Source organism: Rhagoletis pomonella, unplaced genomic scaffold, assembly GCF_013731165.1.
Source record: "Rhagoletis pomonella isolate Grant_MI unplaced genomic scaffold, Rhpom_1.0 Rhpom_scaffold_00912, whole genome shotgun sequence".
Classification (NCBI taxonomy): Eukaryota; Metazoa; Arthropoda; class Insecta; order Diptera; family Tephritidae; genus Rhagoletis; species Rhagoletis pomonella.
This window is the reverse complement of record NW_023459466.1, coordinates 1-57,204: the sequence shown is the minus strand read 5'-3', so window position 1 is coordinate 57,204 and position 57,204 is coordinate 1. Positions and strand designations below refer to the sequence as shown.

Below are 57,204 nucleotides of genomic sequence, written 5' to 3'. Positions count from 1 at the left end.
TTCTTTTCTTTTCTTTTCTTTTCTTTTCTTTTCTTTTCTTTTCTTTTTTGTTTTGTTTAGTTTTGTAAACTCTAATATGTAAATATACAACTTCTACCCATAAATTTCTAAATACAATATGCTATATATGTGTATATGTATGTTTGTTTGTTTGTTTGTTTGTCAATAATATGATTCGCAAGTGAGCAAAAATATATATATTTAGTTCGTATAAATATACATATGTACATATGTATTGGGCGTTTTCAATGCACACATATGTATACATAATATAATTTTTATATATACGCCTACATGTGTATGTATGTATTTATGAATATATACTTTATATGTATACTTATGTATATTTGTTTACTATGTGTAAAGATTTGTTTGTGCAAGTTTAAATAATTCATACCCATCAATATATTGCTCGCTAATTAAATACATACATATGCATAATACAGTTCCGTTTTTGCCCCCCCACTATCATGTATGTATGTATGTACGTATGTGTGTTAGTTCGGTTTGTGAAATGCGGTTCTACGTAAATTTGGTAAATTTTTGTAAATTTCAGTTATGTTTTAATAGATATTGGCGTTGAATTATTAAACTTATTTATGTACATATGTATATACTTTCAGTTTTAGTAGACAGTTAACATTTTCATTTTAGGTAATTGTGATTCTTTTGTAAACGGAGGAATTCTAAGCGATATTTTCACTTTTTCAATCTATTAAAAATACAAGTACTTATACATAAATGTGAACCCCTTACATTCATATTCTCATATTCCAATTTACAGCAAAAAAAACCAAGCTCAGTAAACTCTAGCGACTTGTCTGTGTGGGCATCACTACTGCGATGAGAACAACACCCGCTGCGGATTTCGATAAATAAGAAGTTAGTACACTCATCCACTCTTAAGGATGTATAATGTGTAAGAGGACATAGTTATCCTAAGTTTTTAAGGATGAAAAACAAGTTTCTGAAGAAACAATGGAACATCTTTGATATAGTTAAATCTGAAGCTTTATTAAGAAAAAAATAAAAAAAAATTATATAACAAAAGTTGTCTTGAGTTTTCGATTTTTAAGGGCTTTCTACAGCAGGGACCGCAAATGTTATGCTTTTTTTTCAAAAGAGTCAATAAATAATTGTTATTTTTTCAGCGATATGTTTTCAGTCAAAAATAAAAGTTAAAATTTGATTGTATCTTTTGGTTGAAAAAATATAGGTCATAAAATAACTAAAAAGAAGTCCAAAAAATTTAAATCATAAAGGATTAATATTCTTCGGCTAACAAGTATCACATGCTATGCACATTAGAGTGGTCCAAAAAAATTTTTTTCCGAGATAGGGGTTGGGGCACCTACCAAAAATTGTGAAACTATCATTTTCGTAGATCACACAAACCAACCTATGTTTATTGTTGGTGTTATTTCTTTCGTTTTTTAGGATAACATTTTTTCCCCCATACAAAAAATTGGACCACTCTAATGTGTACATACATATATACAAATGTTAAATAGACAAATTCTTTCCGGCGGACTTTTTGAACTGATATTTCGGAAATAACTACTAATTTCCATCCGTGGTCAGCAGTTCTCAAGAAAAACCACAATAAACTTTTTCCATTATTTCTGTTGCTTGAAACAGTATTTTGCTGTTGCTGTAAATTTTCTTGAAAACATTAATATACGAACATTTTTTCTTTGAGAGCTGCCTACTGATTTAAGAAATTTTCATAGAAGAAAATTTATTTTCCATTGCTTGTGCGTCATTTTATGTGAATTTTTCATTGAGAGTTGCAGACAGCCCTTTAGGATGAACGAACGATCTTATCTTCGTAAAGAAATCTCAAATTTGTAGAAAAGTTTCAGACGAAATCTGAAGTCAATCATTTTTTTTTTTATTAATTCCTCTTTAACTTTTTTTTTGATAATTGAATAAAAAAAATTAAGATCAATTTCTTTGTCCTTTGTCTGAGGCTGCTAACAATTTTTCGACAGATTTGGATTACAGCGCCACCTAAAAAAAAATAATCGAATAAAATACCTCCCAACTGACTGATATTTGTCCCGAAATCAAAAAAAAAAAAAAAAAAATAAAAAATTAACATGCATTTTTATAAAAAATATCACAATTCTCGTAAATTTTCATTTTTCTTTCTACTCAAATGATAACTATGTATGTATTTTGAAAAAAATAAATAAATACCTACATAAATAAAAAATTAAATGATAAAATTTTATTTTCCATTTTCTCATTTCGGGTATTAATGTGGCAGTTTCTTTTCTACCGAAAAATGTTACCTTTTCATTTCACTGCCTGAAAGTACTTTACATAAAATTTCATTTTTTTTTTTTAGTTTTAATTATAATATAGCTTTTCAAAATAGTACTGGTACACTTCCATATATGTAAATAGTAGTAGCTTTAGTGGTAGTGGTAAAGATATATATATGTATATGTATGTATCAATTGATTCGTTTTTGCTAGTACAAATATCAGAAATTAGAAGATATACACGTATGCATGTACATAAGTATGTATGTATATAAGTTTGTTGTAAATATGCACCCTTATTATTAATTTGTCAGCTATGTTCTTACATATGTTCGTATACATACATACGTATATATTATTTACATATGTAAGTTTGTATAAAATATTGTGCTTGTGTATCCGAACGTATTCTATGTAATAATTCTGTAAATGAATGTATGTATGTGATTAGGTTCGTATACCGTAAGTGAGGAGGCATACTACTACTGTATTACTTTAAGTATGTATTCGTATGTTGACGAAATTTTATCGCAAAGGCGAAAATTGTCCTTTAATTGTGACTCTTTTTTTTCTCAATGGAACTATTGCTTTCTCGGTTGCTCAATGTTTTTTGTAAATTTAAATGTCAAATTAGTTATTTATTATATTTAAGTACATACATAGATGCATACATGTCTGTAAACAAATATAGATTCTCTCTCTTTATGCTGCCACGCAATTAAAACGTGTTTGACGAAATTTTATGGGATATTTAAAAAATTTTTTTTTTTTAAAGACGGGGAAGACATCAACTTGTAGTTTTATTTTACTGTAGAGCATTTTATGTTATTCTAGCTGTTGTAAATTGGACTATATTCTGGGCATGTATGTATGTATTACACTCTTAAAAATTTGCTTAAAAAGGGTTAGGTTTGTTGTAGTTGTTACATGTACCTACATACATACATTCCGTAAATCCTTAAATGGTGATTAAAGCATTTCAAATTTATTGGCTAATTTTCTGTATGTCCTTTTAATTTATTAAGTTTTTATGTTTAAGAAAGTATCTTTTTTTTGCAGCTTATTATTTGCTTCTCATAAAAATTAAATTTTTGTCTTTTTTATTGTTTGTAGGGCTGTGCGATTAATTGATTACTCAAAATTTTAATTAATCATAAAGTAAATAACTCAATTATTCGATTAATTGGAAATTATGATTACTCAAAAGTTCAGTTACTCGAGTAATCAAGATTTTTGATTAACCAAAAACAAAAATATTTGAGTAAAATGCTTTATGATTAATCAACATTTCGAGTAAAATGAGTAATCAACATTTCAACTCTTTACATATGTATAAGGTAGTTAAAGTTCCTTGATACTTTGAAAACAATGTTTCTGTTTTCAAAAATTAAAGCAAACAATTTTTTTCATATACAGAATTTAAAAAAGAAAATAAGCTTTTTCCAAAGCAAACTCTATTAACGAGCAAAATTATTTTTTTAGAGTAATGATATTTCAAGTAACTCGATTAATCATCGTTTTGAGTAATCAAAATCTTGATTACTCGAGTAATTGACTAACCGAATAATTGATTAACCAACTTGCTCGAGTAATCGAATAATCGCACAGCCCTAATTGTTTGTTAATTGTTATTCATTTCATTCGATTGCAGTTGATAGTGCATTGAATCCAAAAGAGAATTTTCCTTGTGCAAAGCTTAGAATTTAAATAATTTTGTTTTGGTTTTTTTCTTTTGCTAATTGTTACAATACTTAGCATAGTACTACTTATTTTTTATTTTATTTTATTTTTTGTTTTACTATTATTGCACTTATGTATACTTCTTTGCTTGCGTTGCTTCTATAATTGATTGATTTATTGTTGACAAGTTCAAAGTTCGTTTCTTAAATCTTTTGATTATGGTTATCATTAATAATTTTGTTGCTTTTGTTTTGCTTCATTAAAGTTGTATTACTGTACTTATGTATTGTATTCATTTTGCAATTCTTTACGCTTTATTCTTTACGCGTTTGCACAATTACTGTATACTAAATTAGCGTAAATCAGTTTCAAAACTATTTCGCTTTGTCTTGAGAACAATCGAGTTTCATTATCTTTTATGTTTTTGGTCTATGTATTTTTTGTGCTTCACAAGTTTTTTCCATGTTTGCATTTAAAAAAAATTTCAGGTTTTTATTTAACGCTACGTTCTAATTTTTTGTTGCTAAATATTAAATATTACATATTAAATATAGTAAATATAAATTTTAATTCTACAATAAAATATCAAGTGGATGGAGTGATGTCTAAATTTTCATATTCACTTTTACTTTCTTTCCTGCTTTAAATAGCTAACTTTTTCCTTTAAATATTTGCTGTAGTTAACATTAATTTTGTTGTTTTATATTTCTTAGCATTTCTTTGTCTGCTGCTTAGTTTTGTAGTTATACATTGGTAAATTTGTCAAAATAGTATTTATGCGCCTGCCAATTAAGTGGGCGAAATATGTATGTATGCACATACATACATTCATATGCACATGTTTGTGTGTGTAGACATTTGTTTACCCTTTAAAATTTAATGCAGAAAAAAATTGATTTAATGCAGTAAGTACACATACTAAGAAAACCCCTATTAGCATGAAACCATTAAGCATTAGAATATACAAGCTGAAATTATTTGGATTCGCTCTTTTTTACATTACAATAAATTAGTGAACTATTTACATACATACATACATATGTGGCGTTATACTAATATGCACTATTTAGCCGAAATTGTCAAACAACAATAATAGAAAGAATAGGAAAAAGTCAACACCAAATGCAGTTAGCTAATTGATATGGAAATGCCTTAACGGGTTTTTCTTCTTCTTCTTCTTGTTTGGCTCTACTTTTCGACAGTTGTTCATCCTAAGTACAGGCAGGTCCTTCTGCACTTGCATTATGTTCGTGGGTGCCCTTTCTTTCGTTGTTCACACAAGGGCGATGAGTCGAACTGCTACTTTGGGTTCGGTAGGCAATTGAGGGGACATTTTCTCGAGGAAACATTTTCTCGACAAAAACAAAAAAAAATTACGCTACAACTCGTCCTCTTGTATGGCGCAAAATATGAACGATGTCGAACAAAGATGAAAAGGCTTTGTGGGCTTTTGAGACAACTATTCTACGCAAGATCTTTGACCCTGTTCGCGTGGCCGACGAGTACTGAAGAATATGCAATGACGAACTGTACGAGCTTTCTAACGACATGGACATAGTTAAGCGCATAAAAATACAAAGATTAAGCTGGCCGTGTTGTACGCATGGATGACTAGGCTCCGCTGAAAAGACCTTTACCAATTAATTTGCCTGAACAGTCAAATTACACTGGATCACAAATTTTAAATTTTTTTTTGTAGGTAAAGGTGCTTGCTGATTCCGAAAATCGAGTTAATTTTTTTTTTGTATGGATAAGTTTTCGAGATATTTGCAATTTATCGTTATTCAGCTTAAGAAAAAAGAGTGGTTCCAATTAGTCAGGTATATCTTACGAACCTATTAAGTAATACGAGGTACGGCAAATGATAGAAAATAAAATTCTCTATAAACCGTATATTCAACGCAAAACTTTGATTTTTGTTTCTTCCAGGTTCAAATAACTGTTTTACATATGAGGCCTTGAGGGCCAGAGTAGCCTAACTGACATTTCAAAAAAAGTTGAGGTGCACCTTAAAATGCACTACTAGAATCTAAACGGTAAATGCGTTTAGTTTTCTTTTACTATAATATGCAGCATCACGGAGGTGCAATGAACTTTTTACTTAAAGACGGAATTTATTTTTTAAAGATCATTCTTTAAATTTTTTTGTAGATATGCTGCTCTGGCCCTCATGGCCTCATATGTATGCACGTATTCACTCGTATTAACCACTTAAGTAAGGTTTTGTTGCTTTATATAAAATTGTTTCGAGCAAAAAATTTAGCCTACAATTTTTAAGCATTAATACTTACATACATAAGTATGTCTCCATATATATCTATGTACTTTATTTATACGACTGCAATAAAAAGCTGAAAGTATTCATATGATAAAAAGTTCGTTTAAAATAATTCTTTGCATAATGAACACTAATACCGGATTTTCACTGGGCATTAAATTATACAAACTTGTGCATTTAAAAGTATTAGTGTCGTTACGTTAATAAATATATTTAGTCATTAGTTTTTCAAAACGGCGCAATTCGGCATAAGTATGCAGCAAAAAGTTAAAAAAAAAAATTTCCAACATTTTTTCTTTCTAATATTAATTGTATAATTTCAGCAGCTAATTATCAAACATCATGCGTACATATGTACATATAACTATTATTCAAATTTGGTGATTTCTGAAACAACTGCAGTGGCAAATAAGACATGCGAATTTTGGCTTGGTTGAAAAGCTTTTTAGATATTGTCATTAGTTTACGAAATACCATTCTAAATCGTATTGAACTTAAGTTTGATTTGTCAAAAACTAATTATGTAAGACATTCTATCGACTATGAAAATATTTTCGTTATGGTTTTTGTACAAAATAATTTTATTGGCTATGTTTCGTATTTCGTTTTCCAAAAATAAAATCATAAGAACTATCAATTTTTGTTGTTGCTGTTTTGTCAAATATTTTATTATCTATCACAGGCAGGATCTTAATAATATGTATGTATTTATATTTATGTATGTGTGTAGGTATGTTTACTCAAAAAAGTTTCGTGTATGTAAGCAAGGGTAATTTGTGGAGTTTTGTTTTTTAAGTGTAAGGGTATGCTAAAGTAATAACACTAATATGCGTGTAGAAGTAATGAATTACATATATAAATTATTTCGATAATTTGATTTTTAATTTTTTTCACCTTGAATTTTCAAAAAAAAATTTATTTTATTAATAATAGTTATTAAATAAATTGCTTACTTTTCAGTAATAATTTTATTTGGACCTAGCATTTGTTGTTGTTTTATTAGTATATTATTCAATTGTAAATATAACATGTTTCAGTTATGTATGTGCATTTTTCGTTAATTAAACTTTCATATGTATGTACATGTCCATACATGCGAGTACTTACATACATACACATAATGAATACTTATACATAGAAGTTGTTTTATGCAAATTCATGGGTGTTCACTGCAATGCTAAGTTTCTTTTTGTAATAAATATGCATATTTGTGTATATGTACATATATGAGTACCTATTATTTAATGCCTACTACTTCACAATACATAAAACTTTAAAATTATTTTCCACTACATACACACAAACATCTTTATTCTTAATTTCAATATCAAAGAGTTAAGTATTTGTGGTGTAAAAAGCCTAAGGAATACAGTCACACATCAGCAAAAATTTAGATTTACATTGATTTCTATACTCGTTGCGAAGTTATGAAATTTTATAATTTTCGCAAAACATTTTTTTTTTGTTAATATTTAGTTAATTATTTTTTACATGTTATAATATCATTGAATACTCACTTAAGATGCGACTAAAACATTATATGTATTTAAATGTATGCGTGTATTGCGTTCGCATATTTTCTTGTCGTTTTCCATTTTTGTTGTGTTTTTACTTATACATACATATGTAAGTAGTAGGAAAGGGCGTAAAAGTTTTTTTGGTGTTTGCTTTCAACTCTTCACTAATAGAAACTCACAAAGCTGTTGATTTTTCTCGGGAAAAATGTTCTTGTCTAAACTTTTAAACTAAATAGGAAAAATATTTAATATAAATAGTAAAACGCCAAGCGCCAAAATGGGCAAAAAGTTTTTAATCCGCCATAAATCGGCTGGTTAATTGCATTAGCTATAGTATACATACATATCTATATAATGTATAGTATATTTTTTTGGTAAATTTTTGGTTTTTTTCAAAAAAAAATTTTTTTGTTTTATAATTATTGATTTGATTAAATATGTATGTATGTATATATTTTTTTTACTGAGGCAGCTTTCAAAGTTTCATCACTTTTACACTACACTAAAGCCGTTAGATTGCCGTTAGAAAGCGCCAGAGTTGCCAAATTCCCAAGAATTTTAATACATTTTTTGTGTGTATTTCGGTTAGAAAAGTTTTTTTTTTGCATCAATTGTAAACATCAATTAACGACTACTATTTGTTTTGTTTGTTTACAGTCTGACACTCATCTACACACACAACGCCAAAATGTAACGCACAAACATGCAAACATATTATGTATTAGAATACCACTGTATGTACATACATATGTACTTAATGCTATTGTTGTTGTTGTTTTTTTTTCATTTCCAAACAATTTGGCCAATTCGGCTACTCTCGCGCCTTTTAAGCGGTGCATCTATTCGCTCGTCACTCAACTCGCTGTAAAATAAAGTAAAATGTAATTGTTGCTTGTTTTGTTGTATGTATGTATAGTATGTACATATATGTATTTAGTTTTCATTTTCTGTTTTTTTTTTTAAATTTTGCTTTTAGTTAATAGATTTTCAATGTTTACAATGTGGAAAACCGTTTCATTTTTGTAATTACTTATAGTATAATTTAGTTGCTATAAAAATGTTGTTTCTATTTGGGTTTTTTGCTAAATAAGTTTTTTTTTTCGTTTTCTGTTTATAGCTGTGAATTCTTTCGATAACACAATTTCCTTTATTTGAATGCATTTCAGTTTCTTCATTTGTTTTATCATTCCTGCTAGTTGGATAATGATAAATTCATTTCTAAGTTGTAGCTTTTAAAGCTCTCTTCTATTGCATACTACAACAGCTATACCTGCCCATTACGGGTCTAAGCTTAAGAAAGCTCTCACAGCTATCTCACATCTGTAGCAATTATAATTTTGTAAGTGTCCGTTTGGGAAACGGTTGACTAGAGTCATCGCGACTAACAAGCTCTTGCTAAACTAAGACGAGCTTTCATGTAATTTTCATTGAAACTTTAAAGCAAAGCATTTGGTATTAAAAGTCACTGGGACTTACGCCTTTGCTAATAACCTTTAAGTATTATTACCCTCTCAATACCTATTTGTGTTAAATATGTATGGCTATTTCATTCGATCATACACAAATTCCCAAAAGCTTCAAATCTTTTATGATGTTACTTCCTTAGTTCGCTCAGGCGCATATTTCCACTACGTAAATACATACATCATTGCGGCAAACTTTCGTTTTATACAAATGCATTTACATATGAGTTCGCACTTCCTTAAATTCAAATTCAGTACCTTTTTCGATATAGCCCCCGCACATAAGACCTTGTCCTACACGATGTTGTGCTTTATTGTACTCGAGCTTTCGCGTATGGGTTAAAAGCAGTGAGATTCTAGAAGTCGTTATGCAATGTTTTGTTCTCAAAAAATCGTTAAATGCCTAAAAATATGCAACGTTTAATATTGCAAATTTTAGATTTGCACTTTGCATATTTTAAGGCACATTTGCTGTTCTTTTTAGAGATTTCATGAGTTCAGAATTTTTCGCTGCGACTTCCAAAAAGCTCCTGCATAGGGGGTTTCTTTTTGTATTTTAATTTATTTTTTTTTAATTTTTTGGTATTTCCAATTCAAGCACTCTTGTGTGGCTGACTCCGATTCTATTGAGCTTTACATATTACTTGCTGTGCACTATTTAGCTGACGTAGCCAACACTTTCTTATTTCACATTTTATTGTAAGTTTCAAGCATGTGTTTAATGCTTTTCCCCGCTTTGCTTGTCAGCTATGGCTTCTGATGCAATTCTTTTAGAAGCTCTTTTAGAAGCTTTCGCCTTCTAAAGTTATGGAAAATTTATCCAATACACGTTGGCAGATTTTTGTTTCTGTAAACCGCTTCGCTATGAGAAATTGCAGAACTAACCGAGTATGTACGCGCCTAAAAGTGTATACTTGCTATGTAGCGTCGAAATTGTGTTATTAATTCAAGGAAATGTGGTGTTAGTGGCAAATGGTTTCTATTAGGCGCATCTTTTATAAATTTAGCTGGACTTGCGAAAGGAAACGTTTTTCAAAAACCACATTATTTAGCATTGTTGTGTTTAGTTTTTTTTTTTCAAGTTAAGTCATTAGTCAAGCTGTTTTTTCTTGCATAAAAAGTTAAAGCCTTGAAACTTTGTAGATTGCATTTGTTCTTCAGTTTAGTGTGAGTATGTTTTGAATGTGGATTTTAGGAATTTTTTATGTAATTAGTGTTGTTTTTTTTTCAAAAAGGACATTTACGTAATTAAGTGGTATAAATGTCTGTAAATTTTTTGTTTTAGAGTCAATAACGTAGTTCTGTACATATACTACATGTTTGCACAGTTTCACTCTTTATTTTCCAGTTGAATGCTTAATATCGAGTTTTCTCTTATTTTTAAAAATTGATTTTGTTCGTTTTTTTTTCTTATTGTACAATATTATTTTATTTATTTAACATTTAACATTACATTTTGAAGTGCAAAAAACACTAAATTGGTTATTTAAGTATAATTATTTATATAAATGTATGTATATAACTTTGTCTAAAATTTGCAAGCTGGATTTGCTTTTTAGATGTTCTTAAATTTTGTATGTACTTATGTATGTATGTATATTGTGCAACGCAACATTGTTAAAATTGTATATTTCATAAATACCATTTATAATTTGTTAATTTTTTTGTCTACCAAAATATCATTGCTGCTTATGTTATTGGAAATTGTAGCCTCTTAATGTTCATTGATTTCTTATGTTTTTTTTTCTCTTTGGATTCACAACATATTTTAGGTATATTAAGTTTTTTATTTTGTAATTAACGGTTGATATAAGTACCTAAATACATACATATGTGTACATTATAGTGGCCATGTTGTATAAAAAAATGTTAAAGTCGTGATTTCAAAAGCTTTTCCACGGAAATGTATGAGTTTGAGCAAGAAAATAAGCATTATTAAACCATAGACATATGTGAGTCAAAATTTCAAACTTTGTAGAAAAATTAGGAAATATTAAAACAAATTACAACAAAGTCTAGGCATGCAGCTTTTTAGCGCATTAAATTCTAGCTTAAGAAAGTGGCGGATAGTGTTATTATTTTCTTTCATACAAAAACAATTTTCGAACCTACTTTGTATGGAAGAAAATGCGTGACACTGTCAGCAAAAAAAAAAATATCAAAAATCAACGTGATTTCTTAGCCACTTGAAACTTGCACTTTCTAAGCTAGGATTTAATGGGCTATAACTGCATACCTAGAATTTTTCTAAAATTTCTTAACAAATAGTTTGTTGTTGTTACAAAGTTTTGTTAACTTTGTCTATTTTTTCTACAAATTTTGAAATTTGGACTTACATAAGTATATGCTTTTTTGTAGATAATGGGCTACATATATTTTTATAAAAAAAATAATAACATTTAAAAAAACAAAAGAAAATAGTTAAAATTGGTCAAAATTTCGTGTCCCTATTATTTTTCACATGGCTGTATGTAGATGTATGTATTTACATACATACCGTTAGACATAATTTTTCCTGTTTTTGTTTTATCTAAATAAAACCAGGAACCGAGAACAAAAGTAATATTCGAAACTAAACGTCATTCTCATAGTTTTGTTGCCAAGAACCTTTTAAAACCAAAACCGATATGGGAACAAAACTGTCGAGAATCTTCTCAATGGGAATTATATAAGAACAAAATGCTAACAATACTTTCGGGAATATTTCGAATAGAATAAAATGGAAATGGCACGTTTTGGCAAAGAACAAAACGGGAACAAAAGTCTATGGAATTTTCTCATAGCGTTCCATTAGCTTGAAATGTTTTGACGTAATAATTAATCAAAAAAGAACTGAAAGGAAATTAAGTCAACGAAATACTTAACACACGAACTTTTCTTGTACAGAAAATTAAAAATTGTTCCATAAATGGACAGTTCACCCTAATGATAAATAATCTGGAAATGGAAGTGAAATGATCCAGCTTTCCTCTGGCTTAGAATCATGGTTCTCACTGAAACGTTTTTTCATCCAACTCGCAGACGCCCTTCTCATTCTTAAAGTTCAGTTCTCCAAAATTTTGTTCTCGTTTTGTTCTCTAGCAGAACGTTCCCCAGACTTGTGTTCTTATTTTATCCTCTGTGAAAACGTTCTCGATATTTTCGTTCTCATTGGAAAGGTTCCCGAAAGTTTAGTCCTTTTCTGTTCCTCTTGAGAACGCTCCCGAGTTTTGTTCGCATTTTGTTCTTTACGGAAAAGTTCCTGAACCATTTGCTTCCATTCAAACTGCTCCCAATACTTTTGTTCCCGTTTGGTTCGTTTCTGGAGACATTATTGGCATTACATTTTATTCTCATGCAGTACTAAACCAAACCTGGAACACGTTTTAGGTCCCTGGTCCAAACTTGCTTACATACATTATCGATCCACTTATGCCTTGCAAATAATGTGCGGGCAACTTTCATTTTCATATATTTCAAAATATCGCATTGACTTCTTTTTCTTTATTGAAATTTGCAAAATTGTTGATTACATACTACACTGCCTGTAAGTATGTATGCAGATTTCTTAATGTTTTAAAAAATTAAATTTATTGCTTATGGTTTACTCTTTTTGTTGACATTAACTCGGTTTACTAGTTACATATTTGAATTTTTCCTGTATTAATTACTTACTAAATATGTATTAACCCTTAAATGTGTTTACTTGTCAATTTTGCTTGATACAATTTTTGTGTTTCGTAATTTTAGGTTGCAACAATCTGCACCTAAAAGTACACATGTTGAGCTCAATTTTGCACCAATAAAAATTTGTAAATTTAGTTGCTGTGATCTCCAACAGAATTTTAGGCGCTCGTATCGCTACTATGGTCTATGGTCTAAATGCTGCTTGTTATTATATACATATCTACATACTTTTATTTCGCATTAAAATTTCTGTGTTTAGTTTTGTATACATTTTTATTACTTTCTAGTATTCTTTTTTTAATTTTAGACCAACGCAATTGTATGGCGTAGGCCGGTTTTTTTCCTCACTGCTTCCGTGAGCCACACATCTGCTGAGACTGACTTGGAATTTAGAATTCGCCGTTTTGACTTATTACCATTTGTATAGTTGTAAAGTTGTATTTCAATATAATTACAGTTAGTTTGCGCTACACCCGCACCTAGTTCTTCTGATGTGTTTTACACATGTAACATGACTGATATTTTTTTTTGTTTTTTTTTTCATAAAAAGATGTGGGTAATTGTAATTCGATGAAATCCATTATATAAATCATAAAGTGAATTTGAATTTTTTATTAGTTATGACTTTTTGTATTTCAGCGATAATGTTTGTTACGTCTTTTTGCATTTCAAGTGACGATATGCATGTACTTATCTAATATAATAGCATGTAAATTTGTCTGAATTATTAGGTAGAGATCAGCTTAAAAATAGGAAAAATCTACACCAGAAGTTATCATACACAGGCATTCAGCACACTTTTCAAAATATTTAGATACCCTGCAAAAAATTGTGCGACTAATCTCTAAAGAGAGTATTCCGAGATTACTCTCAATCGGGTACGTTTGGGCATTAATTAGTCGCAACTAGTCTCATATGGGTACTAAAGGAGGTCAATTAGGCTCGTCTCATCCCTTATGGGTATAGTTGGAGGTCAATTAGTCCCCAACTCAACTCTAACGGGTACTATTAACGATTTAATGATATGGGCGCACTTAGTCAATGAAATTTCATGTGCGGCGTTGGCACATAGAGAGAGTATTCGCCTAAACAAACTGAGCAACCCGGTTCGAATCTCAGCTGGCGCAAATTTTTATTTTTATTTTTTAAAAGTGACTAGTCGCTTTTTATACCCTTTCGGGTATAAAGGTGAACAATTACTCTCTTCATAGGACATGCTCGAACAAAAGCGAACGGTTCATTCCATATAAAGAGATCAAAAGTGGTATTAGTCGCATGTTCCTTTGCGATTGCTCCCGGAGTCATTCCGGATTAGTCCCATTTTTTGCAGGGTACTTATTCTATGTTTATGCATGTACATGTGTACTAGGTACATAGACTGTCCCAAGAATATACATATGAATAAAAATTTGTTTGCAAATTTTGATATGCATACCCTCCCTATTTGTGCTTTTTTTGCCTAAATAGCATATATATGATGTTTTATGGCCGTAGGATAACGATAATCCCTGCCGACTTTTAGTTGAACTTTTAGTTAATAACTTGAATTAGTCAGCCATGAAAACTTTGAAAATGCGAGAAATTCGATATGTTTCCCATATGCATCTTTAAATTTTGAATAAGACGGCAGGATTTCTCCCAAGGAAATCGAAAAAATTAATTAAAGGAAAATATCTTTTGCACACAGTGCTGCCAAGTTTTTCCGTTTTAATACACTAGTCGAGTGGAAATATCAGGCAATGACGTGAAGTGTTCGATGCGATTCGACTCTCGAAAAACGTCATGTCTTCGACACGACTCCCGCAATGAGGTTGATTATAATTTATGGTCCTTTGGAAAAAATCCTGACTACCTGGTACAAAACTAAAAAAAGAAAGATTTACTATATATTATGCCCTAATACTGTAGGGAGTATAGTAATACCGACTTATGTAGAAGTAAAATGATTATTAGAATAATTTTGACTGCAAAGTTGGCACGGGTTGCCGTGGTCCGAATTGCCTAAAATTTTATTTGGATAGTTTTTAAGAAAAAAACTGAGAAAATGAGGGCATATGCGTTAGAAAAAATCCACTTTGTTTTTTTGGGACAGTCTAATGCAGATATATGTACATATATGTATTTGTGATGTAGTTTGTTGCTGTTATATTGCACAAATATTTAATTAAATTGCTTGAGAACTTTAAACAAAAACAAAAAAATTCGAAAATCAAGGAGTTTTTAAGTAACTTGAAACGTGCACTTTATTATACTAAAATTTAATGGGCTACAAAACTGCAAAAATTTTTTTTCAAGATTCTGTATAAAAAATCGGAAATTTTGGTGAAAGTTTGCAAAATTTTTATATTTTTTTGCACAAGGTTTGGAATTTGGGTTTATATGTTTTTTGTTAGCGAGCTAGGCTTTTATAGAAAAATATTAAACATTAAATAAAAAAAAAAACAAAAATAAATAAAAGAAAAATGAAAAAATCGTCATATATTGGGGTGCCTATTACTTTTGGCCAAGGCTATACATACATATCTCTTACGCTTTTTAGAAGTAGATACACATATTAAATCAAAATTTCTCATCTAACACAAACGCATACACATACATACATACATACGTATGGTGGTAACCAATCTTCATACATGTGCATATATCATAACCAATCTTTGAAAAAAGCGAAAGCAAATTTGGGAGAAAAGTAGGTACCAGGAATGCGAAAAAATGCCAACTACTTATGCGCGGTGGGCTTTAAGTTCGCCTCGAGCTATGGGAACTCCAGTATTCTAAAAGGCTTCGGGTTCCTACCGAACAGATCACTGCACGCCTATTCTGAGTCCGAATGGACCTTTCACCATCCACATTCCAACGATAGAGGATTGGGAGGGGTGCAGGAACTTGAATCGTGATCCTATAAACTTATTTCCAGATGGATCGAAGCTGAATGGGAAGGTAGTTGGAGGTGTCGTTTGCGCAGAACTCTCCATCAGCCTGAAATTTAGGTTACCGGATCACTGCAGTGTCGTCCAATCAGAGGTGATGGCAATAAGAGGCTTCGTATTGGTTGCTATCTAGTGACAGCCAAGCAGCTATCAAGGCTCCTGCTCCTTGACAGTGCGTTCGAGAATGGTGAAACAGTGTCTGACTTCCTTATCGACTGCATCGGATTACTTTACTGTTAAGCTCATTTTGGGCTCCAGATCACAGCGAAATCGCTGGAAACTGCATGGCCGATGAGCTGGCAAGACAGGAACTACTCCCGGATAGAGCGCTGGGCTAAGACCTTGGAATGCAAGGTGATAGGCCGGAGGCGTTCTGGGGAGCTCTTGAGACTAAGCAAGTTATATTTCTCGTTACTGGTGGGAGTGCTAACTGGTAGTAGTAACGACGTAGCCATATCTATTTTTACCAGAGTTATTTTCGCTTTAAGTTAGTCCATAAAGAGATTCAATTTTATATCAATCATGTGACATCAACCAAATTCGAACGAAACAAAATTCACCCAAAAATTACATTACGGATAAATGAGCAAAACAATATAATTAAATCACCTGAAAAATTTGATCAAATAAAACACAAGGAAAACAAAAGCAATTCTTTTGGTGAAATAATCCATTTGCATTTTTCGTTTGCAATTTTATTAAATAAAATCAAAAATAAAACAAAAAAGTACAATCGTATATCGAATAAAATAATAATAAAATCGTTGGCATATAGTAGATATCTATGTAAATTGAATATTTAAAAATTATTATTATATATTTATATTTATATGTATATAATAAAATAATAAAACTGGAACACAACACATGAGAGAAAATTATGTATATAGTATAATGTATATTTTATGTAAAATGCAGAGTAAATTATTAGTTTTTATTTTGTTTCTTCTAATTTTTGGCTGCATGTCTAAACTCGATTGGAAGGGTTGTTACGACATTAAGGCGGTGCTTTGCAAAATCAGGGCCCGAATACCGGCATCCGTGATCGAACGAAACTCGATTCGATATTTCGTTTTCAGATTACGGCAATCAACAACGAACCAGCTTTTGCAATATAAATTGTATTGGAGAGAAAAAATCTATCATTTTACTTCATTCGATTCGAAACTATTAATTGTTTTCGCTCACGGATGCCGTGATTCGAGCCCAGCAGATGAATTCTAAGAAAAAACATACTAATTAAAACATTTCCATTCAACTTCAAAAAATGGATCCTGCTTCATTAATTTTCTTTTCACAAATACACACAATGAAGATAAACTTTTTTTTTGTTGTGTTTAAAAAAGTTCATAGTCGTAGTTTTATGCGCTTTTTTTCGCATTCGTATGCATTCTTACATTTCAATCGATACAATAGTAGTCTTTCGTTCGAGAAAAAAAAAATGTCTTTGCACAAAGACATTAGAGATAGATAAAAATACCGTTAATAAGAGAATGTTTTTTTTCTTCTCATTTACATAAACCCTTTGTTTTGTGTGGCTATTTCTTAAAAACTAAAATTAAAAAAATAGTTAAAAATAACGCATAAATGCGCGGACATGGCGGGTGTGTGTGTGTGTGTGGGATTTGTTTGTGTGCAAACACGTTAATGTGTATTACATACATATTACATATAACGCTTCATCTATTTTGTATGTGTCGCTTGTGTAAAAATACAATATGATTAATGCTTAATTATTTCAATTTGTCTTGATAATGTTTATTAACGTCACACACATTCTATTACAAAACTACTTCGTTTCTTCTTCTTGCTTGCTTGCTTGCTAATTTGTTTTCTTGCTTTCGTTTGAGGAACTTGTACACCACAGATACATAAGCAATTTGTTTTTTGTTGTGTATATCTTTGTTGCTGTTGATTGCATTTTATTTTAAGAATATTATTCGCAAAAAAAATGCTTTATAGTTTTTTGTTTTTGTTATTACTAGTTTGTTGGCTTAGCAGCAATCAACTGAGACTTATTTTGCTGTAAAGTAAATAAACTATGTTACTAATTAAAAATATATACGTATTTAAAATTAAGATAAGGGTCATTGATTGTTTAATATGTATAATGTAAGTAAAAATAATTGACTTTCGACAGCGAACAGAAATACATTGTAATAATTGTGGGTGTGCTGTGGCTGGTAGATAACTTTATGTTGAAATTGATGCGCTTGCTGCTAACTCTTCTCTTAATTGGCTGAACTCAACATAATATTGAGTGATTGTAAGTTTGTAGCGACTGTTATCTTCATTTTTGTTTTACAGCACTACATCGATGTAAGTATGCATTTTGCTAAAGTAGTTTTGTTGTTTGACATAATAACCAAGACCTGGGATGGTATAAATGATTTCTATATATGCAGTTAACAGATGGCAAATGTTTATATAGGTATGTAAGTGCAATTGACAGCACGCACTACCTGCAGATACAAAAAATATTTGGATTTTAAGTTCAAATATTAAACTTGCAGTTATTTATTTATATTCGTTGATTTTATAAATTGGTGTTCTGTTTGATAAAATTGCAAATGCCCATCGTGCAGCACTTAGTTTGGTATGTTTTTTTTTTCTTATTGTTTGCTTTTGTTTAATGTCTAAAAAAGGATTTTGGCTTTTAATTTTTAACAATTCCGTTGCCCGATACAAATTTTATTTTAACTGCTCAAATTGTTTTCAACCTCATTGTTTCTACCCGCACTTTCAATATTATTCTCCAACTCGGCTTTATGAATGCAACCATTTTTTAAAAGCTGCTGCGTTATTATTTTTCAGAGCATTGCTTAAACTGCAAATATTGTTTTTTTTTTTTTTAGATTTTATTATTTATTGCAATTGTGTGACATTAAATTTGCTCTTTTTTTATGTATGTAGGGTCAAACAAAAAGCTGCTTTACTCAACGATATCAGTTTCCTGGAAACTTTTATTGTTGTACGCGTTTCCTATTAGCGAGCTAAAATCCTTTGTATGTATTTGAATATGCCGTATCTAAGTTGGTCTGCCATGTTTCCTATTTGCTATAGCATTTCTTGCTTTCAATTAGTGATAGTAGTTTTAATTAGTTTTTATTGCGGTTTTAAATTGCATATTTTGGTTATTATCGTTCTTCTATGACAACTCGGTTCAATTATTTTTTTTTTGGCTTTATATTAATTGTAAGCTTTGTTCTAATTTTGGAGTTTTATTGCCCAATTAAATTTTTGCTTTTTTACAATACTTATTAATGCTATATAGATACATACATACATATGCATATGCACATACATACGTATGTATGCATGTATATAAATGTGCATTGTCATTTTCATTGCCTGATTATTTTTACTGCATTTGTTTTTTTTTGCTTTTCACCTTTTGTGTTTATAAAGGCAAATAAAAATATCATCAAAAAATTGACATACACTATATTTCAATATTTTCATAATTTTCATAGTAAATGTATGTATGTATGACATTAACGTTAAATACCACATTTTATTGTGTTCTTTTTTCTTTCTGCAAAATATGATATTTACGCAAGTTTATTTTGCTCTATTTTCTTTTCTTCAATTTGTTTCTTTACTTTTTCACCTTAACTAATTTTTCGTCTTATTTTTTGCTCGTCTTACAATTTACTTACATATCTTGGGTGTAAATGTATTCATTTGCTGCTTTGCTGTTGCTTAACGATTTGTGTTTTATATGTTTGTTGAGATATACTATGTATGTACTGCATATATAGTGTGTACATATGTATGTATGTATGTATAGTAATTGTATATGAACTTTTTTTCTATATGACTATAATTTCTATAAATGTCTTATTTTGTTGTGGTTTTGTTTATTATGAATATATGTATGTATATATGTATGTATGTATGTATATAATTATTATTGTTATTAAACGCTAATTTCTTTTCGTAAAGTGTATTTACATACATACCTATGTATATATGTATGTTTTTCTTTGTAGATAGTAAAAAGGAATAGCGATAAGATCTCAATAGTTTCTTTTAGTTGTCCACAAAAATTGTTAATTGTTAATGTTAACTCCCTACGCACGTCACACAACTGCTTCCTATTACTTACTACATCCTTACTCACCTAAAACCCTTCCTCCTCTCCTCTCTGCCTTTCATGCTCTTCATTGTGTACCTACTGAATTTTTTTTGTTTTGTATTTATGCTTTCTCTACATAAAATTTTAAATTGCTTCTCTTTCTTTGTGTTCGTATTTGAATTTGTTTTAAATTTTATTTGTGGCAGGATTTGTGAAGAAAATTTCTTTGAAAGAATCGAAAGAAAAGCTAGTAATTGTTTAAGTAGAATTTTAAGGCAATTAAGCACAACTGTGTTTGTTTGAATTTAGTACGTACGAGAACATACATATATATGTACATATGTGCGCCGCAAGGAAGTGTCTTCGCTAATAAATTGTTTAATAGTTTAAGGATAGCATACATATGTTACTGGAATATGTCTAAGTGCATTTGTTACGCGCGGTGGGAATCCAGCGGCCGTCTAAAGTAAAATAAAATAATAATATAAAAAACGCACCGAAATTCCAAAGTAAAATACTAACGAAATAAAGTTTAAAGGATTTAAAATAAATTATACGAAATGTCGCCGGACGGTATTGCCTACAGCTATCTATGTAATATCAGGAGCGAGAATAGGTAGTTAACCGAAACGAGCAATATAGCACAAATATCTGCAAAATTTGTATGCCGTTACAAAAATAACAAGCACTCGTATATGTAGATATGTATGTAGTATGTACATACAGTGGTGGAAAAACAAATAGTGACGCGACATTTTAACAAATTTTGCATATTTTTCTTTTGTTTATTTAATATTTTATTTATTTTTTTTTGTAAAAGTATAGTAAAACCCATGTAAATTCATATTTCAAACTTTGTGCAAAAATTATGTAAATTCTGCAAAATTGCATCTAAATTGTCAGCTTTTTAATTAGATTTTTCAGAATTTTTTTAAGTATGCACTGAATTTTAATTTTTTTCACACATTTTCTGCCATACAAAGTAGCTATGTTCGAATTTTTTTTTGCATGGAAAAATGCGTAAGCTTGAAAAAATTATCAAGTCTGATTAAAAAGTTGAAAATTTAGATCCAATTTTGTTAGAATCTTTCTAATTTTGGCACAAAGTTTGAAATAGGATTTTATATTGGTTTTGTTAGATAATAAATTAAGAAAACTAAAACCAAAATAGGCTAAATTTGTCAAAATTTCGCGTCCATATTTACTTTTCCCCGACTATGAATGTATATGTATGCCTTTTCTCATACTCATAAATAAGAAATGTGAGGAAATTAGGGGACAAAAACCCAAATTTGGCCATTAATTTATTCGCACGATTTGGATTATTCGTGCAACGAGACGAATGGTTTTGAGCGAATTCAAATTTGATGAAGGTATAAGATGGCGGAATTTCATAACTGGAACCATAAAACGGAAAATATTGATATATATAAATGAAGTTTGCACTTCAGTTTGCAAGGTAAAAGATAAAAAAAAAAACAAAAGCGACGCTAGACTTCTGCATTAGAAAAAATTATCAACGCCAAATGAAAAATTGCTGAGCTCCACTAAAAAGCACGTGACTAGACCTAAATTCGGGGTTTAAACACGTCATTGAGTTTCCATGTGAGTGCTCACTTAAAACATAAAAATAAAAATAAATGTTATACGGTAAAACAAGTTTTTGGAAAACATAACAAACAGAATGTAGAAAACACGTTAAAAATATTAATATTAAAAAAAAACAAGTAATTTTTTAAGCAAAAAATAAAACCTAATTCAATTCTTATATAAAAATAAGATTATTTTTAATTTCTTCATGATCTAATGATCGGATTTAAGCCAAATTAGTGGGGTAACACCATTCCTTAAAAAATAAAAATATTGAAATCGGTGAACGTGGTCCAAAGTTATGCGGTAACATACATAAAAAAAGAAATATATATATGTTCCGATGAATTGATAACCTTCTTATTTTTTAAGTAATGGCAATTTTAATGCACTCGTAATTCTTTAATAATTTTCAAGAAACAAAACAGCGACCGAATCGTGGCATTCGATTGAGATATCGTACGCTACTCGAATCGAAATTTGCTTTTGAGATCACGGCATACGAGAGCGAGTGCTTCGCCTATTTAAATTGTATTGTGGTAAAACCAGCTGACATTTTGTTTGATTCGATTCGAAACGAGTAAATCACTCGGTCACGAATGCCGCGATTCGGGCCGAGATAATTTTCGTAATGTAAAGAAAATTTTTATGAACAAAGATATATTTATGTAGAAAATTAAATACTAACCTAAATAACTCTTAAAATGAAAAGCTTTAAAAAATACTATAAAGTTTCCCTGTAAAATAACAATCACTGTGTTCACATATCTTTCAAGTAAAAAATAGTTGACTCGTGAAAAAATGTTGGCGAAAGGCAAGGTTTTTAATGTATAATGTGTATGTATGTACATAAGCTAATGAGCCAATTACGGATGACGCTGCCTGTGGCTGAAATGGTATTACAGAAGGCAACTGCCAATTGAAAGCTGGCAACTGAGTTGCAATGTATATTGGCAACTGCATTTTTGATTGAGAAAGTGGGTGCATTCCAAAACGTCAAAATTCAAAGCACCAGAAATTTTATTTCTAAACCGTACTAGAAGAAAAAATATCTACCACTTTTGGAAATGCACCCAATGCGTTTCGTTTTTCAACTGTTTCTGCAGCTTTTTTAAATTCAAGTTTTGGTTGCTGGTACTTCGAAATTCATAATACACATTTTGATTTCAGTGGCGTTGCACCTCGGCAAACCAAGTAAGGTTGCGTTGCTATCCTTAATCGACCCATAAGATTCAGTAGGATCGTGGTTCGATATTTAACAATGGAAAGCGTTTTTTCTTGCAGCAAAAATTTTGCTAAAAAATTTAATTTGTCTAATTTTTTGGTTTGCCCTAAAGACCTAAATTAAACCTTTTTTTTTTTTATTTTAAATTCAAAATCAACACCAGATTAATAATATTCTTTAGATATCAAGTAATGAGCTTGGGAAAGTAAACCATTTATTTTCTTGATTTCTAATTACCTTTCTTTCATTTTAAAATTTAAATCTTAAAAAACTTCTTTGTAAATGCTAATAAAATCTTTGGTACCAATATATGAAAGTTTATGTATTGCGGATATTTGCTAGGAATTTTAAATGGAACGACTTTGCGAGGGTTTAAAAAAGATTTTAACAATATGAAAATTCGAAAATTAATTAAAAAGGTTTAATATTCAATTATAAAAATTCTAAAAATCGAGTGGTTGATGTTCAAATAATCAGCCTTATTGCTAATTTCATGTGAATAAATTGTACACATAATTTAACATGCAAAACTAAACCCAATTGGAACTTTTTTTTTTGTTTTTGTATGAACCAAATTCCTAAGTATTTTGTTTTGCTCTATAATTTTCCAATACGACTAAGTTTAGTTAAAAATGGAAGGGTTTTTAATTTATGTTTTTGTTATGCTACCAACTCATTTTACCGTACAAAAAATAATTAACTTAAAAAAATAGTAATTTAAAAGCAAACCCTAACAAAAAAAAATAAAATAAGAAATAATAAAATATAGTAAAAGTGAAAGAATTAGATATTTCAATGAAATTTCTCACGCGCAGTTTATCAATACAAAATAAGTCGTCACTATTCGTAGCGATTAATTTTTTAAAGGTAGGCACTTTGACTAAAAAAAATTACGCTGAAATTTAAATACCCTAAAAACCTTATGCCAGTTGCTATAGAAACATACTTGGAAGTTGTTGAACACATAATATACCGACGTGCAAATGTTACAAATTAATAGACACCATTTTATATTCGTTACTTTTCTCATTCTATCTTGCCACATTTTAAATATTTTTAGTTATGAAGAAAAAAGATTGCTTGTTTTTACACGTTAACCGAAAGTTCTCTGATTTTTATTTAGTTTTTATATAAATTTTGTTTAGGTATGTATTCTATTTTTAAAAAGGAATTATTTTTTAACTTATTTTTAAAAAGAAAAAATTACAATATTTAAAATGTAAATATGTAAGTGCAAGTTGTAAAAATTCTTTTAAGGTAAATAGTCTCGTTTTGTTTGCTTTAATTTGTTTGTTTTACTTATACATACATATACATATGCATGTACCTGATACCTCCATCGCAACGTCGCTGCTTAACACTATCTTCTATCTACAACAATATGTTTGCATACCAGTAGTGGACACAAACTTAGCAAAAAAAATTATACATACATAAGCATGTGAGGCTAAGGATATACGTGCAGCAACATACTATTTGTTTGTAATTGACTAATTAATAATACGAAAGATTAACACTGAAAGTTGGAAGAAAATATTTATCAATTTTAACATGACGTTGAATTTTTAACAGCAAAAATCCTTGGCTGACTTCCTACGATTTTAAAATTATTGGCGTTTTCCTTTTTTATTTGAACTAAATTCTAAACAATATTTGTAAACTAATGCATTAAATACAATCAAAAGTAATTATGTATGTATGTATGTAAGCATTTACATATATTACTGATCCATAAATTAGGTATACATACTATGCATGTAGAATATATTTTATATATGTAGGTGTACACATTCTTTTTTTGTATATGCATAAAGGGATTTACATACATATGTAAAATATGTAGGTATACATGTGTTGTGTAAATATTTATAATTACTATTTTTTTTTTTATTTTAATTTTAATAGTTTTTAATCAAGAATGTTTTTCAAGCATACAAATTAACTAATTCACTAGTACAATTTAGTATGCGGTTATTGTGATTATAAAATAAAATTATTAAAAAAAAATTGGTGGAAAGTGTTAACAATTTCTCGTTTTTATGCATTATTTTTAACTTCAAAGCGCATTTAGCACACAATTTAAATTTATCACAAATGAGAAAGAGGTCAAGCTAGAAAAAATATGTGCGCGAAATTTCATTGACTTAATACCTACATACATATGTATATATATACATATCGAGCCCTTCAAAATTTTCTTTTTGATGCAGAAATACATCTAGATGCCTAAGTAATATTTCTGCATCAAAAATAAAATTTTGAAACAAAAAAATGTCGCTTACGTTATTTTGGCGGTTAAGGCTTGATATGTACATACATAAACATTAGAGTGGTCCTTAATAATATCAACACTTCAATTTTGTTCTACTTACGAAGATTTCAAAATTTTAAACCAATTTTAGCGGTCGCCATCAGTGTTTGAAAAAATTTGAATTTGAAAAAGATCGCGAAAATTCGACAAAATTTTGACTTGAAATCTCTGATAAATTTGACATATTAATGAAACTTATTCATATAAATTCATAAACTCGTTGAGTTATAATCAAAGTCAGCGGTTTGTCAAATTTTTGCGATTTAAAGAAAATTAAATTTTTTCAAATCCTGCTGACGACCCTTAAAATTTTATTTTTAATTTTGAAAATTCCATGGATGTTGTTTATTTTGTACGTAGAGAAAAACATGGGGGCACCATATTGATATTTTAAGAACCACTCTAATACGACATGTGTTGAATCACTTTCAAAAACAAAAACAAAAAAAAAACGGCGAGGAAAGGGTCGGGTTAAATAAGGCTAACTCATCTAACTATTTAATAAAAGAAAAATCTTCAAATAAAAAATAACGAATCAAGAGCCAAAGCGTGAAAAATTTAGTTAAAAATGATTGTCAATCATATTCAAAAAAACCAACTTAATATTTTGTCCCCCGGCGATAAACTATAATCTTTTACAGTAAGTCAACTATTTAATCATCACGCTTATGTATTGGACTTTCAACTTAAAAACATATTTAGGTACTCAATAAATTTGAAAGTAAAATATGCGAAAATTTTTTAACACAATTTTTGTTTAATATTATCTCAAAGAAAAATATGTAGCCTAAATGAGTCCCTAACAGAGAATTTTTTATTAAAGGCCAGTATGCAGCTCTCAAGAAAACGGTCAAGAAAAAAATTGCCATTATTTCGTGTGTATGTGTTCCTCAAGGAATAATGGAACGGGCATATATCTGTGGTCATAAGCAATAATGGCCTAAGTCGACTTTAAAAGGAATTGAGTTATAAATGTTATCGTATTCTGTAACTACTATGCCGTGTGTATGTGAAATTCCCTTCTCGCCAGCTAGGCTACTTAAAAAGTTTTTCTCGAATTCAGGTTTTTCGACTTAAACGGTTATTGCTTATGAGCACAGTTATTGTTGTTGCAAACATGGGTTGCCTTGTGCTCTTTTTTCACCAAGCCAATCTCGATAAAATTGAGATCAAAACTCCCGTATTTGAATGATCAAATCATTGGTGGGCACACTTGTGGGCGTTTATGCCGCACGTGAAATGTCAAAATTTACCGCCTCTGGGCTAAAGTCTCAATGCCACAGAAACAAATCTAACTTTCGTTATTTCGGAAAGATTTGAATGAAGTCAAGGATTGAAGTACAAAGCATTTCATTAGGCTGAAGGTCCCATGCTAGTCAAATTTTATGTTGCCATCTTTCAATAGTGTAAATTACTACGCAGAACCATAAAATGCATCGTACGTAAGCCATACCAAATTCTTACCACATTAGAAAGGAAACAATGTGAGACAGACACACAAATTAAAAATCATCTTATACATAAATAAAATTCATTTGCCGCATGGCGGATTCTTTTGTTTCTTTTTGGTTCTATTTGTATACGTCGACACAAGATTTGGATTCGCTAGATGGCGCTGGAATCGAAATACCTTTTACCAAAACTTGTGCTCGGTAAATGATATATGCCCTTAAAACATTTTTTTTTGCGAAAAGTAGTGGTAGTAGATTGCGACGAAAGTAGCTTTTTTTGTTGGGAAACAAAGACAGTAAAATGAATTTCCTGGCAAAGTTGAGGCTTAGCGAAGCTTTGTATGAGCTTGTGAGAAAAAGACAGATTTTAAACGAATTATACGATAAAAAATGAAAATGTTACTTTATGAAGCCAAAACATCTCTAACGAGCAAACGTGGGTTCAATTAAAAAGCTGACATCCTGTTTTTTTATTTATGGTATATATTTTTGTATATTTGTCTGTAGGTGTGTGAGTAGGTTTCAGTAATGTATGTATGTATGTATGTAAATATAAATTCTAAACACTTAATTGCGAAAAAGGAATATAATAAAGAGGTCGCTAAGTTCTACAAATATGCAAATTGTTCACTTTTAAATTGCATGTTTGTATACATATGTACGTATGTGATATTGTAAAACCACAAAAAATAGTAAAAGTTATACTAACGTTTTTTTTTTAATTTTGTTTTTTTTTTTAATTTTTAATTTCAATTTTAATAAAAAGGTAAAAGCACAGCAAAGTGACGTTTTATCAATTATACATTTTCGAGCACGAATTCAACATGTTAACAATTTATAATTAATATATGTATATATACTATATTTATATTATATATTTTTCGTTTTTGTTAAACTATATACTTATAGATTTTGTAAAACTTAAATATTTGTTTTAATAAATTTTTCATTGGAACGAAGAAAAACCTTCCTACAAAAACTAAAATAGCGTCAAGTACGAAAGTCTCACTAACACAACAAGGACATCATTAAAAGCGCATTATGTTGATTTACTTAAAGTTACAAAAAATAATAGATAATAATAAAAATATCTAAAATTATTAAAAAAAAATTTAAATTACGAAATAAACTGTATACCATAGTATTTCAAAATTAAAAGCGAACCCTTTTTGGTAACAAAAAATAAATTAAAAACTGTAAAGTTGAAAATAAAAGATAAATTTATAATTTAAAAGCACATTTGAATTAAAAGTCAAAACAAATTAAAACCAAATATCATGATCAGGTATTTTAAAAAATTATATAATAAAATAAAATTACACATTAAAAACCAGTTTAAACACTAACAACAAACTAATGTTTTTGTTATTGTTGTAGTCGTTATTTGCGGTGAGTGGAAGTGAAAAAATAATATCAATACGTTTTGGCATATAGAGCTAAAATGCTTTTTTGTAGCTGTTTTCTCTCTTACATTCTTCTTCCATCGTTTTAGTTTAGCTTTAACTACATTATATACGTCCTAAAATAAAAGTTATAACGATAACATTATATTAAAAAATAATAATAATAATAAGTTGTATAGTGATAGAAAACAAAAAAGTTTTGTTTGACAAACCCAAATTAAAGGGAAAAACACAGCAGCAAATTTACAAGAAGTTAAAGTTTAAAAACTATAAAAATTATATATGTAAGACTAATTAAAACTAAGATGTAAATTTTCGTAATTAATAAAATCAAGCCACTTATGTATTAAGAAAATAGTTATTTGTATTCAATTTTTTTTAATGGATTCAAAAGGGAATAGTTTGTGTAAATATCGAGAAAGCCACTTGAGAAAAAGTAATATGTAATTTTTGTTATCGTAATTGGCGCAAAGTGGCAAGCATTTGAATATGTATGAGAAAAGAAAGGTGGATAGAGAAATTTAAATTTTAGTGCAGAGATTTCCATTTCGTTACCAATATAGTGTACATAATTGTTCGTTTTTTTTTAATTTTTTTTTTTTAATTTCCCAAATAGATTGAAAAGTACACAATATCCTACAAAAAAACATGTTCGCGCTTAAACTATTTTTAGATAATTCAATTTCCAACACTTTCACCAAGCTTTGCTTCAATTCAACTCTCTTCAAAGTGCTCAAATTCTCGCTAAATGTGAGTTGAGTACCATAGATATTTTCTAATTTTTTCTTTGAAATTCTCCTGCGATAATTTTATATATATAATTTCTACACTAACAATTATTGTAAACTGTTTTAAGTCATCATATATGTATGTATGTATATGTATGCACTAAGGCTATTTATAATTATATATTAAAAAAACAACATGTCTAAATAATCAAAAATGACTTGAAAATATGCGATTATTGGTTGTTGTGTTTGTTATGGTTGTTGTTTTAGTTTTTGTTTTTCTTAGTATACTTTCTTAGTAGCAATTGCCTTCCCACGACCTCAAAATTGCTAAATACAATGTTTTTTTGCTTTTTTATTCTGTTATTTTTCTTCGCTTCATTTCACTTCAATAAAAGTCTTACAAATGTATGTATATGTAATATGTATGTACATTTACAATTAAAATTTGTAAAAAATTAAAATATAAATAAAAAAAAAAAATATTCAAATTAAAAATTTATTGATATATCATTAAAAATTGCAATAAAAATTCTTAGGTAGCTTTTCGTTAATTCTTTTTTGTTTTTTTTTTACATTTTTGTTATTGTTCGTGTTTTACATACATATTTAATTTGTAAATATATAATAATAGATTTTAAAATTTCTGTCTCTTCGTTAATATGAAAATAAAATAAAGTTAAAATTATGAATAATACAAAAAATGACAAGAAAATATTTGAAACACACAAGTTGCTAGTATGTTTTTTTTTGTTGTTGATTTTCTTTCATTTACAACAATTAATAAAAGAAAATCGCAAAAGCTTAAAAACGGGAAAAAGAAAAATAAAGTAATAATATGGGTATTCAATTCAGGGAAACGTTTAAATGCCTTGTAACCGCGCAAATCTCGTAAATAATTCGATTTTCCATACAAAATTAAGTAAGTTTACAAGGCTTACATGGTTACGAGGCATTTGCGCATTTTCTTGAATTGCTCTAATATTGTTTAAAATAAGCTGGGGCGGACGCAACAATAAGGCCTTTTGTTAAATAAAAAAGGTATTCATTTTCGTTTTTTTTTTACATGGAATTCGTTGCCAGCCGCCGCAACCGTCAACAATGCCAATGTTGTAAAAGTAAAGCATTTACACATTTGCATTTGTTTGTGTGAGTAAATTTAATGATGTTGTTCTCAATATATGTAGGTATGATTGTATACATATTTGTATGTAATATTTAATATTGAATTTATTATATATCGAAAAACAAAAACATGTTTTATACATAACAATTGAAAGTCGGATTAAAATAAATGTTAAAATTTACAGCGCATTAAAGAAAATATGTAAAATATTTCGCTTTGCTTTAAAATGTATGTGGTAGGCTATGTAATAATTAATATTTAAATTGTTGTTTAAAATATTAGATAATAATAATAAAAATAATGTCTTGGAAAACCAGCCTTTTTTATGTTGTTTTTGTTTTGTTGTTATTGAATTCGTTTTCTCTCATTTTGTATGTGTTAAAGACTATAAATGTATTTGCATGAAGGCTATTTTAATTGCTCTTCCATTACCGACCATTTGAAGAATAAAAATAAATCTCGCTTTTACACTAATTGAATTGTATGCCGTTTTATTTTTTTTTAGATTTGTAAGATTACACGCTAAAATTCACTGTCGCTTGTTCTTGTATAGCACGACTGTTTAAAATAAAAATAAAAAGTGTGTATTTAAAGGAATTCGCAAGTACATATTTCAAAATAACAAAAGTTTACCTTTTTATTATTTTCACTTTTAAATATTAAAATTTTACATTAATCACTCCATCACGGCATTGCATATTATTGACTTGCCAACTCTTGCATACGTATAACAAGAAACGTAAACAGTGTGAAACTTAAAGGAATTGCCAGTTTTATAAATGCTTTATTTAGGTTTAATGAAAATTAAACGCCTTCCTTGTTGTTACAATTGAATTTGAAAACATAATACTCAAGCTCATAAACACATGGGTAGCGCAGGGCGGTCGTGTGATCGTCAAGTGATTGCTAAACAAAAACATTTAATTTGCACAAATGGATCTCTCAATTTTTTGCTAAATTTTGACCAAGCGATAACCAATTTCTGATTCCCAACTACAACTTTTGCTAATGCATTTTTCAATGCTTAAATTTTATCACAGAATTATTCTTGGCAACATTAATTTTTATTAAGAAAAAATAATTTTGATAATTTTATGTAACGTTTTTGTTATCATATTTTTTCAACTACTTCCATTTTTTTTTTTTTAAATATTCACTTGGAATGTGCCTTCCGAAATGGTCTCTTGAAGTTATGGCATTCGAATTGTTTTTTGTGTTTATGAGTTATTTGCAATATTTAACCATTATTTTAAGCGTATTTGAATCACCTGTCGCTCAAACACTATTTCACAACCAACTGCACGCCGGCGCCATTTGTAAAAAGTCTGCGAAGAGTGTTACGTTTTTCTTCGTAAATTAAAAAAAAAAAAAAGAAAAAAGCAAGAAAAAGCGAACTTATGACTGATTTTTGGCGAAGCATAATCCTTCTTTGTGGTATATATTTGAAAAAGCAATAAAACTTGGAAAAGAGATCAAAAACAATATACTATGTCTGTATGTTAAAGCTTATTCTTTTCTAAATTAAACAAGTTGTGTGTATAACATTTTTAATTTTTTTTGGTGATATCTACCGTAATTTCAAAATGGTTTTCTTCGTTTGAGATTTCAAATTGTCTACGCGCAGTGTTGTGTATTGGTGTTATCATGTATTTTGCTTGTGTATGTTTGTATATACTTATTTGTTTCTTTTTCTAATTGCTAAAAATAGATTTTTTCATTTACATTTACTCACAAAATCGTATTTTGCATGGGGCGAAATCTCCACTTATGTATTATAGGCATTTCTTAATAATCGAATAATTCGCTTTCACTGGTTCATTTATATATAAATATGTACATATACGTATATATAAATTGTATTTGTATTATGGTTTGGCCGCTTTAAAGCAATTACCTGCTAAAAGCACGCTTGCTATCCATCAAATCTGCGTTCCGCTTTACTGTCTTGGCAGCGCACATTAGTGTTGACCGTGGGGCGGTGGCTGTGGCAAGGCTCTATCAGCAGCAACTCCAACCCCAGCAGCCGTCGCACCTCCACCATTCATCATCAACCAGAGGCTAGATTTATTATCCGTTGAACGTTGTAGCGCACTACCGCCGCCGCTGCTGCTGCTGCTGCTGTGCGTTTGATTGTTGTTGCTATGTATGGCACTACCCATAATACTAGCGCTGTTTAAATTATGCTGTTGCTGTTGTTGTTGCTGGGGCTGCTGATACTGGTGGGCTGCATGATAATGGTGATTATGTGGTTGTGATGGATGGTTATATTGCTGCTGTTGCTGATAAGTGTGGGGATGAAGATTATTGACATTGTGATTGTTATTATTGCTACTGCTGCTGCTTGTGCTGCCGCTGTTATTCGTTGTATATCTATTGCTGCTGATGGCGTTGTTGACTGCGATAATGCCGCAGTTGACGCTTTCATAGGCACTGCCACTGCTGCCAACGCCACCGCCACTACCATTTCCATTGGATACATTCATTGGAAAATTGCTTACGTTACCCCCAGTAGTGTTGTTGTTATTGCTGCTGCCGCTGATACAACTGCTAGTTGTGGTTTTGATCTGCGATCAGTGAACGTAAAGCGTGTTAAGTACCAGCACATGGTGATTATTTTTGGCCAAAGTGACCACATAGCCTTCGGAAGTTATCTTTAAGCCGCAACAGCGCGAAACCTTTAAAAAAAAGAAAATAAGAGGCATGTAAATAAAATTCAGAAGAAACTAATATACAAAATAGAATGATGTATATTTTTGTTGTTCAAAACAAGAGTAGAAAAAAATAATGACCGTGCTGACTTTGCCTACGTTTTTGTTTGAAATATTTTTCAAACATATATTTTATAATTTTAATAATATTTTGATTATTGGATTTAATTGAGCAGCTTTAGCGATTAGCGTTAGTTTATGGCTTCATAATCCACTAAAACATTTCTCTATTCTGATGCGGATTATTTCTTAATAGCATAACATATAACAATTGTGCGTGCTGATGAGCGGATGTGTTTTTGCTCGCTCTGTTATTTTTCGTTTAATTTGTCAATATGGACGATTTTTGTGGCAAATGCAATAAAGCATTCGCTAGGACTGACGCTCAGAAGGTGCCATGCAGTGGATTTTGCAGAAAAAGATTTCATCGCACTTGCTGCGAGGGTATTGTCTCTGAATACGATGTCAATCTCTTCAAAAAAAATCGAAACATTGGTTATTTGTGTCCTGACTGTGTGGTTTTACCAAGGAGATTCAGTGAAACATATGATTCGCTTCTGGCCTCTCAAAGACACTGTGTTGAGGCCATAAGGAGTGCTTTTGATGCTAAATTCAAGGAGTTATTTGCGCAATTTGATAATTTTAAATCCGAGATAAAATCTGAATTGCAAGCAATAAACATCATGGACAACAACAATGCGTCGTGCCCACAAATGTTAGTGGATGAGGTTAACTCTCTCAAAAGTGCTTTCGCTTGTTCGTCAGATGTTTTGGCGGGCAATGCAAACAATGGCAAAAGCTTGTCTACTGTCGCTTCTGTTACACCTGCTCCTGCTGCTGTCTCACCCCTACACAAGCGAATAGATACGCAATCAAAGGACAACAACATTGTGAAGTGCTTGCAAGTGTTAGTAGATGAAGTTAATTCTATCAAAAGTGCTATTGCTTGCTCGGCCAACACCTCGGCAGGCATTGTGATCAATAGCAATAGTTTTCCAACTGTTGCTCCTGAGTCTTCTAGTGCGGTCTCTCCCTCGCATATGTTGTTTCGTACTAATGATGTGAGTGCTGTGTCTACAGTTGTTTCGACGCGATCCTCACTTACTGCTAACAAAGGGTTTGTCACCAACTCGAAGCCAACAATCGGCGCAGCAGTTGAAAGTGATGCTGCTGCGCAGTCTTCTGCCGTTATTGACGTCGACGAGTCGCTGCCTGTGAATTGTGTTCAAACTGACGTTGTTAATGCTGAACTTGAAGCTGCTGATGCTGTTAATGCTACTGACGCGGGTGTGTCTGCCGCTCCTTCTCCTACCCCTTGGCGGACAGTGGAGAACAAAAGAATGAGGCAAAGTCGTAAGCCGGTGCGTGTGGTTGGATCCAATGACTGCAGTGACCTAGGTGTTGCAACTCCATTTAAGTGGTTGCATTTGTCATCTTTTTTTGCCAACAGTTTCTTGTGATAACATTATTGAGTATGTGGGGAATCACACTGGCATTGATAAGAGGCGCATTTCTTGCTACAAGCTCGTTAAAAAAGAGTCGAATCTCGAATCACTAACACACGTGAATTTTAAGCTTGGGGTCTGCGCCCACAACTTCGATAATCTGTTGAGGCCTGAGTTGTGGCCAGCAAATGTTTCTGTTCGGCCGTTCCGTTTTTTTCAAAAATTTCCGCAACAAATGCAACTGAAGTAGCTCATGCGCGCTGGCATAGTTGTTTATTATCAGAATCAGCAGACACTACAAAGCCAGTCGACAGCACTACCAGTGTGGTTGCACATAGTAAAATCAAAATTTATTTTCAAAATGTTTCTGGAATGAGAACTAAAGCTGATGTAGTCCGCAGATTGAGCTCACATTTGGATTTTGACATATTTGTAATCGTCGAAAGCTGGTTAACACCTAATTTCTTTGACTCTGAATTCTTCGATCCCGATCTATATAACGTTTATCGCAAGGACCGTGACGAAATCAGGTCGGGCCTGTCCAGAGGCGGTGGAGTGCTTATAGCAGCTCAGCGTAGATTGTGCTCGTCGATGGTTCATCTTCAAAATAATGATTCTATCCTCGAGCAGTTGTGCGTGAATGTTCGGAGTTCCTCTGAACTTCTCTTTGTATGTGTCTCTTATATTCCACCGAGCAGTTGCTTCGACATATATAGAGCGCACGTTGATAATGTTTTGAATCTCAGTTCAAGGATTGGCGAACACCACCTCTGTGTACTAGGTGACTTTAATTTGTGTAATGTATCTTGGAATAGCTTTAATAACTCCTCGTCTTTTACCGCGGTTAATGCGACTACAGACAGTGAGTTATACGTAACTGATAGTTTCCTAAGTATTGGTCTTCAACAAATTAATGGAATTATAAATAATTATAAGCGTATTTTAGATCTTATTTTCATTAGCAATAATGTAAGTTATTGGGTGTTTGAATGCCCTTCCCCAATAACCCGCGTAAATAATCATCATATTCCTATGGAGGTTCATATTAAATTTTATGTTTTCGCTACTGTTCCTCCTGAGAGATGCCGACCAACTTTTAACTTTAGTTCGTGCAATTTTGATCTCTTAAATAGCCGTTTTCATGATTATGATTGGAAACACATACTCAGCAATTTGGATGCTAACGCTGCATACAATGTTTTTAAAAGTAGTATATATGAGGCGTGTGTAGAAATAGTGCCTTTAATTACGAGGAAGTTGTATAAGTTACCATGGTACAGTAAGGATCTAAAACGACTCAAAAATCGTAAAAATAGGCTTTTTAAAAGATTTAGGGCAACTAGGTCCCAATCTGTGTTCGTCAGTTATCGGTACTGCCTTAGGAGCTTTAATGCCTTGGACAAGATTCTCTATAATAAGTTCATTAGTAAAAGTGAAGCAGACATTAAAAACAACCCTAAAGCATTTTGGAGGTTTGTAAAATCTAAGAACGCTAAGTCGAGTGTGCCGTCCTCAGTCTTTTTGAATGACAAGGAGGCCAACACACCTGCTGACGTAGCCAATCTATTCGCAGAATTTTTCTCCTCCAATTATGTCTCGGATTCTAATGTTGCTTCTGAACGGTACCCTCTTTCAGATTCTGCCCTTAACTTAGGCGCACTGCATATTTCCGAAAGTGATGTAGAAGTAGCCATCTGCTCCATAAAGCACTCTTTTAAATTGGATTCTGATGGCCTCTCAGGTGCTATGCTCAAACGGTGCCCATCGCTTGTTCAGCCATTAACAATATTGTTCAATAAATCTCTTTCGTCTGGCTACTTTATTGACGACTGGAAAAAAGCTTTCATTACACCAATCTACAAAAGTGGGAACAAAAACGACGTTTCGAATTATAGGCCTATTTCCAAACTGGGCACTGTCCCAAAAGTTTTGGAATCAGTTGTCAAACAGAAGCTCAACTTCGCAGTGAAAAGTTTAATTTGCCCTTACCAGCACGGGTTTGTTAGTGGGAGGTCAACTGTCTCCAACCTTGCTACATTCATGGAGGACTGTGTCGCTGCGATGCAGTCAGGTCTACAAGTGGACGCTGTGTACACAGACTTTTCGAAGGCGTTCGATAGAGTTTCGCATAAAGTCTTAATTAACAAGTTATCGCGATTGGGTTTTCACTCAACTTTTCTGGAATGGATTAATTCCTATCTGTCCGATAGGTGTTGTACAGTTGCTTTTGATAACATACTCTCCACTCCCTTTGTAGCTACGTCGGGTGTTCCCCAAGGCAGTATCTTGGGCCCTCTTTTATTTGTCTTATTCATAAATGATATTGGATCATGCTTCCAGTCTTCTAAGTATTTATTATATGCTGACGATCTAAAGGTTTACTCAGTAATCAGAACCTCACAAGACTCTCTTTTGCTGCAAGCTGAGCTTAATAACCTGCATTCTTGGTGCTCTCTTAATTCCTTATCTTTAAATGTTAGTAAATGTTCCTACTCCACTTTCACCAGAAAGCTTCTTACCGTTCAAACTAATTACAATATTGGGGGCCATGAACTTAGTTATGTCGCAGAGGTTAAAGACTTAGGGATTTACTTCGACTCAAAATTAACCTTCGCAACCCATATTAACTACGTAGTTTCCAAAGCTTATGCAATGCTAGCATTCGTACGTCGTAATGGTCAGTTGTTTAAGGATCCCTATACTCTGAAGCTTCTTTATGTCACGTTAGTGAGATCTAGGCTTGAGTATGCGTCTTTCATTTGGCGTCCCTATCAGGCTGTCTATATAAACCGGATTGAGAAGATTCAAAAAGTTTTTATTAAATTTGCCTTGCGTTCTCTAAAATTTTCTGAGCCTATACCTCCGTATACTTCCCGTTGTCAACTTATTAACTTAAGTTCGTTAAATACTAGGCGTTCTTTCCTAGCAGCCTCTTTTGTGGCCAAAATATTGGAGGGCACAGTCGATTGTCCTAATCTTTTGGATAAGTTAGCATTAAACGTCCCGTCTCATAATTTGCGTCGTGTTTCTTTATTCTACCTGGGATTTCCTAAATCTAACTATGTAAAATTCTCGCCTTTGTTCAGAACCCTTTCTGAGCTAAATGAGCTCTCTGAATATGACCCGTCTCTCTCATTTGGAACAGTTCGTTTTGTCCTACTTAATTATTTTAGGTAGTATATAAGCTCTCTTGTTTTATAGTCAGTAAGGATTTATTCCATTTGATTAAATAAATAAATAAATAAATAAATAAATAAATAAATAATTTTACAGTCATTTATCTAAGATCAGGTGAATCATTTGCACATTATTTATGTTTTGACTCAATTTTCACTTACCTTAACATGAGGACACTCAAATTCTGATTGTAAAATACCATCACGCGAATAGCAGGCCACATGGAAGCGATTGCCATGCGAGTCACCAATCAAAATATCACCAGCATTTGAAATATCGATGCCATTGGGGAAGCAAGTGACCTTCTCATTACCAATGCGATATTGGAAAGTACCATCCTCCTGGAAGACAGCAACGCAGTGACCTTTGAAGTCGCACACATAAAAATCGTTATCTAGAGAAAACATTAAAACAATAATTATTAGTCAGTTGACAGACTGAGTTAAGTTAAAAATATTAAGTTACAATTTTTTATTACACTTTACCTCGTATGGCAATATCTGAGGGTTCACGCATGTAATCACTGCAATCGAACCAACGCACCAATTCACCATCCTCTGATATGACGAATACTGTTGGTGAGACACTGTCTACAGCCACAATATGACCCTTTGAAGTTACGGCCAAGCCTGCGACAATATCGATATATCTGTCGCAGGTATTAAAATAGGGTAATTAGTAATTATCTTAAGCTAATTTTCATCTAAAACACTTTCTCTCAACATACCTAATGGCAATCTTTCGCATAAAATGTCCACACTTTGAGAAGATCTGCATGCGCGAACGTTCGTTGCCGCGATCGCAGACGACAAATTTGCCATTTGTGTGCATTACGGCCACTTTACGTGGATACCATAGTTGGCCTTCCTCTTTGCCGGGTACACCAAATTGGAATTTAAGTGTGCCAGTTTTGTCAAACACTTCGATGCGATGATTATTTGTATCGGCAACGATAATTTCCTCGTCAACGCCCAAACAAAAAACCATGTGGAGAATTAAATTGACCCTTTGAGGTGCCAAGTGAACCAAATTTGCAACGAATCTGCATGGGTGTAGCTTTGTTACGTCCGGTAACGATGTTGGTTGTGCCCGGTGCGGCGCCAGCATGAAAATTTGTAATGGACATTTCGTCGACGGGTCCAGCACCGAGTGGCCCTAGAGTTGAGAGGCTGGGCGATGTGGCTGCGGGTAGGCAGAAATCTGGTAATATACAATCAATTCCGGGTGAAGCTCCGCTCGATAAAAGCTGATTCATGTCTGTGTGAAAATCTACTTGTATTATGCCAACAACAACAGAAAACGAAACGACGTGGTAAATAATATACGACGTGGTGTAGTGGGTCGGCAAACACATTGGCATTGTTTTTTTTTTGTTTTTTTTTAGTTTTTTTTTTATTCATATATATATATATTTTTGTTTTGATATTTGTTTTGTGGATTTGTGTGGATGGTGTGGCAAGTAGGCAGAGCGGAATCAAGCGGAGCGATGCGTAAGGACGTTTGGCAAATTTTGAAGGGATTTGGTGGTTATAATAGTAGTGATTGTGGTGGTGGTTGTTTGGAAGTCGTGTGGAAGCCATTTAAAAATCATATATAACAAAGAAAGGATAAAAAGGTAAAAAGAAATAATGAAAATCAGGAAAAACATACATTACCAAACTCTAAGTAACTTAAAATATAGACGGACTTAAGTTTTAAACATCAACTTTCATGAATTGTGGTGTCAAAAGCAATTATTTATACTTTAAGTGTAAATAAAATTCGTAATAATGAAAAAACAATAGAAAAGAAGTCAGTTGTAAATGTAGTAAAAATAGCTATGGTTGAAAATCATGAAAAGCTCGAAAACAAGCAACTTAATAATCATTCTACACATTTATTAATTGATTTAGTGCAAATACAAAAAGACGAACGGAGAGACATAACCTTATGTCTGCTATAGACAAGTATGTATGTATATAGATTTCTTACTGGCGTCCCTAAATTGGAGCGCTAAGCGTTGCGTTTTCCATTGTCAACGAGTGTCCCCAAATCAACGCGGCGTAATTTTTGACGTTTTTTCATTTCCTCTCGTTTTTATTCTCGATTCCTCTTTCACTTTTTTTGGCCTTTCCCTTTCTTTACGTATTCTGCATCCCATTTCAACACGTAACGCCGTCAAAAATAAAAAATCCATTTACTCGGCTCTAGCGCCGCGTTATTATGGGATGCTTCATACATATTGTACGCTCATGAGGATTTTTGACAGTTGTTTGGCGCTTGACGCGCCAATTTAGGGACGGCAGTTATGCCTGTACAAGTACTCTTTTAATGAGCTAAACCTATACACTCTTCCAAAACAAATTTGCTGTGCGTACTTAAAAAGTGCAATATTCTAACGAAGCTACATATATTTTAAATAGATATTTCCAACTCAAAAGTGCAATAAAACTATCTGTTAGGTAATGAAGGTCGTAGTGTGTAGGTGCAATGGTACGAATTAATATATAAAAATTAATATCTTTAAACAGGAGAACACCCAATTTCACACAATGCAATTCCATAGCATAAATTCTTCATATCTACTCACCATTGTTATTGAGCCCCATTTTTGCAAGCGCTTGTAAATTATTAAAAGCGCGCTGATCACCCGATAGTATATCTGCTAGTGAAATTTGCTGATTTTGCGACGACGATGCCGGTACCACAGCCTGGTGGTGACCTCCAGCGCCAGCCGGTGGGCCCACTAAAGCTTCGTTTAGAGTAACATCTGGGGTCGCCTCAGTGAGGCTGGCAAGGCGGGACAAATTATATTCAAGAATACTGTTGTAAGCGCTTGGTGGCGGTGCTCCACCGCCAACACCAGCCCCACTTGACGGACCATTAAGTCCAGCATTGAGTGTGGTATTAAGTCCGCCGTTCATGCCGTTCATACCGCCACCACCACCGCTGAGACCGCTTAGGCTTTGACCCAGAGATGCATTTATGCTATTGCCCAAAGCATTGCTATTCAAACCAACATTTAAATTGTTACCAGCGCCACTAAGTGGATTAACGCCGGCAGCATTGTGACCATGACCGTGACCATGACCATGAGCTTGACCTTGACCTTGATTGTGGCCATGCAAAGATGCGTGCCCACCAGTGAGTGCATTTAATCCGCCTCCAAGTGCCGAGCCTGGCATTCCGACACTATTGACGCAGTTAACTCCACTATCAAAGCCCCGAACACCATTGACACCATGTATTGGTGGCTGAGTTGGTGGTGGCTGTGGTACTTGTTGTTGCGAAATTTGGTGATGCAAAGTGGGTGGCGGCTGATGAGGTGGTGAATCTGGTGTTAGTACATTGGGCATGAGAAATCCATTGCCGAGTACGGAGAAGTCACCATCGAAAGAGCTCTGCATGGATGTAGGCAGCGATATTGGGCTGCTAGCAGTAACTGAACTGCCGCCGGCTAGTTGACTTTGCGAGCCACAAGTATTCATTCCACCGCTGCGGCTGCTCATCATGGTGGGTGGCATGCCGGGTAAGGTTGGTGGTGGTGTGCTCTCCTTCGGCGAGGGTGGTGTCGATTCAGTGCGGAATTTACCAAACGTCTCCCGGGCGACTTGTTCGAACTTCTCCGCTTTTGTGTCGAATGTCAGCGAGTAGTTAATGTCACACTTTGGTGTACTATTGATGAGATTTATAAACTGAGCACTAATTAGCTTCTTCATGGAGAGAAATTCGGCGGCATTGGCCTGGTCCAGTACGCGCATTGTAAATTTGCAGGTGCTATCGATTTTACCCATGGTGTTTTCAATGTTCTGAAGCAAATCCATTACTTTTAGCTCACGTTCTGAATGCAATTTACCAAGTTCGGTAAGCGATTGGTCCCGGCATTTCTCCAAAATCTTCTTGTAGTTTTGGTAGGTCTCATCGATGCGGGCGCGAGCCGAATCATGTTGAGTTTGGAGCTCAGTGAGAGCGCTTGACAGATTTGAAGCGGCAGCATCGCAATATTGCACCTAAAACGAGAATTCGTTAGGACGCAGGATTTTCGCATAAACATAAAGCGCAATTTTGCATCACCTAGCAATATAGTTTCATTATCGAATTATTGGCATTATGCACTTATCGATAACATTATCAATAATTTTAACGATATCGTATTGAACTCGTTATCGAATTATTGGCATTATGCACTTATCGATAACACTATTGATGATTTTAACGATATCGTATTGAATTATTTGCCGTTATTTTGCAAAATATGTACATTAGGGATGTTAATTTTTCAGCGTTTTTCGATCCCGGAAATTTTGGGATGTCGGTACCACAATCCCGGGATACCGGAATTAGTCTCGGGATTTAGATATTCATTACTTTTCAACTTAAATCGAAAAAATTGCTTCTATATTGTTTGAGCTCTCCTACCATAAAATAAATAATAAATAAATGGGTTTGAAACCTACTTTTTTATTTAAAGTGGCGTTTTTATTTTTTTCTATCTGATACCAGGATTTATTTTAAAGGATTTTGTAATTATTTATTTCATTTTTTAAGCTCATAATGTTGGAAGGACAAAATTCGAGGATGTTATCGAGTTTATGTAAGTCCTAAGCATATAATTTTAAAATGATATTTTCAATACTTACCAGTCATTCTGCACCAAAAACTCGAATCTGTTTGAAGTATACAGGATTTCCTCTTTAATTTGATACCCATACTTTATCGTTTTTGAACTACTGACGTCAAGAACGAAAAACTAAAAACGCAATTTTACTATATTTGGCCCATGGTTTCGCGATATATTGATATTTGTGTTTTAAATTTTCTATCTCGCGGTGTTTAATGTATAATGAGCTAGACATTTATTAAAACTATTATCCCGGGATTAACATTCCTAATGTACATATATTAGTCGACATTAGTGTTGATTTGTATATCGCCGCTGCGCCAACAAAAACGGTTATGTGATTTTTGTCAATTTTTTTTTATTGCATATTTCATTAATACTATATATTGAGAACATTATGTATTTGCCGTTCTCTTATATATCTTTTGGTTTAGAAGGCCAGGTAAAAAACCTGGGGAAGCACCAGATTAAAATAACAAACGAAAATTAAGTTTTGCTATCGTTAAATTTATTAGTATCATTGATATTTTTACTGCGAAAATCGCTATTATCGGCATATGTACATACATGCATACATACACACGGTACCCTTCTCTGCAAATCATGCTTCCAGTGAAATCTTAGAGAATTCGTTAAGAAATAGTATTTCACTTTTGGAGAGTTTTGGCAAAATGATGAAAATAGTTCTGCGTTGTGAAGAATTTTTTCAGAATGTTCTTTAAGAAATCGTGCAGAAATTTTTTCACGAGTTCGCGTCATATCAACCACTTTATATGATTTTCTTTAAAGATTGGTAAATAAATCATTACAGACTTCGGAATACACTTCCGATCCTCCTTAAAATTTCGTTAAGATTTTCGGAACTTCGATTTGCTGGGTTAATGCATCTTAATCAATCAAAAAGTGATTTTTGGATCTTTAGTTAGTTACGGCATTTTGTATTTCAATGACGATATATTATATATATTATTATTTATATATTAAAATAACGATATGGCTGTTATATCGATTATTATTTAATGTCATTGGTTTCACTCGATATTGTTATTCGTATCGGGTCTTTAATCTAATTTGAACTACAAAATTTTGTACTTATGTAAATATTTGTATTCGTATTTAAATTAACGTTTTCCAATAAAAAAAATAATAATTAACGAGAGAAAAACTAACCTTTGATTTGGCTTCCTTCATCAAGTTCTCTACGTCAACGCGCACAGATTTTTCGGCCATAGCGATCACATCGTAATGATGCTCACTGCCTTTATGATCGGCAATCAAACAATCATTGCAAACGGGTATTTGGCAATTGAAGCAATAATATTTCAGATTTTCAGCAGTATGAACATTACAGTAAAGCGGCTTATGGATGGTCAATGGTTTGTCAGCTGTAGCCTTCTGCAAGTCCTCAAGCTTGACAACTTCGTGATTCTCAAAGCAGCGCATATACTTATGAGCATTATCACAGCCGCCGCACAAGAAATTAGCGCAATCACTGCAGCGTGAAATAGCTTTCTCCTTACTCTTGCATGAAGTGCACGACAACTGCTCCGATTCGATGGTGGAAAGATCAAGAATGTTGGTTAAGATATAATCGCAAGTCAACGATTCGATGCCCTTGGAGCCGACCTAAACGTAAGGAAAGCACATTTATAACCTCAACAGTACAAAAAAAAAACAGTATGAGATATGATGGATTTCAACACTTGCTAAAAAAATAGAAATAGGAAATGAAAATTCGGCGCCATAAGAACCAGGGAAGTGGTGTTCAGTGGTATATAAGGCGTTAAACCTATCTTATACCACTTAACATTTGTACTTTCCACTTCATTCTTACGACACTTTGAGCTGTCTTCTCTATTTATTAGAAGGGAACTCATGCCTAGAAAAATAAATATATTTTTAGGCGCATTTTTTCTTCCAAGAAATAAAAAAAAAAATTAAAACTGAGAAATTTAGAATTATTATCAAATATTACGCAAGAAATTTTAATAAATTCAGACATTCCAAACCAAAACTCACCATAGTTACTTGTTTGCAAGTGGGACACTCGATAACAGGCTTCAATGGCATTAGCTCTCCTGCAGTCGAAGTAGTTGACGAAGCCGATGATGAATTGCCGTTAGAATCGTCTGTGATCAGTTTTACTAAACACGATTCGCAAAAGACATGGAGGCATGACAGCACACGAGGAGTTACTAAGCGCGAGCTGCAAGTAAAACAACAAAAATTATGAGTCCCAAAATCACAGTTTAATATAAATTCATCTCTGCTTACCTGCAAATCTTGCAATTCTTGTCCATGCCATCAGCGCCCAACGAACCACATGAATCCTCAAGCGAGCCCGATTCCAAATCGCTACCCTTATTTTCGAACACCTCACTAAACATATTGCCTGCAAGCGAAGACGAACGCGATGACACGCTCTTATGCTCGCAAGTAGTTGCACCTACGTTGCCGTTGAACTCACGAGACGACAACGTTGAATTGCCACTTCCAAGCGGTTCAGTGTCCATGTCAAGTGTCAGTGAACTTACAAGCTTCTCAACGATGGAATTAACAGCAACACCGGTAGCCGTAGCGCTGGAGCCGCCTGCAGAGTTGTTACCGCCGCTTAAAATGTTACCGGTGATGGCTGCGGAGGCGGGAGCAGCCGAGGGCAGCAGTTGATTTTCAGCACAGGTGCTTTTGCCGAAATCCGACTCCAACGTTGACACCAGCGAGATATCAGCAATTGAGGCGGCGGCGGTGGCAACAGCACTACCGGCGGAAGAATCGGATGTAGTCGAGGTGATATCAGCAGAGGTATTGGTGGTAGCCGGATCAAAGGTGGAAATGGCGGTGATGGTAGAGATTGGTTGTTCCTCGAGGGATGCCATAAGTGGCGTTTACGTTTGAGTTTTTTTTTTCAAAATATGAAAATCGGACAATTAGCGTTGCTGCGTAGGCAAAATGTTCACGCGCTGATCGTTGACAAATTGAGTGGATTTAAGCGCAGTACTGTCTGCGTGCAGAGCGTGCGTGTATTTAAGCGCAAGAGTTCAAAATTGCACAAGTTTCCGTGAAGTGTGTGAATCTTAATATATGTATATATTTTTTATTTATTCACTATGTTTGTAAGTATTTTTTTTTTTTACTATACAGCGGCAAAAACGGAAGTTGGAGTTTCGGTGATTGGTTTTAGGTAATTGCGGCAAATGCCGTATTCTTTTAAATAGATATATATTTAGGATTTTTTTAAATTTTTAGATAAATTTTGTGGTTTTCCCCTTATTCAAGTTGAAGTTTGATTAGTGTTGTTCAGAGATTTTGATATCCTTGTTTGTTGTTGTTGATTTTGTGAGTGACTTCCTTTTTTTTTTTTTGAATACCTTTGTGTTTTAAGGGCTTGGCTTTGGTTTTTTGTTATTTTAATTTTAAAATAATACAAATATGGCGCTCGTATCTTTTCAAGTTATGAGAATATATGTTTGTAAATGACCAGGTCGACACGATTTCATAAACTAAAACGATGAATATATATACATATATATATATTTATGTGTATGTATATATATATAAGTAGTAAAAGCGATAACAAGAATAATGCGCGAAAAGTTTCGGATACGTGGGAACAATGTTGCTTCTAAACGGCTTTCAATAAAGAATATGCAAAATAACGCTGGAAAAATATTTGTCGTATATGTATATATCGTCAATTAGTAAAATGGCTTGTTTTGCGAGTAAAGTCTTAATAGAATAGAAGATTTATGTATGCACGCCAGCTGATACGTCGAATTCGGATGTCGTCGTCCACTAATATTCAATAGTCTCCTCCAAAAGCATACGAATATTTAGTGGATTCTTTTATTTGATTATTTTTAGGGTTTCAGCTCAGCGATTGGCAATGTTCATATTTATTTGTTGTTTTATTTTGTTTTTGGTATTATTATTTTCGCTTTAAAATGGCGCCTTTTCAGACTTCTTTGCAGCCACTGCTGGCACTATATATTTCCGCACGAAAATCCAAAAGCGGATTTAAGCACAAATTGAAGCCTCTTATGGGCGTCGTTGAGATTGAGATTTTTTTCAGTACGCAGCGCGTGTTTGACCTCACACTTGGGCTAGTTAATCTCGTTCTTTCCGCCTTTTCGCGTTTTTTTTTAATTTTTTACTTGTTTTTTTTTTTAATTTATTTTATTTACCAACAAAAAGTTGGTATTTGCACAAAGTTCGTGTTTGTTGTTATTTAGTTTGAACTTATTTGTGTTTTGTTATACATATATATGATTTAAAATAAAATATTGTAATGTATATTATTAAGTGTATAATTAAAATATTTGTTTTTTTTTTATTTAAAACTGGTTTAAATTTGCTTTTTGAGTGCTCCTTTCAGCGTCGCACAATAAATTCCTTCGCTCCTTCGTCTTTTGCACTTTGCTTCTCTTTTCACGTGCGATCGATCACCGCTTCCTGATTAGTATTTTTTTTTACGTTAATAAATTATTCAATACTATTTATTTATATGTGTATATAGAGTTGTAGAATCGTAATTATTGTTCACACATTGGTATTTTTCCAACCAACTAAATTTGTGGTGGTTGTGTTGGTTGCAGTTGCGTAATTGCAGCAGCTGGTTAGACGCTGTTGCTGTACTTCTTCCGCGCTCAGCGATTTCAAGCGAAAAATAGTTTTTTGGGTGGCCTGTGCATATAACCAATTTTGGATGATTGATGAATGAATTGGTCCGGTCCGCTGGTTGATATTGTGTAGTTTGAAGATATGCTCAAGACCTAAGTTGTTAAGCACACCAACGGCTGCTTTATGACTTCCAATTTCTCCTCTTACCAAACGCTTTTTGATCACTGCGTTATCAGGAGACTACTCTTCCTTTTTCTTGTTCGAAAATCACACTGACCTGTCTTTCGTCTTCTTTTTGCTACCACTTTCGTGTACGCTTTGTATAATAAATACTCAGTTTATGTAGCCGCTTCTGCTGTTGATATAGCTGGGGTCTTTAGTGAACAGTCTATTGAACACCCAATATCTGGAAAATTATTAGAAAAAATACAACTTGAGTTTTTTATTCTATACTTGTGTTTTCATATGATTTTATTGTATCTTTTTAAATAAGAAACGAACATTTTTTCAAAATATTAATGGCCTCTGGAGTTTTATATTGACTACTGCGATTTTTTTTAATATATCGACGGCAAGTATAAGCTGCCAATTAAACATTGAATCCGGCGTACTTGTTGGAAAATGTACGAGTTGGCGTTTAAATGTCACTTTGACGGTCTTTCAAATGCGCCTAATATTGTGTGAGGGATGTGTAGAAAGTAATTTTATTATAGAGTGTGGATTTTCTTATTGAGTGGTTTTTGCTATTTGTACCAGTATACAAACAGATCCACAGACAAAAAGAGACATTTGATTTTGCAATAAAAGGAGCACAGAAACTAAGAATATTCCTAGAAAAAATACTAACAAATAGTTATGTATAATATATTAGTATTATGTGTAGTACCAATACTGCACTACAAAAAAATTTGTTTAAGACTGAGAATTCTTTTTTGTCTTTCTTTTCATACTAATTGATAGAGTTCAAAAATTGAACAGAAACACTGCTTAAATACTGGAAGGAAAATGTCACAGATATCCTCTGGACCTTAAATTATTAAAATAATGATAAATTCATCAGTGTTCTTACAAAAGTGAAAAAAAAGCTCTTAATAAGAAATTTTCAGTATCATATTGTCTACATACATATGTTTGTATGTATGTATGTACAGTGTTTGCCAGTTATATTTATTTATTAACTAGATCGCCCGCACGCGCTTCGCTGAGTGTATGAAATTTCTGCGTGCTACATTAGGTGGAATTTATTTCAATTAAACTCAACATACTTAAACTGCGAAAAACACGAGACGTTAAATTTTTTTAACCACCTTCAAAATATTTTCAAACGTAAACTTTCTTGGACGAATCTGTTGTGATATTTTTTCTTACTTAAATTTAGTTTAGTATTGAAGCCATTTTAATTTATAAAAGTTTGGCAACCTTTGTAAAAAACCACTTTCCTCTGATACTCATATTGCGATACATTCATATGTATACAAATTACCTAATTCCCATAATTCACTAAAAATTCTACATACTCAAGGTGAACATTTATTAACACTCTTACGTTATTTAATTTATTATAGTTATTAGTTTATAATTCTCTTAATTAAAGTAGCATTTGATTTATTTTTCGAACAGGTGGCAACAGGTGGTAGTTTAGTTCTAAAAAACTAAACGGTAAGTTTTAGCGATTTGAAACTTGCACTTTAAATAGAACGGCCTAAAAACTGCATACCCGAAAATTTTCTAAATACTTATTCTGATTAAAAATTTGGAAATTTCGATGACAATTTTTTTAAGTTTGATTATTTTTTTGGAAATTTGTGCAAGCTTTGAAACGCTTATTTATGTGGTTTCTGGTATAGATTCAATTATATTTTATATTACAATTATTAAAAATAAATAAACATAAGTTGTACACAACTCAGTGGGAATTTAGTTGCTAATTAGTTGAACGCAGGTGTATAAAAGGTTCATTTAAAAAAAACTTAATACTACAAACGCTATTTACCACTTAATATAGCAAGCTTACTTTAAGTTACTTTTAAAAACACCACTATACCGACCACTATATTCATAAGCAAAAATCCAAAACAAATTTTTCAATAAGTAAGTAAGTAAAAAAGGCTGCTAAGCCGTGGTCCAATTTTTTTACTCTTGCATTTGGTACATTTATTCCACTTATGTACATATATCGTTTTGAATACATTTATTTATTAAGAGTACAAGAAGAAATCACAAAAAGAATCCCTTCGCGAAAACGAAGTGCACATACCCTGCAGGGAAACCCCGAACTGGTGAACCAAATTTGTAGTTCCGTACTAGATCTTTATCGCCAAAAATGGACCAGTCCGATAGTAACTAGATTCCCAACAGTCCATTCTATTTCACTTTTTCTATTAGAATCTATATCTATATCTAAGGTGACGAATTTAGATCTGGGTGGAACTATCGAAAAAGGGATGCAGCGGTGAGCTTGTTTACTTTACAAAGATACGTGTTTGGCGGATTTTTTGTTCATATGCGCTTCCATTCTGCACTTCGCAGATGCTTTTTCATAGCTTGGTACAACAAAACAAAAATTTGTATCAACATTTGAACATCTTGGGAAACTGCAAACCCAGCTACAGCCAAAGGTACGTAATCCTTTATTTCATTCATTATATTCAAACTAATTTAATTTCAAATTGAAAACACATTTCTTTGAAAATAGTTTAAAATCGCACACACGGAAGAACCAAAAACATTGAAAAATCATGATACTTTTTTCTTTCGTCTGTCGAGTTTAGAACTGGTTCGGAACTATAGGTTTTAGGACTAGTTCGAAACTATGGAAAAAGGGATGCATCGGTGGGCAACTGATGGGTATTTCCAAACTGGTGTTACCTGAAGCTCGTATGACAAAATGTTAAAAAAAAGAATTGAAAAAGTCAAAATTTTAGACTTTTCTAGATTTACACAGCAATTAAATGGGAAGAAAACATGCATTTTATGTGGACCGTACTTTTTATTTTGATACCAGTACCACCAAATGTGAATCAAATCAGAGCACAAATACGGTTTTTCAAAATATCTCGACCCTGGCGCCACCTAACAAGACCATTTTTGGCAAAAATGCAGCCAAATCCCGCTCTAAATAAGTTAGATATACACCTTTTAATTTTTTTTTACGCGGTCGACTTTTCGCTGGAAAAACTCATATGTAAGTACATACATACATATGTATGTATGTAGGTATGCATGTACATTCATATGAACAAGTGTATCGGGGAGGAATCATCCAAATACAATTAAAATTTAGTCTGCACTCGAAACCTCAATTAAAAATATTAAACGCATGAAACTAAAGCATGTTTAATGTAAATTTGAGAGTTTGCACGCAACCAAAAACATGCAAAGAATTCAAAGAGTGGGGCGCCATATCTATATTTTTACAGGCATACATACATATGTACATATGTTCATATGTGCACCAGTGGTCTGCACAATTATGTTAGTATCGTACGAGTACCGTATTAACTAAATGCTAAGACAGAAGGCAATGTTGATCTGGATTAACGGCGCGGAAATTGTGCAGTAAAAATTTGTATTTTGATTTTGATTTGCGAATGATGAGCAACTTATTGTCGAAATTTTGTTCCTCGAACGCTTGATGTAGGCAGAGTTGTCCAAATTTTCGCGTAGAACGTGATACTCTTTCATAAAAAGTAGCACTGCCGCATTAAGTGCAGCTCGAATACACCCATGACGATGTCACGGTTGTGAAAATTCGGCGATGCCAAATTTACTGTTAAATAGCGTGTACTAGCATAATCGTACAGGTCTCTAGTGTGTATGTATGTACATACAGTTGAACACCATCAAATTTTGTATGGTCTATAATTTACCACTTGCCATTGCGATCCCTCACCATAATGCAATTAAATACTGTTTATTTATTTTATTAAAAATGCAAGATGTTAAATAAATTCTGCCTTTGCAAAGTCAGGAGTAGATACAACAAAAAAAAAATGAAAGAAATTGAGATTCATATATAGTGTTGAATATATCATTTTGGACCAAATTCAAAATGATATTGCTTGCCACGTATGTTTATTTATTAATTTTTAAGATTTTAAATTAAAATACAGTTCATTCCTTAATAACACCATTTTTTCACCAGTTTTTCTTTGAAAAATATCAGCTATAAAAAATTTTCAAGTCTAAAAGAACAATTCTAGTATTTTGTCAGCTGTATATTTGGAAGCATATATTTAATACTTCTAATTGGCAGTAACCTATCTGCGGAATGTGTTTGGATTCAGCAGTCAAAGGGAGATGGTTTTGAGCCAAGTGTACGTTTTGCAGGTTTTTAATGTGAATATATGTGACACGACACATGCAGGCGAGTTTCAGACGTATCCTCAGTCAGGCGGGGATCCACGGGGCAGGTACTAGGGGAAAGTCCCCCCCCTCAAAAAGGTTTCGTAATACGTGAAAAAATTTAACCATTTCTTTGATTTTTCATCGGACCTCTCCACCGAAAATTTCCATAAATATTAACAGTCCGTTAACTTTTAAAAATTTCATCGTTTCCACCGCTTACATATATTGTAGGTGATGTTAAAGCTCGTTTTTTTCCATTGTTTATCATTTATTAAGCTTAGGGCTGGTTTCCCCAACTCAACTTAACTTAGTTTAGCCAATTTTTTAGACTTAGTCAAGAATAAGCTGTGTAAAAAGTAGGCTAACTTTTGACTTAAGTCCAAAAAATAGCCAAAATAAGTTGAGTTGTAGTGGCTGGTTTCTCCAGTAGTATACAGCATTTAATATATCTGCACTGTAATGTTCGCGGACTGCACTTGTAGATACTGCCAATTTAGAAATATTTCATATTGTCGTTTAAAGTACAAAACAGCGTATCGTCATTCTGCGTAACTGACATTTGCTGCCAAAAATTGGATTTGCTCACACAAGCTCTTGGCTCAATCCTTATCCATTCGTCTTGAAGTATACTAGCCAGAAATGCGATTGCTTTTTAAGAAAAGAGAACCACTTTGAAATACGAGTGTTTTTATTCTCTAGAAAATAGTTTATGCAACCTCACGTACGTATGTTTGGAAGACAAATTTGCCTCCACCTCATTTAAAGTTGTTAACCTATTGCCTGCATTCTTCAGTTCTAATTTTGTATATGATAATCTAAATGTTCATTCAAGTTTTTTCTCGGGGTTTAGTTCTTCAATTAATTTTGGCTCCGTCCGACGGCATTTTAAATCTGAAAGCGTCGGCTAAAGTAGATATTGATCGAAATTCTGCAAGCCTTATAAAGAAGTGCCCTGATATGATTTTACCTCTAAAGATTATTTTCAATAGGTCTCTAGCCTGTGGATTCTTTCATTGCCTCAGCGGGGGTTTTCCGTGGAAGGATTTTAAGTCCCTTACTCTTTGTGTTATTCATTTATCTACTAAATTTTTACTGTATGCTGACGATTTGAAAACTTTTTCCGTGAGTCAAATTTCGGATGATGCACTTAGACTTCAGTCAGAGATTAACAATCGTCTCAGGCCTGTCACTAAATACTAAAAATGCTTTCGACATACATATACCATCTCTCAAACACAACTTCAAAAAGTTGAGGAAATCAAAGATCTTGTTGTTATTTTTAGCTCTAATTTTTCCTTTAATAGTCATATCAGACACATCATTTTGTCAAGCGTCAGTGTTCAATGTTCTCTGACCCATACACATTATTTTATTTGGAGACCATACCATACAAAATTAATAGGGTAGAAAGGGTTCTAAAAGTTTTTCTTAAATTTGCCTTATGAAAGCTAAACTTCGCTGAGCTTATTCGGACGTATAACTATCGTTTGCTCTTAACAGACCTTAAATTTCTGGAAGCTAATAGATCTTTGCTCCCTCTAACTTTTGCATTTAATTTAATAAATGGTGCCATCGATTACCTGCTCTTCTAGAGGAGGTTTACTTCAATGTTCCACGAAGGAATCTCCGCAATCTCTGGTGATGATTTTGCTCATTTTTTGTATGGGAAAAATACCGAAGAGCGTCAGTAAAAAAAATCTCAAAAATCAACGGCAGATTATAGCCACTTAAAACCTCCACTTTATCATACTGAAATTGAGTGAGTTACAAAACTGCATACTCAAAAAAAAAAAAAAATCTAAAACATTTTGTTTAAAAGTTAAAAATTTTGGTGAAAATTTGTCGAATTTTCATAAACTATGTAAAAACTTTGAATCACTAATTTATACGCCATTTTATACAGAATGAACTATATTTCTATTAAAAATTACGGTCTACGTAGCCGGAACAATCCAGACTTTTGTATATCTGGCAAAGGACTGTCACTACAGCAGCACTTCTAAGCTGCTCCATACAGATGCAGTCGGAACTCGGAAGCATAAAATCATGTCTGTTTTCTTCAATATTTTTTCAGCTAAAGTTATTATTTCTTTTTAGAAAATCAACTTTCGCGAAAGTTTCAGCATTCACTAAGTAGTGACTAAGTTGTTCACAAGTCGAAAACATTAATGCGCTTAAAAAGAGGAATTTCTAAAGAAAATCAACACGTTCTCTTTTATCTCCAAACCAATGAAGAAACTAAGCATTTCCGTAAAACAATAAATAAAATAAGTTTAAAATGCTTTCTTCCTCTTTCATGTTGCTTCGATCAAGAGCGCTTACCAGGTAAATAGTATGTATGTATGTGTTCTAAATAAGAGCACCTATCCGGAGAGCAACGTTCTAGAAAGAAAGCAATGCAAAAGTAAAACCTAAATAGATTTTATGTTGAGTACAAAGAGTAAACTAATCAATGTACAAAAGGAAAGCGAATACCTATAGAAAGGGAGCAAAACTAGTTAAAAACAAATTGAGGAAGCTAGCAATTCTCCTACAGATCAAGCAACGTAAGCCCCACTCCCAATAAACTAGTACATACACACATGCATATGTAAATTTAATAAAGCAAGCGCAAAATGTAAACCAAAATGGGGGAAACACTCGGTTACTAACTCACAAACTAACAGCGGAACTAATAATTATAGAAAAAAATCAGTCGACCCGCAGTCACAGCTGCACCATAGGTAGCGTAGTCCAACTACTGCGACAAGCAAAACAAAAAACAACAAACCTCGTATAAATTGTGGATAAAACATCCAACCCCGTACATGGGATGTGCTGCGCGAGAGCCGAGAAGAAAGATAACAAATAAATGAATGAAAATACGTATACGCAGCGTGTGCCAAGCGAGGTGGAAAGCATTTAGCGTATATGTATCAGTGTTGCCACTTTTGGGTAATTCCTCAAAACGTGAGGAATTTCGGGCGCGCTTGAGTATTTTTCAAGGAATTTTCTCTCAAAATATTTTTGCAGATAACAAATGCAACCATGTTGTACACAACAGAGTTGTTAAAATCGCTCTGCAAATTTTTGAACAAAAAGCTTTTCGAAGTTTTATAAAGAGCGAAATACATCACACAAGCGGCTTGTCAAACATTCTTCAAACCTACTTTTCCCATTTCGCCATAAACCATGCAAACATGACTCGTTCAAGCAAAGAATTTTAGTTTTCTTCCGGTTCACAATTTAAATGGGTTTGGTTTTCTTCTATTTTTCTCTCTTGTGTGCTCATTCGGTAAAAATTCCGTTGCTAATTAGGCGATATTATCCTACACAACGTAAGGGGTTTGATCAAAAGTCAACCCAGAAACATTCAATTAGAAACTTCTAGGGATGTTTAAACTTTAAATGGTACACATATGTACCATCCGGGTCGAAAGGGTTAAAGGGGTTTGGTTTTCTTCTATTTTTCTCTCTTGTGTCCTCATTCGGTAAAAATTCCGTTGCTAATTAGGCGATATTATCCTACACAACGTAAGGGGTTTTATCAAACGTCAACATGTTCACATTTCCCTCAAACGGCTTGTCAAACCTTCAAACAACCCCGTGCACAACATAAATAGCTTTAAGCAAAGGGATATTTCGCTTGGTTTGTCAAGCTGCTTGTGTGGTGTTTTTCGCTCTCAAGCACATGTTCAACATATTCAAAATGTTATGGATAATTTTTTCATCCCGTCGTTATATTTTCAACTTATTTTGAACTTGCAAAATCTCGGTATCGAATGGAGAGAACACACATTGTTCGACCATAGCGATATTCATATGGATTCTTCGTTAGATCCAGAAAATTATAGGAAAAAAGTTTTTGAATTAAAAGATTCTTCAGGTTCATATAAGTTTCCCCAATTTAAAAAGATATGGCCCGTTTCTAAAGCTTCAGTAGAAGTATGGCTGACTCCCAAAACGTATCAATACAATGTTTTGAAACTGTTATACTACGGTATTCAAACTGTTTGTATATGCAGAGTTGCGACACATTGCATATTTTAAATATTCAATATAGCAATGAATTAAGATAGAAAAATGTAGTCTTACCCTTCGACATCGGCCATTGTTTGATTCGAAATGTCATCAAAGTATCAATTAACTTAGCGATGCGCAGCTTGCTTTCTGTATACGCATCGATAACTTTTACGATACATTTTGGGACATGACACATCGTCAAAAATTACATATTTGCATTTAGGAATGCGTGACCTTTTTATAGTTGCTTTGCAACTGACGTTTTGGAACTCAGCCTATATTTAGTAGTATTTAGTTTAGACTGACTTGAGGACCAGATTGAGCACTGATATAGTTGCTGCAATATTATATACAAACCAAGGCATACAAAATAACGGTGATACTTTTATAATTAATTTTTATACTAAGTACCTGTACACAATACTCATATCTGTAATAAGAAAATTTTGAGTAATTTGTTCAGGTTTTGAGGACTTTTCATTTGTTTTTGAGGAATTTGATATTTTTTTTTGTGGCAACACTGATATGTATACATAAATGTAGTTGACCAGCTATTTTATGTACATACATACATAATACATTTGATACATATATATCGTTAGTATGTTAAGGAAAGGGCGTAACTCACATCGTCGCTGAAATACAAAAAGACGTAACTAACTAAACTGAATATAACCTTTTGAGTGGTTATGATGCATTTCATCGAATTATAAGTACCGACATCGTTTTATGCAATAAAAAATTTTAGTTAGTTGTGGCTTTTTTGCATTTCAGCGACGATGTGAGATCCGCCCTTTCGATACCATACTAACGATATATATGTCTATACAAGTGCATACATACATAATAGGGGTATTCTCGAAGTCTTGCACGATGCACGGATTGCACGAAATGCAAAAATACTATTCCAAATTTCGAAGAGTACGAGAACACCCCATTGCAAAGTGGTAGCATGCATGGGGAGCAAGCAGCGAAATTATGTATCAAATACAATAACAAGAGACAGCAAAAAAAAAATTAAGTGAGCGAGATGAGAGGAATGAGAGAAATATGTAGCAATTCCAACAACAAAACAACTAGCACAGGGTCGCTATTATCTTGCTATGCTATTTTGCAAAATATATACATGGGTTTCGACGTTGCATATTTTGCAGCGATAGGAAATGTTGTTTCCCATGAATTTTCTTGTTGTGTGTTTGCAATTTATGCAATCCGTGCAATCCGTGCTACGTGCAATGGCTTTGCAAGATTTGGAGAATACCCCTAATATGTAAGTACATAAGTAGACCAAACGCTTTGACGCAGCGTGCTATTGATGGAGGTGTTGCGTACAACAATAGAAAATTAGAGCAACAAAGGTAACCTCACCGGGAGACAGTGGCAGCTGTAACTCTAAAGTCGTCTCTATTCTATCCTACTTACTGTACCAAATACATACAGTGACGAACAAAGTATTGGCACAGAGAATTTTTCGCAATGTATGCAATGTTTTTTATTCGAATTTGTTTTCGCTAAGTTTTTATAAAAATGCACAATCCAAAAAGAAATACATGAACATTTTAGAGCGGCAAATGTTAAAGTTGTTTTTGATAAGACTTTTTTGTGTTGATTACGAATCCGTAAGTATAAAGTTTCCATCAGCTCAAGATTTTGAGAAAAACCAGGTCAAGGTAAAAAAATCGCGATTTTGGGAATATTTTAAAAGCTCTAGCAAACAAAAGGTGATAGAACCTCTTGCTTAGGCTTAAAATAAAGCTGAAACTCTCGACTACTATCCCTAAAAAAAACCATTCCTGCACCTTGACTTTATAGTCACTTATAGCCATTTGTCGAACAGCGAAAATTCACTTTCGCGAAATTTGAGTACCTACCGCAATTAAGAAAAGGTGATAGCACCTTCCACTTAGGCTTAAATTAAGACTTGAACCTTCGACTACAATCCCTTACAATACCATTCCTGCACCTTTACCCTAAGGTCACTTATAGTCATTTATTGTACATCAAAAACTGAATTTAAGCCTTAGCGAAAGGTCTTATCACGTTTTCTTTCTTTGCTAGAGCTTCTCAAATATTGCAAAAAACGCGATTTTTTTGACAAAAAAAATACACAAATAAAATCTCTGTATTCCAAAATTCAGGAAAGTTCTATAAATTTGCATAGTAATTTTTACTACTTTCTAATGATCGTTTTTAGAAAAATTTCAAGCCCATTAAATTTTACTTAACAAAATGCAAACTTGAAGGTGCTAAAAAATCGCATTAATTTTTAACAATTTTTTTACGCACTTTTTTGTATGTAAGAAAATCGATAATAACATCATCGGCAAAAAATATCAAAAATTAACCTTTAACCTTGCACTTTATTAAGCTAGAATTTAGTGAGCTATAAAACATACATACATATAAAACATGACAGTAATTTAAGTGAAAAATGATTTTTTAATTGAATTTAAAATACGTACACACAAACTGTCAGAAAACAGTCATTTTTTACTTAAATTGCTTTCGTGAAACCGGCAGTTCGAATTCTTAATAAAAAGTTAGTTGTAAATTTTTTTTAAACTTTTCTACAAAAAGTTTGTAATTTTGACTTAT

The 57,204-nt window shown here is 32.5% G+C and overlaps 2 protein-coding genes across 2 annotated transcripts; both read right to left on the bottom strand.

The window, feature by feature from the left end:
- Positions 1 to 31,671: 31,671 nt before the first annotated feature.
- LOC118751679 (MOB kinase activator-like 2) lies at positions 31,672 to 32,196 on the bottom strand. The gene has a single exon (XM_036486494.1). It carries the CDS (start codon positions 32,194 to 32,196, stop codon positions 31,672 to 31,674), a length of 525 nt encoding a protein of 174 aa, XP_036342387.1.
- LOC118751680 (brain tumor protein-like) lies at positions 32,092 to 45,839 on the bottom strand. Its single transcript, XM_036486495.1, is given in 9 exon segments — positions 32,092 to 32,388; positions 37,205 to 37,437; positions 37,529 to 37,692; positions 37,771 to 38,024; positions 38,026 to 38,312; positions 39,613 to 41,032; positions 42,814 to 43,269; positions 43,663 to 43,849; positions 43,918 to 45,839. Coding segments are annotated over 9 exon segments (3,708 nt in total). The 5' UTR covers positions 44,520 to 45,839; the 3' UTR covers positions 32,092 to 32,283.
- Between the last annotated feature and the right edge of the window lie 11,365 nt (positions 45,840 to 57,204).

Bases quoted from the DNA above. Each gene is read 5' to 3' on its own strand.
- LOC118751679 (XM_036486494.1), bottom strand. From the start codon at position 32,196: ATGAATGTATCCAATGGAAATGGTAGTGGCGGTGGCGTTGGCAGCAGT.